At 32.4% G+C, this 72,089-nt stretch overlaps 8 protein-coding genes across 8 annotated transcripts; 4 read left to right on the top strand and 4 right to left on the bottom strand.

The window, feature by feature from the left end:
* Positions 1-7,569: 7,569 nt before the first annotated feature.
* TRIADDRAFT_37214 (expressed hypothetical protein) lies at positions 7,570-13,822 on the bottom strand (the record flags this gene model as incomplete). Its single annotated transcript, XM_002109415.1, has 8 exons — positions 7,570-8,300; positions 8,689-8,789; positions 9,344-9,450; positions 9,829-9,925; positions 10,482-10,615; positions 11,066-11,194; positions 11,928-12,069; positions 13,763-13,822. 8 exons carry the CDS (start codon positions 13,820-13,822, stop codon positions 8,018-8,020), a joined length of 1,053 nt encoding a protein of 350 aa, XP_002109451.1. The 3' UTR covers positions 7,570-8,017.
* A 5,297-nt stretch (positions 13,823-19,119) lies between these two features.
* Positions 19,120-21,674, bottom strand: TRIADDRAFT_21157 (uncharacterized protein; the record flags this gene model as incomplete). Its single annotated transcript, XM_002109414.1, has 9 exons — positions 19,120-19,204; positions 19,335-19,432; positions 19,534-19,623; positions 19,731-19,835; positions 19,924-19,962; positions 20,317-20,442; positions 20,649-20,723; positions 21,110-21,226; positions 21,369-21,674. The coding sequence occupies 9 exons, from the start codon at positions 21,672-21,674 to the stop codon at positions 19,120-19,122; spliced, it is 1,041 nt and encodes a 346-aa protein (XP_002109450.1).
* Positions 21,675-27,404: 5,730 nt separating this feature from the next.
* On the bottom strand, positions 27,405-32,707 carry TRIADDRAFT_53495 (uncharacterized protein; the record flags this gene model as incomplete). The annotated part of the gene is made up of 4 exons (XM_002109413.1): positions 27,405-27,872; positions 28,246-29,415; positions 29,549-31,821; positions 32,035-32,707. The coding sequence occupies 4 exons, from the start codon at positions 32,705-32,707 to the stop codon at positions 27,405-27,407; spliced, it is 4,584 nt and encodes a 1,527-aa protein (XP_002109449.1).
* Positions 32,708-35,919: 3,212 nt separating this feature from the next.
* On the bottom strand, positions 35,920-39,634 carry TRIADDRAFT_53494 (uncharacterized protein; the record flags this gene model as incomplete). The annotated part of the gene is made up of 8 exons (XM_002109412.1): positions 35,920-36,350; positions 36,490-36,601; positions 36,974-37,084; positions 37,524-37,576; positions 37,788-37,893; positions 38,310-38,507; positions 38,726-38,833; positions 39,554-39,634. The coding sequence occupies 8 exons, from the start codon at positions 39,632-39,634 to the stop codon at positions 35,920-35,922; spliced, it is 1,200 nt and encodes a 399-aa protein (XP_002109448.1).
* Positions 39,635-40,276: 642 nt separating this feature from the next.
* On the top strand, positions 40,277-44,466 carry TRIADDRAFT_53493 (uncharacterized protein; the record flags this gene model as incomplete). The annotated part of the gene is made up of 12 exons (XM_002109969.1): positions 40,277-40,310; positions 40,393-40,444; positions 40,978-41,080; positions 41,245-41,343; positions 41,455-41,520; positions 41,668-41,753; positions 42,055-42,105; positions 42,212-42,923; positions 42,992-43,077; positions 43,643-43,723; positions 44,079-44,147; positions 44,334-44,466. 12 exons carry the CDS (start codon positions 40,277-40,279, stop codon positions 44,464-44,466), a joined length of 1,572 nt encoding a protein of 523 aa, XP_002110005.1.
* A 13,309-nt stretch (positions 44,467-57,775) lies between these two features.
* Positions 57,776-58,967, top strand: TRIADDRAFT_63664 (expressed hypothetical protein; the record flags this gene model as incomplete). The annotated part of the gene is made up of 2 exons (XM_002109968.1): positions 57,776-58,261; positions 58,501-58,967. The coding sequence occupies 2 exons, from the start codon at positions 57,776-57,778 to the stop codon at positions 58,930-58,932; spliced, it is 918 nt and encodes a 305-aa protein (XP_002110004.1). The 3' UTR covers positions 58,933-58,967.
* Positions 58,968-61,694: 2,727 nt separating this feature from the next.
* Positions 61,695-62,855, top strand: TRIADDRAFT_53491 (uncharacterized protein; the record flags this gene model as incomplete). The annotated part of the gene is made up of 3 exons (XM_002109967.1): positions 61,695-61,955; positions 62,043-62,264; positions 62,733-62,855. 3 exons carry the CDS (start codon positions 61,695-61,697, stop codon positions 62,853-62,855), a joined length of 606 nt encoding a protein of 201 aa, XP_002110003.1.
* Positions 62,856-64,960: 2,105 nt separating this feature from the next.
* Positions 64,961-68,939, top strand: TRIADDRAFT_53490 (uncharacterized protein; the record flags this gene model as incomplete). Its single annotated transcript, XM_002109966.1, has 3 exons — positions 64,961-65,137; positions 68,421-68,486; positions 68,676-68,939. 3 exons carry the CDS (start codon positions 64,961-64,963, stop codon positions 68,937-68,939), a joined length of 507 nt encoding a protein of 168 aa, XP_002110002.1.
* Between the last annotated feature and the right edge of the window lie 3,150 nt (positions 68,940-72,089).

The following is a 72,089-nucleotide window of genomic DNA, read 5'->3' as shown; positions in this document are numbered from 1 at the left end:
ATACATTAATTTAACACTTTCATAGCATGATGAATTACCGTACTTCTGACAAGTTATGATAGTCTTACAAAGAGTGGCTATGATGAATCTTGAGAACAGTACTTTGGTATATGAATTATAGCAAGCATCTTCCGTAGCAGATATCGTCCATATCACATATACTATCGCATAATTAAGGGAAATATTCAAATTACGTATAATAATATTATCTATTTAGCACATAAAGTTAACTTAAAATTAGGGAAAGTAGAAAGATTTATTATATTTGTAGCTGTGTTGTCCATTTCATTTGTCTACTCTAAATAAATTAATGGAAAAGTTGACGAGCTATTTTAACTTCTCTTTACGTCCCTTTTATTTTATTAGAGCCCTTCACACTCCCTTCAAGTATCGCCTAAAAAACAATACCAAGATCAGGAACTAAGAATCAGCGATTACTCTATTTCGGATGAAGAAGATAACTCGCGTATTATCAACGAATACAACACTAAAATCAACAAGTTAAATAACACTATTAATAGCTTAAGAAGCGAGGTAAAAATATTCATTATTGCTTTGCTATATAGTACTTATTGATATTATATGAATCTACAATTTACCTGATGATAATGCAAAATATATGGAATGCTTATAAATAAATTGGTTGATCATTTCTAGGTTAATTTACAGCGTACTTTGAGAAAGATAGATAAAAAAGATGATCATCTATACGAATCTACGTTAGCTTTAAGACAAGCTGCTAATGAATTAGAGGTAAATTTTTGAAATAATATATTTAAAAGCTGCAGACAGTTATTACCTCATCATTAATCTTTAAAGATACATTGGATGCATAGCCGAAAGTTTATTAAGTTGATTTTGTTGCAGGATTACAAGACAGAATTAGACAGAGCTGAAGAAGAAAAGAATGAATTACGAAAGTCGTTAGATTTGGTTAAAAATGATGCTAATCTATCCAGGTAAGATGACAATTTAAGGCCTAAATAACAAAATACAAGCATGGCAATTTTCATTAACCCTAAAATTTCCTTAATTGCTGCATTTAGAACTGAAAATTTATATTTGGCGAATGAACGCGATCATTTACTATCGAAACTGGCCGAAGCTGAAATTGAGGAACAGCAAACAACAAAAGAAGTTCATAAATTAAAAAATCAGATGCATAAATTGAAATTAGAAGTAATGCAATATGTAATCCAACTACTGATGTAAAATATATGAGGCTAATACAGATTTTATATTCATTAACATGTAGAATAAGTATTCGTCCAAAGCAGACATTGAAGTTTTAGCTAATCAGCGAGAATTACTCTTGGATAAGCTATCAGAATTTGAAAGAATCAACCAGAGACTCCGTAGCCTTTTAAGGGATAAAGAAAAAAGAGAAGGCAGAGCTCATGTATGTTCACCTCATCGATATTACTTGGTGACAGTATTTAATAATAGAGGTATTATTACTTAACAGAGAAGTTTTCAAGAATGGAAACAAGAGAAAGGAATATTACTGGAGAAAATTGATGAATATGAAGGGAAACTACGAGTTAGTACAATGTAGATATCGTGACGTGATCTTCAATTTTAGGGCTCAAAACTACCAAATAAGCCACAGTGCAAATAAGAAAGCGAATTTATTAGCGCAATTTAATCCTGAATATCTATTTGCGCGTTTAATAGAATTTCGTACCGACTAGTTAGAATTGACAAATTAGAGTTACTGTCTTCTTTAATGATGAAGTAATTTACAAACATTCTAGCATTAATACTCAATCTAAACTCAAGTTTATTTATATAAAGTTGTCTTGATAGCGTAAATACTATCTAATTCTTATTTCTTACCATACTATATATCATATTTAACTTGCTACCGATTTTATAATAATTTCTTGGACTTTTAAAATATAGAATCGTCAACAGAGTTGAGCTCATGTCGAACAAATAAATATGTGCATAGTTATTTATTCTTCCTAATCTAGCTAAATTGCAACAAATATGTAGAGAAGCAATATGCATGCCATAAGTCTAGCTTCGATACTACTATATTATTCCAGAATTGACCTCTTTTATTTCTATTCCTTGATAAACATATTTTCTAGTATTTCATTTATCACTGTAAAACTGCAACTGACTGTAATAGTATATATGGTTGCTATTGTTAAGTAAAAAAGGTAGAAACTGAACGACGTATACTCGTATATGGCAACTTTTCGATGTTACTATATTAATACAGTATGTAGCTTTTATATTTTAATTTCTCTAGCAAAAGACATACAATTTTCTCTGTTCGTTATACTATAATGAAATTATAACTAACTTACAGTTACAAATTGCTTAATTATTATACTAAAACGCAAGATCTGCATAGATCTGACAATTCTGATATTCTTTGACAGACATTAGATACAGAACTGTGTGAACGTGAAAAAGACGTTGATCGGCTCAAGTTACGAATGACCCAAGAGAAGGCAGGCCTCATTTATATTTTTAGTATACTATAAATTCTGAAGGTTAATCTCTTCTACTAAATTTCGATAGGACCATGCGCAGACTTTTCAGCAGTTACAGATATCAGCCGAAAAATCAAAGGCGCAATTAGAAGTGGATTTAAATTCCAGAAAAGAAGAAATGCAGATGCAGCATATCAAAATCCAGGTAGATGTTCTTTAATAAGACTTCTTAATCATTACCAATCTTCACCTTTAAACGACACCTATCTTTATATTAGAATTTAGAAAGACATTTAGAACAAGAAAAATACGAAACTGATCAGCTGAGAAGATTACTGAAAGCTGCTAAGGTAAGATAGAGCTCAATACCACCAAGAAAACTAATACGTGAACTATTCAGTGTACTAGTTCACCATTTTCTTCCTGTGAATAGATCTTAAATTTTTATACGTGCATTAAAGATACCAGATATGTAATATATTCATATCTATATGATTCATAATCATAGTTTATCTTTATATTTTGATAGATTGTTTTTATTGATGTTGGTAATCATAAACTTCTAATAAAAACTTTACGGCTTAATTTTACTATAAACTTTTAAAATTTCCGGTCTTAAAATAAATATTTATGTCAACAATACCCAACTTACCTTACAAGTAATATAAAAAATTCATATTTGAGATTAGCCAGTATATTTATTGAAAAATTTCATACAACTATTATCCAGACTGTAACACTGCACTATAAATACTTTATCAATCATAGATACGATAGATTTTATATATTTTTATAGATTGATTTGCATTTGTTATTACAGGATAAAACAAGCAAGGAAAAAGGTGCATTAAAGAAAGCTGCAAAGTAAGTTCGATTATCAATAAATTCCAAGATTCTAAGTTATAAATGGAGAGTTAGGTTATCAATAATCGTCATCAATGTTTTTAGATAACTATACCCGACTAATTCACGAAAAGTAGTTATAGGTATTCAGTATAATTTTTCGATTGTTTTTGATTTGATAGAGTCTATATGGAAAGAGCACATCGTAGTCAGGATACTGCAGAAACTTATCACAACCAATATCGGGAAAAAGAGACTCAATTGGCCGAAGCTCTTGCTAATTTAGAGCAGTCACGAACTAAGCAGACTAAATTAGTGAAAGAAATCTCCCGATTAGAAAAGGAAATGATTACAGCTACTAGGTCATTAATATATCACTTACTTACTAAATATTGTTCTTTGCTGTTTATGTCACAAGCCTGATATTTAAATTAGCTAATTCTCCCTTGATTGCATATAGCCAAAAGGAAGAAATCAAGTTAAAGTGGGAAAATAGTCAAGAAGCATCCAAGGTATATACAACTATATAGTTTGTTAAATTCTCATCTCCTCAGCTCTAATTCATAGCGTAAGCGTGCAGTCGAGTTATTATTATAATAACTAGAGTTAGCGAAATGGCTGATTTTGACTTCTTTAATGCACAACATCTGCATACTATGTTATTATATCTTCATTACAAGTAACTGTCTGCATAAAGGATAATTATTAATAATAAAATTATAATAAAAGCATTTCCTTCTTCCTTATAGCTTACGATCAATAATATTAATCAGCAATTGGAAAATAAAATTACTGAAATTCAATCACTCAAAGCGGAAATTGAGAGACTTAAGGTAAAGCTAAAACAGCTATACAGTATATTAATATTATACGTTTTTCTTGTATAAGCTTTAAATTAATTAAGATGAATATAAACATGGTAATTATTTCTTAGCCTTTTTTTGTCACCCATTATTAACTCTAAATTTCAAATCATCCATTCTATATGATAGCGCATCATCGTTGAATTAGAAAATAAACTGAAGGAGACCGAACAAGCTTCTATGCAGCAGGTGAGAGAATTTCTTAAAGACTATCAGCATGTTAGTAAATGTGACATGTTTCATTGTCCTAATGTAAAATTAACATATTTCCGGGCATATTTGATGGCAACGGATGATCCAAACATTTGACGAATTTCTTCGGGTTAGATATCTAAAAATCAGCAGGAAATAAGCCAACTGCAAGGTAGCATCCAGCAATATGAAAAATTGTTAGGAGACTATAAATCTCAGGTAACTTTAACGACAAGAGAATATTTTGTAAGGGTTTCCTTCTAACATTCTCCCAATTTAAATATACAAATATTTTCCACTTGCTCGTACGTGTTGGTTTGAGAAATAGATTTCCTTATATTGATAACGATGTTATTGACTATGTTTATCTAGATTGAAAAATATCGTCAAGATGTCGATGAGCATTCTATCCGATTACATAAACAGGAGCAGGAGAGTTCCAAGATGCAGCAAGAAGGTGTCTTTGAAATGGAAAAGGTATAGTATTATCTATAGGACATTGTAGCCTTTCTGCTATATAGTCAAATAAATAAATAATCGCTTGTCTTTGCGGCCAAAGCGCCCTATAAGAATCCATTCTTAGCCTTTCATGAGAATATGTAATAAAGACTATTACCTCACTTAATTCATATGGGTATTATATTATTATAATTGCAGATGAGAATGAAATTGCAGCAGCGCTTATCAGAACTGGAACCTTTACCAGATCTGCTCAAAGTATGAAGGAATATTAGTTTCCATTAATAGCGATTAGGGTCAATAAATCACTCTTTGATTATAATTATTATGTAAATTATATATATTGATATAGACAACAGAGATTCGATTTCAGGAAGCACAAGAAAGAATTGTCGGTTACGAAAAACGTCTAACGGATCAAATGAAATTAAATGCAGAATTAACAAATAAATATGACACTCAAATGGCGCAAGCCAGTGAGCTTAAGCTAAAATCGTATACATTAACCGAAGAGAGTAAAGGTCATCAGGAGAAAATAGAAAATTTGAATAGGTAATTCATATTTTAAATCGGTCGATTCCAATCCTTGAGCTAACCCAGCGCTTCAACTTATCATGTATCGTGCAAAATTTTATGAACTAGTACGTACACTGCACCACAGTTGATGTAAATATTTGTGTAATTTAGGAAAGTTAAAGACTTGGAACAACAGAATCGTGATTACGCTAATTTGGTTAACAAGCGGGAAGATACTATTCAACAAATGGAGGTAGATAGTTACGGCATAGGATCATCACTTCATATCTGAATGTCTGTATGAGTATTTTTCAATCAAATATCTGGATATTGGGATATGATAGAATGACTAGATATCAAGGCCTTCATATTGTCCATGCTTGTCATTTTCTAGATAAACTAAATTTGAGTTGATAACAATATTGTATGTATATCTATTCACGATGAGAACGTTATTTATGCATTAAAATACTATAACTTTGAAATTGTCCAAAGATCTATTTTTATATCACTTTTATCCGGTGTAATTTATATTAGGATCGGTTAGATGAGAAAACCAGGGAACATACAACCAATATTCGACAATATGAAACTGCATTGGCCGATGCAAGGAGACAATCGGAGATGCAACGGGAACGTCTTACTGCTAAAGTATGCCAAAAGTTATACGAAACGCTAATTTTTCATGCATAATACAGTTATAATTATCATGTGGCGTATATCAAACCTTTATGCTAATGTTTTTGAAAATATTGATGTCCATGGTTAACAGGATCGTGAAGCACAAAAGCGAATAATTGAATTAGAAGGAGAAATTAATAAGCTTAACAATACCAATGTCCAATACAAACGATTAAAAGAAGAGGTTAGATTTATTGATCTTGCATTTACTGTATTCGACTATTTATAATTTATAGTAATGTAATTGATATTGCTGTGATGACATTTTGCTGAAATATTTTTGCGCAAACTATTATTTTTAGCTAGTTATCGTGTTTATAGTTATTTATAGAAACAAGTTCATTTATGAAATCCATGATAATTTTAACTGATATATAGGCGGAAAGAAAGTGCAACTCTAGACTCAATGATATGAAGGATCGCCTTGAACAAGCGAACAACACTACACGCACTATGCAAAATTATGTCTCCTTCCTAAAATCAACATACTCCAGCGTTTTTGGTAACAGTGATACACTCAATTCTACTCTATCTCCAATACAATCACCTCTTAAAAGTTAAAAAAGACGCGAGAAGTAGATTGCTGAAAATTAAAGACTATTTAATATTAGACTGTTTTACATAGATTTAATGACCAACAAAGTTTAAACAAACTACCTTTGTACGAGCATCTAATTTCTTCCTCTATTTCTAATGCAAGATTTAAATACATGTTATTTATTGTTAAGTAGCTTAGTTAATAGTATCTGAATTCGGAAGTTGCGTACACTAGTTACGCTATACGAGTATCTACAGTAGCCTTGCATCATTATATCTTTTTACTGATTTTAATGAAGATCGACAGCTTTTACTTTAAAAATCATGCTGTGTTTGTATTAAAATTCGAATTCGCATCGTTTAAGTTTTTAATAGCTTAATATAAGAGTGCAATCAAATTTTGCTATTGCAGATTGCTTACATTATCTATAAAATTATGTAGTTTAACAATAATTTAATCGGTATATCACAGTTCAACAAGTAGCACTGCTGCATTTCATTTTATTTCCTCCGATATTGATCCCTGCCATGTAAATAATAACAAATATGTTCCCTACATGCGATGCACTATCGCATTGTAGGCTATTGTAACAATTCACTGCAGTACTATTGTTACTTTTCACCAATAATATTGCACATACTTTCAGGAAATATATAATCAATAAAACACATATCAAAAGTTATTAGATATGCACGCTTATTGTAAAATACTACTGATTACTCTGCATTAGATACTTGATTACAACAATAAATTTACTGAATATCCAATTGTTCATAGTACATTATACATTGAAATAGTGTACGATAGAGGAAAGGTGGCAATTAAATTTTAAATTACCGATTTTATAAAATCTGCGATCAAAACTACTTCCTCAACGGTATCATAATATTGCATTCTACTTTTTGCGACGCATATACAGTACATATATATAAATTTTGCATGCACCTTTTTATATATATGTATATGCGTAAATATACTGATTATACAACACAGTAAATTGTTACAGCACAGTATAACAGTTAATATTATGTATATGCCTTGCAATGAAAATAACTAGAGTTAAATCTAAACTTTTCATCAGTTGACGGTAAAACATTTTGCTATCACATCCTACCGTACTATACTACTGTATGCAAGTATGTCGATCTAAAAATAGAATTATCGTAATACTATATACTCGGCTGAAGCAAAAACTTATCAATATTTTTGTATTATGGATGGTTACTGTTAGTTAGGTGTTAATAAACTATAATATACTTTCTACAACTAAAAAACATCAATTGAATGATAACCGTAGAATCGATGCCTATTAATAACAATACAGTACATGCGATGATATTGTACGAGTACGTGTCGTAGTAGTATTTTTAGTCTTAGCATATCAGATACTGATGACTTAATTTGTTATTTTTCCTAGTTTAAACCATAGATGAACCCTACAAGGGATAATGTTTTTGCTAATAACGCCCATACAGTCAATTTTAAGACAATATCTGGATATATGTTGTTGGAACTTTGCCTCTTTGATTGCCTCTCTCAGCCATGATCCAGTCTTCATCCATACCTGGGACAGCAAGAACTGTAATAATTTCGTCTGCTAATAGACTTAATTCAGAAGCATTGGCAGCATCATAATCGTATAGTACTTTGGCACGACTTGCTACATTAACCGCAGGCTTCAATGGAGACATTTCTTCATTAGCGATATCGTCCCTAGAAGTTGAGTTTGTACCAACAGTGGCGTTAGGTGCAAATGCGTCGGTGCTACAGTATAAAGACGATTGGGGAAGTGATTGATATTTAATTAGATGGATGTAAGCAGCATTGATATTAAGTGTTATAAACCAATTAATAGCCAATACTAATTATACTGCATTGATGAGAAATAAATCTCGTACTACCAGAATACCAAATAAATTACCTAATTATTAATATAAATTATCAAATTATATTTAAATCCTCTATTTATATTTTATACGATATTATCATAATTCCTATAGCACAATTTAAAAAATCAACGATTTTCCGTCTATTATATGATGATCTACACATTAAATGTTATAAAATTATGCTATCAATAATTACAGTTGTAACTTTCACAGTTGACTACGGCTAAAAACAATATATTGCCATAAAGAAAACGTATCTCTACCTGTTTAATTGCTTTTGCAACTCGATCAATTCACGGTAGCTAGTAAGATAATACTTAAGTTGTGCTTCAACAAATTCTCCTAAACTACGGAGTTGATTGGTCTGCAGTATTCCGATAGATAATTATATAAAGGAGAAAATAAAAAATTAAATTAGAGAAGTTAAATTCTTTATGAACATTTTTTAAAAACAGAATGCTCTTATGAATCAATAAGTTGCATTCCAGAACTGACACTGGTAATCAGATCTTACCATGTAATACAATACGGTAGGTTGCAATATATCAGTAATGATCAATAATGACGTCAAATACTGTAAAATTAGCCGCATTTTTCATATATGCAGGTGTAAGTTTATAACGTTATTCGTGCGGCAATTTACTAAATTTTAATATAACTAATTTAGTGTATTTTGTTTCAATAAAATAGAACCAAGTTATGCTACAAAATATGTATAGCTCGCTACAATTGTGATACTATAGCACGTAACTTATACTGCTTTGTGTAGTACTGTTTACAGTATATTGTACACTACAAGTCTACTAGTAGTATTTTAGAATGCAATTCTCGGTTTGTTTATTTTGGACTGTAAAGTGTGATTCTATATACAAAATAAATAACAAGTTTCCCAGCATTTTAGCCACTCAGAACACGTACATGTGTACTTCCAACGCCATCCAACATCAACTTTGTTATTTCATGTTGACGATCAAATTCACTTTGTGCAGCACGTAAATCGTTATCAGCCTGCAGTATTACAAAAACTTGGTATTTTAATTACGTTACAAGAATAGCTAACTGTCGTTTAAGAATTATTGTAAGCCATTGATATCGTTGCATTTGTATCATAATCATTATCTTCTGTATCTTTGTAAGTTACATTTAAATGTACAATAGAAGGAATGAAAATAAAACGCTGTTCTTGGCCGGTAAAACTAAATCAAAAATTGAAACTAAAATCTATACTAGTAAATCTTACGTATGTAGTAGTTTTATCTAATTACAATTTACAATTAATTATTTCATAAGCGTATTACTAATATAAACGAATAAATTATCTTGTATTAGCCACTAACGCCAGCTATACAACCAATACAAGAATCATAAAAAGGAAACTAGTTACGAATAAAAGAAATTTTAACTTACCGCTTGAGCTTTTTCCGTACTGACAGCTTTCTTTAATTTACTCTTACAGGCATCTAGATCTAATCTCTTGACAGCGAGTAGTTTTCTTTCTTTCTACATTTATCAAGTGATATCAAATATTAAAATAATATTATGAATTTAGAACAAATAACAAGCAAATTACATAGATATCATTCTGTAATAAACAATCAACTTAATCTGGAGTAAACTAGAATTCTCCACTGTATAATCTTTAGTCTATGGGTAGTAATGTATTACAGAATTAACACCGAAGTAAATTTACGACTTCAGAGGATATCTTTCAAGTGCTACACTGCTATTATAACATTAGTGACCAAATACAAAATTATAAGTAAAAAATTGGTCAATAACTGCGTATAATAAGGTGGAAGGTAACGTATGTCATACAGTTGGAAAGTAAGGATTTATAAAGGTAGAGTAAAATTGGTACAGGTAAAAAATTGAAATTGTGTCTTGAAATGCTATAAGAATCTATTTAGCGGATTTATTATAATTATTATGCTCGTAGATAGTATTAAAGGCAAGTGTATAATTTGTTTGCAATAAGATTGAATACTACTACAGTTCATTGATAACTATAATGATAGAACAAAATTGAAAGGATGACCAAACATATTTTATTACATACGCTGATAGATTTGCAATCATTTTCTATATAGGTTTTGCATGGCTTTATAAATTTTCTAGCGGAAGTTTCAACAAATTCCCTCTCGGATAAACCAATCTTTGCTTGCACATTTCCGACCTTAATTAAAGCACCACCTATGGTAAAGTTAACAGAGAAATCATTCAGAATTTTAAAATCATGACGCCATTTTAGAATATCAGCGCGCCATTGTACGCATAAATGGTAATATTTACAATATAATTACGATTACTTTGTGACCTAATAGGTGATAATTTTTTCTTCATATTCAAATTTTACTTTCATGATCAAAATAATTAACTTTCAGATGAAAAATAACTTATTGAAGCTATTGAATGATATTAACTGTAGTTATAATACGAAGTACGGTATATTAACACATTATTGTGGTCCTGATTATAATTAATTAGTAAAAGTACCGAAAGTTTTTAAAAAATTCTTTGTAAATTTAGGACTAGAAACACCGTATCATATGTGTTTACTACTTGGTAGGCAATACTGACAGAAAGAGCTTGGCTAAAAATTATTTAACTTGGTCCCTATAATACACTAGTAAGTAAGTTTACCAAGAGCAGTGTTAGGTCCATAATCATTGCCAGCACTTGTCATTAATTGACCAAGAACTTCATGATTCGTCAATCTTGGACGTTTTTTCTTATCCAATTTTTCAAGGAAAAATTCTTCCATTCGAACAGCTAGTAAGCAAATAAAGATAACATGTGTCTTTTATCGTACTTGTATATGAGTAGTATCAAATCATAAGGTACAGTATTCGAGCATGACTATAAGTATACGCATTTGTTGCAATAGTTTTAGTCAACTGTCAGTGTTATTCTATAGAGATAACAAATTTGCAATTCTTTTAGAATGATCGGATAGCGGTATGATATTACAAAAAACTGTACCGATGTTATTAACGACTTCTTATCAACAAAAAAAAAGCAATAAAATAGAGTAGAAAATTTAGAAATAGTGTGCTCATCTAGTTAGGATGAATTGATCAAAAGTCAATCATCCACGATTTATCCTCTATTATTAAAATATAATTTTTACTTTAATTGCTACAGCTAGAAAATATCCAATACAATCAATTACTATTACATGAAAGCTATCAAAACTTGCATAATTAATCGTAACAAGTCTACATGGACAAATTGGATTCATTAATAATTAATTTGGTAATACAAGTTGTATTATTCCAGTTAAAGATCTGTACAAATAAGAGAAAGACGCTAGTATGCTCATCTAGCGTATAACATGGAAAGTTGGTCTCTTTGAATGAAAGTAATAAACAGCGAAATCTTTACTATAGAGAGACTGGATCAGGTCCAGTGTATTCGGCTTGATCGTAAGACTAATCCGAGTAAGTGATTGCTATTGAGACCCAAAATCAAGACAAAGAAAATAGTGATTATTTGATCCACCTACTTGGATTAGGCTGTAGAACATTTTCCATTTGTTTGCAGAGTTTTTCAGTCCATACTTTGGTACGATCAGCTCTACGTTGTAAATTTTCAAATTGAGGATCGTATTGAGTCTTTTCTGAATGGCCAATTTTCTCTTCAGTATACTAGATATATCCAAGAAAATGATACGCTTACTACTCATCCAAATAGTAACAATAATCTTTCAAGTCATCTGATCGATCAATTGCCTGAATAATACTGCGGTTATCATTCTAAACAAGATCGATGATGGCATTGTAGACTAATGATGCACGATTATATTCTAAGTCATTTTTTGTATGTATTGAAGAGATATTGATCTACTGATTTAGCTCTGTCTTTCATCCGATTACAAGGATACTATAGCATAGCAAAGTAAATATATAATTTTAATCGATGTAGTTATTTGAGGGATATGAAAGTAAAAGCAACACAGTGTACGATTGTGGTTCATGATTTTACAAGTACTTTTGATAAGTTGATACAAATGATTGTATTGTAATGGAGATAAAATGATCATTCATAGTAGAATTATTATGGGAATGAGAAAAATAGTCGAATATTTCTCATCTCAATTTTATTATCCATCCAATCATTTTGGATTTTCCAAGTGCATACCACACTCTTCCCCTCTAATCTAATATTAGTAGCTTTACTAGTAGTGTCAACGAACATGGCAGTAAATATTGTCTAGGTGTAATAACATGATGTGCGTGAATGTCATTTTATCCTCGGTATGCTACTCTATGCCACTGTTGTTGTGTGGTAATAAAAGTATACTCCTATTAACCCCCAGAATTAAAAATCAGAGATTGATGAAATTGAAACAATGTTGATCACTATCTACAACGTTGATGGTGTTCTTCTCGTTATTGGACGGATGTAACATATTGCTCACTGTTCATGAGTGATGTATGAAGATTTCATGTTCTACAGTATACAAGCACCCCCAAAACGGGCTCTTATCATTTTAACAACTGTATATGCTGAATAGATTGGGTTGATCGCAATCATTCTACCTAGTGATGACAAGCACGGCTTTAGAAATGATCAAGAAATTCAAATAAGCGATCGATCCAACGTTCGATTGACAATTTAATTGAGTTAAGGCGTTTCTCACCAGTCGATCCTAGCATGTAGCCACGTAGTGTAGCTACAGTATTACCATAGCCTTCCATTACTTACAGCAGTATTGTGATACTAAGCCGACGCAAGACACTGTGCACTGTACAGTATTATTGTGCGTCATCGACAGTAACGTCATCCGTTGAACAACCGAAGTAGCCAAAAAAATGTCTGTGTTTTCAACGCACTGCAGAGAAAAAATTCACTGGTTATACTAGTTGGGGCTATCGATATAACAGTTGATTCTTTCATTTATACTTGGAAATGTACTGTAGGTTATCATGAAATATACTTAGATACATGCAATGGAAAATAGGAAAGGTGAAATTCCAACCCTTGAGCCATTACTGTCGAGAGTGTCTTTGACTAGTTTCATTAATGCTGTTGCAGAGAATTGAACTTACTATACAACACTTTTGCTATGTTGTTCCATATACTGTACTATCGCTGATTGCTGATCGTCTCTAGACGTGAATTTTTATGTCTTTCTAGTCTGGCGTTGTTATTAAATAAGTACAGCCATTGTAGCTAAGTTGACAATCCGAGGGGTAAAAAGGACGTGTGAAAGACAGTAGTGTTGGGAAGAGAGTACTACAGTATAGAGCAGCGACTATCCACTCGAGTGTCCTGTTCAATCGATCAATAAGCATAGACGAAAAATTCCATGATTACGCTGTTAAATGATCATTTTACCTGTCTAGCACGAGAGAAAGCCGTAGCGGCATCGTTAGCAAAGCGTTGAAAAGATTCCATAATTGCTAGCAAGGGCAATGGAGGTTAGTAATAATGTACGTTAATTTAATGAAAAATTTTCCACACTGATTGACTAGCCAAATGTTGTGACGTTGTGAAATAGACTGGCTGCGGTGAGAAGGAGAATTTAATACTGTATGTGCTGTACAGTGTACTGTACAGTATGGTACTGTACATGCACCGCCAATGTCTATCATGCAATTCTTAGGCTGCGGTATCATACTGTACGGTACTGTACAATACCGTACAGTACTCTGCTTGTGTGCTTACCGTACAGTACACTGTAACATAGTGTACAATGTACAGTATTGTACTGCACGCTACAGTATAATAATAGTGCAGTAATTACAAAACGGAAACCAATCGACTAGTGACGTTACGAGGTCATACTGTGCCCCTCAGGAGTGTCTTAAACCAGGGATTTCTATCAAAGTTTTCTTCCTCTCCTTAATGAATTCGCTAATGCTGACTCCTTAAGAAGCAATTTTTTCAAAAATCTAGCGATTTCTTACCTTTAAAACATTGTAAAAGATTGATGGATAGTGCTAGAACTACAGAATAACGTCCATTTTTTAAAAGCCCCCTGCTTAAACACTTGCACTGTAGTCAACTCACTGTCTCGATATGGCACAGTAATGGAGCACAAGTCTGCTAAAACAACTTAATAAACACCATGCGTATACTGGAGCTACTGATCGCTTCATCAGTTCACATTTTGGCATACGTCGACTGTTTAAAGTATCTAGTTTATTTCATTTTTGGGGGAGCTGTTAACCAAGATTCCCTACGGCTGCAGCCCTCCGCAAAAAAACTTTATTCAAGTGGTGACAGTCATTATGGACCTAATTAGTGGCGGGATGATTGCGCTACTACTAGAACAAAAATCTCGAATCCAGCAGTTGCTATAAATAACCCCATGAGTCATTACATAAGCACATCCAAAAGTTGACCAAGTCCTAGGCTACAATACACTAATTCTGTATAGCGTGATTGTATTGTATGGGTACATTGGTAGGACGGCAAGAAAAGGTTCCAAATATCAATTTCATTTCCCTTTCATTACGTCATTTCATAAAGCCAATGGTAGCACTAAATTTAGAGTTTATTATTGACCCCAAATTTAGTAATACTAATTTACTAAAGTATTGCAGTGCTCGCCTGAGTTTATTACTAGCGGCAATATCACTGAAGAATTGAATACAGAGACTGCATTGAGCATAATTATAATGATAGAAAATAGTGTTTGTATTGAGATCAATTCAGGACATGCAATTCTTTCATTTAGAGCGCTAGAATTCATTCATTAATATAATGGAGCAAAATGAAATATTTGTAACTGTAAATATAGGTTGTTTTGGATTCATTTAGGAATGCCTCGTTAAAGCATTAATGAAGTATAACATAGTGTTTGTATTTAGGTCAATTTTAGATATCCGGTTCATTCTTCATTCTAATTTAATAGAACTAGCTTTGTCTGGCATGCTTCGCCGTGGAGACTATTAACACGAAGTATTATACTGTAAAGTAAGGATCAAATTTTAGAGTCATGGCCTACTACTGAGTGGGATAGGCGTACAGTCAATGCAAAGTAATAATGTACACGGCGAAGCAATCCGGGCAAGCTAGTATCATTGAAAAATTGAATACAGATGCTATATATTAACTGCGGTACTGTAGCATATCGTGTTTGTATTTAGGTCAATTTCAGGATAAGCAGTTGTTCTTTCATTCCAATTTAATATACGAGATACAGTCTAGAACTGACCAGAAAGGAATCTTCAATTTATTTTGCCCTTATTTAGTAATACGTCGTCAAGTGAAAGTGCTCTCGTGAGCCTACTACTAACCGCAATATCACTAAAGAATTGAATACAGACGCAAGCATGAAATAGAGGATATTGAGTTCTCTCATAATACTCGTGTACCAAAATGAAACATTTTTAATTGATAATAAATTATTCATTCATTGAATCTCGTTGATCACGTCATAGAAGAGAGTCAGAGATGGAGATGACTAAATTGAAAGTTTATTTTGAACTCATTGAGTAAAATCCTTCGTCCACCAGTAAGTGCTATCCTAAGCTCACGGCAATCGCAATATCGTTGACAAGCTGAATTCAAGCATGATACTCGTATGAAGAGCATAACACAGTAAATATGCATAGAGCATTTGCATTGAGGATATTCAATCTCCCGACAAAGTAGTTATATAGAAATTATTGCTATACCAGCCGAATCCGTACACCCAGCTGCACATTAATTACATAATTTATACACATTACATAGTAAGATCCGAAGCTCGCAACTAGCCGGCATAATAAAATTCATAGACGTATCTGAAACCTACACATCGTGTATAATATCGTATTTGCCGCAAACAGTGAGTGTATCCTATGTCATTGCTATAGAACGACACAGTACGTAATTCTAGGCCATATAGAGGTTTTATATGTGGTTGTATAGTAATTAATTATTGCCATAAACTTAAAAGAGAAACACAAAGTGCTATCGTCAATCACAGTACCATTGAAGAGCCGCATGTGGTAAGCATATGAGAAACACAGAACAGTATACGCAACGATCCGGCTTAACACTGGTTTGCAGCTGCACTGCCAGAGGTATTGCCTTCTGTCCAGTCAGTGCTAAAACTTTGCTTTATTACATATAGTGCCAAGGAAGTTATGGTGATTATTTACAACTGAAACCAGAAGACAAATTGGCAAATTGTTTTTAATATTCAAATATGCAATCATAAGTACAGTTATACAGGAATAGTTTTAAAAAGTTCATGGTAGCAAGTATAATTATAGTGTAGGAATAGTTACTTGCCATCAAAAGTGTTATTCTACTATACTAGGAGGTATGAACCTTTTACTCTAGTTTCACATTTTAGTGGCAGTCTCTTATTACCACAAAGAAAATGGAGGGTTAACGCCGATATTCCTAAGTTGAATTCTTTTATTTTGATCCTCACTAGCTCCTTCATATCAGTGTAAATATAAGTTATAGTGTAGCAAGTTAAATTATTAGTGCGCATAAAACCAAATTGATATTGCACAATTCTTTTTCTGCCTCAGGAATGTTATACCAGATGAAAAATAAAATAAACAAAAAAGCGTATTTACCAGGTTAATAAATTTAAGATAGATTAACTGATAGTGTCATTTAGATCGTGTCTCCTGTATATACTTATACGCTTACGCGCAAACATATAGCAACATGTGCCTTGAGTTGTACCAACACATCTCAAAAACTAATACATCAGTTATTATACTTAATGTCCACATTTCTTCAGCACACGAAAGTTATGCATACATTATCAATTGGTGAGTATATCAATCTCATTCCTTTCTAGTTGAGAGGAAAAGGAGACTGCAATAATACTTTATACAATTCAATATCGAAATTTTAAGTAGTCTACAGCATAAAATTAATCTAAAGCCTAGCAGATGGTATATCGTGGAAAAAATGATATCACGATAATTTCGGTAAACTATAATTTACTATAACTAAACTGTAAATGAATATAAGCGGACATAAAGCAATTCTACTGTATATACTTGTATATACGTATTTATATAGAGAGAGAATCCTAATTAACCTACTACTGTAGTTACATTCTAAGTCTGGATAATACAGTGTCCGTTTACTTACAATAATTCAATACGCATTGTAACAGATCACATAAGAGTGTTCATCAAGATTACAAAAAACAATACAATATTAACAAAAAATTTTTAATAACATATCAAGTGAGGTACAAAGTACAGTACATCATAAGGTTTATATAAATCGAAAATAAAATAACAGTTTTATCGTAAAGGTAATTATACAATAATAGTCTCGTGAACTCAATTATGAAACGCGAAAGAAACAAATAATACGTTCTGTGTAGGTAAAAAATGCAAAGATAGGACTCTTATCCTACATACTGATATCATTGATAATTCTTACTAGCATGATGGAGATATTTGCGTGCAAATCATAATTGCCGTCAGCATTTAAACCAATGGCACATATTATATGAATAATATAGATATGTATTCTCAGCTCACCCAGTATAAAAAGTCATAAGTAATTAAATTATATATTCAAATTGTGATTAAGTTGTCTAGATGTCCAATCACTCGGTATCCGTTTTCTTGGAAGCATTTGCAATAACGTCCTCTCCTGCTGACCCCAAACTGAGTATCTAAGTTGTAGGTTTACCATTTTTTAAAATTTAGAGGAGTCTAGATAGTAACAGTATTCCTCAAAATTTCTAACAATAATACTGCTAGTTAATCGGTAATGTAGACTGCAATACCTTTTCTTGATATTTTGTTATTTTCTCATTAGCACTTTGCATTTCTGCTTTGTACGCCTCTACAGTCTTTTCCAGTGCATCAATTTTCTTATCTTGATCAGCTACTTTATCTTTAAAAGCTACAAGCTCTTCCTTCAACATTACTTCACGAGCATTAGCGCTTCGTAGTTCTAACTTTAATGTACTATTTGGGTCATTTACAATCAAATCATCAACATGCTTTTTCATCTTTCTTAGTAAAATTGCGGTTTCTGCCTGATTTTGCTGAGAAACAGATAATTGCTTCTTTAAACGGGTTATCATATCAATTTCTTCTGGTGATTTACCATTCATATCAATATCATCCAAACGTGTATATTGTTCCAACTAAAAGATGAATTCGTTTGATATTAGTTAAATGAGATCCACTAAGTTACTTCTAATTTAAAATACACCAGCACTATTCTTGTTGACTCACATTCGATTTCAACTCTTCGATTTGGCTATAAGCAGTAACAAGCTCAGACTGAGCTGCCGCTTCCCGTTTTTTTGTTTCGGAGAGCTCCAGATGGAGCAATTCCAATTCTTCTGCTGTTGTAGCATAGTTTACAGTACCCTAATAAGAGATGATAACACGATGAGACTGGTCAACCGATCGTATGTAATAAGCAACGTATTCTTTAAAACAAAGAAGTAATCTGTAATCATTTATACCTGTATAATTTTCTCAGCAAATGCGGCATTTTCCTAATTGAGAGCCCATAAAGTAGTTGAATAGTAAATAAACGGTATAATACTAAGCTAATTCTTGCTAAATATATCATCTTATAGAGAAAATTCTTACATTTTCTAGCGCTTCTACTTTCTGCATAAGCACAGTATTATCTCGCCGGAATTTCTAAAAATTGAAAAGGAAAATATCCAATATAAATGTCTATATATATATGGTCAGCGAATGTAAGACGTCTTTAATCATTTATTTTTCCACAAACTGTGCTTCACATACTGGCGTTTATTTATACTTCATAAGACTTACTTTCATTAGCTCAACGTCACCAGTTTCTTTAGCTTTTCTAGTATGATAATCCTTCTCAAGTCTAACAAAGAATTTATATAACACTTTCTTAGTGATATTACTTTTGACTACTTCCCAAATGCCCCTTCAAGATTTGTCCCAAACGATAGAATTAATTGAAGTTACTTAGCTATTTAAAAAGAAGAGCTCACTTTTTTAGTTTTTTTGGAGTTATTTTTAAAGTAAAAGCCATATCAAATAGCACCTGAACGGTAATGCTATCATACTTTGTTAATTCTTTCTGAAAGTGCTATCATAGATATGTAGGATTAGTACCATATAAATATGCAAATCAATTCCATATTTTTTAGTTAATAATGTTAACAAAAGTTGATGTAAGAATAAACTAACCATAATCATGCCTTCAATATCGAGCTTAAGCAAATCTTTGTTACATACTGATAATATCGCCAATGAGAGGCGAAAGATAAATTCTAGTCCCTATATTAATTTGTGTTTTTACATTCGTCATAAGTTCATAGTTCGCTTTATGTAGTACATAATGAATTGCATCCTAGTAGAAATCGACTTTAATTATAATTACTTACTTCAGCCAATACGAAATCCATTATTCTAGTTGCTAAGTCAGGAGAGACAGTCGACGCAAATAAAGTAAGAAACCATGATGACGCATAAACAGAAGCTCGAAACCCCTAATATTGAAAATTACAAGACCAGATAAATTATCCACTCTGAAAATATTGCTGGTAGAACGATTATGTAAACTGTAGGTAAAGATACCTGTGCTTGAAAATGGACATGAAGATCGGGCAATAATTCCTAGGAATGAAAAATGAAATGGCCTATTTAAGCGTATACACAACTTAGGTATTGGCTTAAAATTTTAACAAAAGGGATTACTAAACAACCCAGTCGTATTTTTCAAGTAATACTACATCATCACGGCTAGGCACTTAAGAAAAACCTTTGAATTAATAACAAAGGTAGAGTTTCAAGATAGTAATTATCTTTGATCAACTGATGCTATCAACTGAAATTTGCAAGAAAGCTTCGTCTTGATTAAAGATATCACAATATGCAAACATCAATTTATATACTTTGGAGCGATCAACGTTTCAGAGTCCAAATTACTGTAAGTTACTACTACTTACGGAAATTTAAACGAATACTTACCTCTATCAAGCATTCTAATTGGTACATACAGACGGCTAATTCTGCCATATTAGGCTTGCACAATTCACGCATGTTATATTTCCTCATTATTTGCACAAATACAGCAAATGCCTCCTCTTCTGGCATCTACATGAATAGAGCATATGATAATAGAGCATATAATAATATTTAAGTCGATACCAACAGCAAAGGTCTCGTATTACAATTGAATAAATAATTCAAGTTTGAAGCTGAAAACTATACACTGTGTGTAAGAATTCCTAGTAATATGCACTACATTGTAATCAAGTATTTACACTCAATACAGGTATACGTATCTCTATTAAAATCACCTCAAGCAATAATAAGCCGGCAATAAATGCATTTCCCTGGCAATAGCCAACTTCCTTATCATATAATGAATATGCCTGCATTCAAAAAAAAGATTAATTATGCGTTACAGAATGTTCATAGGTAACAGTGTATTTGTAAAGTGAGCACATTGTTGAGTAGGATAACAGTAGAAAATGATTGTCTCATTCAAGCACAATAGTATTTTTTACATATAGAAAAAAGGTATAAATCACAGGAGTACACACTGTCTAAAGTCTAGGCACGATTTTGTAAATGAATATTAAGAATGAAAAGAATTTTAGCTTAAGAATTCTACGTCTTGAAAGGAATATTATCCTGAGAAAGAATATTAGAAATATCACACTCATATGGTAATTGATTGCCTAAATATTACTAGCTTTCGATTTAGTTTATTTATCTAATTTCAGTAAAAGTTATTTATAATTTTTTTGTTTGTAACCTTCATAATATTAAGCATAGATTCTTGTAAAGGGCTATTTGGACTACTGAATTTAGGATGATCAGGATAAGTTCTGTCAATGTCTCTTCTAATCGTCTTTTCGTGAGGAGACGTTTCCTAATTGAAAAGATAGCCGATCGAATACAACGCATTATGAATAATGCTCAGTCTACCTATTTAATTAGATTTAACTTTGTCGCAATAATTATTAATAAAGTAAACTATTCTAATTTACCGAAGATTCTTATACTTTACTAACCTTCAGTAAATCAGCATAACCTTCGATAAGGTATCTTTGTTTATCAGCCCCAGACAGTAACTGCCAGAGTAAACATCGTAGTGGTTGTGGAATATTATATCGAACTAATTTTTTGATATATTTAGGCCTTTTCTTCAAGCAATCATCCCAATCTGCAATCACTCGGCCCCATAAATCAATTGGATCGCCCTCAATGTATTCTTCAGACCAGAAAAGACTGTTATCAGTACGAACTTTCCCTAAAGGTCTCTTTGGCAAATGAGAGAAATTATTCGACGAGGTGCTTTTATTTGTTGTCGATGCCATATCCTGCTTTTTTTGGCTGCTCTCTATAATCCTACGCAACGCGATGGACAAAATCGATTTCAATTAATGTTAAGAAAGTAACGAGAGTAGATAAATTCAAAATTCGATACAGATTTTCAATTATTTACTGCTGGTGATTGCTTCGATCAATTATTTTACACTGACATGATTGTACACTGTACAGTACTGACAATTTTAATGAAGTGCAAAAATAGACAAAAATAAAATCAAAATCTCATCTGGATTAATAACGACAAACGTGACGTTATTTATATACGGCGGTATAAACACTATACAAATGTAAGAGATTTTAAATTAGACTATTGAAGTTTATCCATGTTAATATCACAGACAAATCGTCTCTTTTGATGTCTCGTACTATTATATCATGCATGCTTGGTCAATTAATTACAGCTTATCAATAGGACTGGTGTCACAACTACAGTGAAAAGAGTAAAGTCTAAATGATAGTTTAATTTTTGAGTTCAAGTTTTATAGACTGCTTCCTTTTTAAAAACTCTTTATTCAATCAGAATGAATCTTGATAACAAATGGATAAGATTCTAACTTGAATTTTATTGCCTTATTGAATCTCAACTTCGAGTGTTATTGTTGGGTAAGCTGTGGCCAACATCGTATTACAACATGGCTTGCACGAATGAATGGTACTGTTGCTCAAAATAGATTTAATGGCGACGAAGCATAGAGGATATTATAACAATACGCGTGTGTACAAATATATTGAGCTCTTAGCTACGCACGAAAAGCTGGTAAACTCGTATACACCTACTGTGGGCGACATTAGCAACCATTGCATGGAGATTTTGGTTAGCTAGTCTTGAATAACATTATAGGATAGATTTAGTCCTTTTCCAACAAGAGATTGGTTTGTTCAGCCATTACTGATGGCTAGTTTTCAGCAAGGATAGGATAGCCACCATTGCAGACTCATTCATTTGTTTCATTTAGACTAGTTATCCTACTGTCTGTTGTGTAGAATATAGAATATACTGTATCTATGCACACACAATAATATAACATCATTCTTGATGCAATCCCATCAAATCCATAATATTATTAGCGTTAGGGAGACAATGGTTGAGGAAAGGATGTGAGGGACACACAGGCAAGATAGACTTGCATCAGGATCCATCTATCGACTATTGGAAGACTTTTCCAAGATGATTTCTCTATCGCTCATATTTCAAAATGGAATTGGCTATGATCAAAGGTGTCCATACCACTAAACCCTACTTCCATCATGTTTATACCGTCTACCTTGCTAACGATTTGTATCCAGTCTATTCAACGTTGGCTTTCAATCAATATCAAAGCCAATACAACTCGTTCAAGCATACTTTTCATGGATAAATCCGATTCCAAATACTTACTTGATGATTCATTTATTGATAGCCAATCCAAAGAGTCATCATTGCATTACTGTAGTAGTCTTGCTCGCGTTCAACAACAATTAATGGAGCTTTCCAGGCCAGGTGGTAGAATATCCAAATGGCGGCGAAGACGCACTGACTAGTCGAGTACCGAGGAATTTTCTACAGTAGCTTCAGTACTGGTACGCAGTCACTTGGTGGTCATACTCGCTATCTACTGTCGCAAGATCTACTCGTGCAGACACAGTACAGTATGCACTCAGTATGAAGAAATGAATTGTTCTTGCTCGGACCGGATCGGACTCTCATAGTGATCCAGTTGGAGGGGGGCTCGACTCTTTGAAGTGTCATGTCACTAGTGAGATGACGCTCAGTGGACAATTCACCAGCTTACACAAGTCAGCTACGACCCAAGTTTCACCCATCGGCCCCGGAAACGAACCAGATACCTTAGCCAAATGAAGAAATGACTCGTTCTTGCTCGGACCGGATCGGATCGGACTCTGACAGAGTGATCCAGTTGGAGGGGGGGGGGGTCGACTCTTTGAAGTGTCATGTCACTAGTGAGATGACGCTCAGTGGACAATTCACCAGCTTACACAAGTCAGCTAAGACCCAAGTTTCACCCATCGGCCCCGGAAACGAACCAGATACCTTAGCCAAATGAAGAAATGAGTCGTTCTTGTTCGGACCGTATCGGATCGGACTCTGACAGAGTGATCCAAGTTGGAGGGGGGGCGACTCTTCCAAGTGTCATGTCACTAGTGAGATGACGCTCAGTGGACAATTCACCAGTTTACACAAGTCAGCTAAGACCCAAGTTTCACCCATCGGCCCCGGAAACGAACCAGATACCAACGCTAATCACTGTATCATGACTGGAATAGGACTGAAGTGAATTACGAGAGTAGTGGTACTCTTTCAGTAGTTCCCGTCTTTAGTAGTACGCGGAATCACCTCAATCTGTCGTACTAAACTGACTGTGAATACACCTTGAGTACAACGTATTCGTATGAAGATCACAACATCACCAAGTACTGTATGCGACTCGTGCAACCCCATACCCATGTTACCTGCTCTCAGTAGTCTAGACGTCAAGATTGGCTCAGAAATTCCCAAAAAGGCGACTAGAAATCGCCATCTTTGCTATGGACAACGAGAAGAAAAACTGCTGTAGTAGCTTTCTCCTCGTAGTCCATGGCAATGATGCTGTAAAATAGCATCGCCAGGACAGGGTTGTCTACAAATAACCATTGACCCTCTTGATATGGATGTATAAAACTCCTTTTTTGATGATGGAACTTTTCAACACGATATCATCAAAGTGATCCAAATCTTTCAGGACATCCACCCCAATGTGATCCACTAATGGGAGTGAAGGAGTTGTAATCCATCCCTTTAAGTAGGATAATGTCGGAAAATAGCATTAAATTCTTACCTAGCATTGAAGTCTTATCTAAGAATAACTCTTATTGATATTGTCACGACTGCAAGTTAAGCTTAAAAAAAAAACTCCTTTATTTTCACGTTACCAACGAGCAACTTCATGACTTATTCAAATTGAACACAAGCTGAAGTCTGCCTTTTTTTTCTCGATCGTATCTCCTTTTTATACCATTCTAGTTAATACATCAATACTCTATATTTGTAAGGTAAGGTAATAAAACCACGATAACAGTAAATATGTTTTAAAACATAATCTCACCACAGTAATTATCCCTAAAATGCTGAACATAACCAGTAATAATCTCTAATATGGAAATCAATTGAACATAACAGATATCAGTATAGACAGCGGTAAATGCTGCTTCTAATGATAACGACTTTCATCTTCAACACCTACCGTACAACGGTTAAAATCTTCATTTTTAGTCGTAGCAAAATGAATTGAATGGATCAATCACTGCTCGACGGAAAAAATTCTTGTTGTTGCTCCCAAGTTGGTTGACAAGGAGTATTATTGCAGCCTCCAACAATACTCCTTATGAGTCAAAATTACACATGCAGATTAATCTAACATTAATGATATTAGAGTCAATATCTTTAATATTATTTTACCACCGCTACTCTTATACTGTAAAATTAAACGAAGTTCATTCAGTTCTAGAAGAGATTCTCTTCTCTCGATATTTTTGTCCCTTGCTCCTTCCGAACCTAAACCTGTATCTTATTCTTGATACTTTTAAATCGGGCTAGGTGAACCTTAGCTGCTCTTATTAAAGTCATGAATAGAGTTGCATTATCCCAGATAAATACCTTAAAACCGCCTCAGCAACAACGTAATTTCCTATATAAATCTGAGTACATGGAGAGATCAACATGGGAACACTTATCGTGATGAATAAGAATAGTTTAAAGATGAAGAGAAGAACTACAGCAGCCAATTGTTTCCGTCTCTTGCAGTAGCATAATCTTAATTGCTATTTTGCCTTGAAATGCACACATGATTAGTTAGACAGCAATTCTGAACAGTATATTATACTGTCCGCAAGCGTCATAATTCTATACAAAAGTAAAGCTCCGTAGGAGGCATGCAAAAAGGTAAAAAGTACAGCGTAGCCATAATAGACCTCAATTGATATTGTACTCTACACTGTACAGTATTGCCTATCTAGCGAGCATGTTGCAAATATTATACTCTACTTATTTACATCGATTAATCCTTCATTTAAAGTAGAAAAATCAGTTCACCCATCAAAATTCACGGTATCCTTCATCGTTATGGTTAAGGAAGACGAATTGACAATTTGCTAATCTTATTACGTACAGTATTGAATTTTGAGCTATTCTTGCAGTCTACACGATAGGCGTCATATTGCATAAGAACATGTAATATTGACCCACGGCAAAAATAATTAGTTTACGCGTATTTATTCGAGAAATATCATATGGCGGAGTCACTATCTACTACAAAGTCTATTCCTAATAACACTCTATGTAGGCATATGGAAGGAGAACGAAAACGCATCGTTGTTATAGAAAAGTATTTGTAATGCCTTAGTACTCGTAGCCCTAACCCAGAAGAAGGACAGAAATGGCGATAGCGTATTCTAAAAGCTACAACCGTAAAGAAATTGCCCCAACAATATCACATTACTATGTTAATATATATATACGAGTATACCGTCATAAAGGATACTATGTCTTCAAATTCCCAACCAAGCTAATATAATATAAAGAGTAGGCTGAAGAATTTCAAGTATTAGCAGATACTTTTTTCTTTGATCTTGTGCTTAGTGCAAGACAATTTATATTTAAAATCGAAGTCTGACCAATTTATAATTGATAGGGAAATGATTACTTTAAACCCCATTTCACAACCAGCTAGTATCTACCATCTACCTATAGATTCCTTTTATACACTGATTGTTAACCAGAATTCAAGATAGAGCATGGAAAAGTTCATCAATTTATTATCCAAGCTATTAGCAGTTAATGAATAATTAAGAAAGTTAACGCTAAAATAATATCATGAAATATCTTTAAAGAATAATATCCGCTAATACTTGCTGGAAGATAATTTTTATCGCCAGACTATCATTTAATATTGTCTATATCGAGATTATAGATAATTTAATTGAATCTGATTACAATTTAAAAGCTTATTATGAGAAATCTTCATCCTACTCTCTTATATCTTGTATTGCTCTAGTTATTGCTTATCGCAATGCAGTTAAAACAATCAATGTTTGTACTCATTCAGCTTATAATTTTTTCTTGTTATTACCAAGAATTAAAAATGGCAACAGAATATCTATGCGTGTAAATATTCATACACATCTACTATTATAGAGTAAACTTATATGTATCATGTACCAAATAACTATGTAGTAAATATTACGTCATTAAACTATTCTTGAATCACCCTTGCTGGATTACTAATTAATTATAACCGTTAATATAGCACTCAATAAACAAATTAAGGTATACTTGGACATACTATGTTTTAAACTTCATTTAATTTCTTATACACCACTTAAAGTGATTTACTTATAACTCCGGTACTATAAATATAACACTAGAGCTGCAAAACTGAATTGATAGTTTACAATTAATTGAGTGATTAAACAAGTGCGTATTGAACTAGCAATGCTCTTGAGATTTTTAAATATTTAGGAAACAGATAAATTAAATATATCATAATCAAGAAACAACAATAATGATCTAGTGATCATAATCTAGTGATGGAATCTTTACTAACTGTAAATATCATCTTAAAATCACAATTTGATATCTGTGTAAGGTATAGCATTGAATACGTAAATATAAATTTTTGCCATTAACTCTGGAATACAATTATTATGAGTTGACTTGGAAACTTCTTTATGCCTACGAATATCTATACATTTTTATTTTCTGCTGCTTTTGGATCGAGGCAATTGCATTCAGTTGGTACTGGCTCACTGCTGCAATAATCTTCCATCATATACTCTACTATGCCTTCTATTGATGTTGACTTACAGCAATCACCTCCATCATACTGGCATTCCTCACGATTATTTTCCAAATCGCACCATCCATCATTATAGTATTCTGATAGACATCTTACGTTACATTTTAATTGCGATAACGCTGGTTGCCATATCTGTTTTGATGAACAAGTAATTTGCTGATGGTTAGGCGTTTCTTCATTTGTTTTACATGTAATCCTACAACTTTGACCAATAGCATGGCCATTTGAGCAAGTAACATCCATATTTGATGATAAATTGGGTTTTGCACATATTTGTGTTGGTACTGGACAGTGGTCTACAACACCATGCCATTTTCGATCGCTACCACAAGTAATAACGTTATGACCACCGTTCTAGTACATAAGATGAAAAAAAAGGTATCTAGAATTAGTTTAAATAATTGGAATTTGCTAATCTAACCTTGTTAATTTGTTTATAGGTCAACATAATAAAGGTATTATATCATATAATAATTTAATGTGATCGAAGCTGAAAGTATTGAAAGCAGCTAATAACAACATAAAATTAACTCTTTAAGTTGATCTTGCTGGTGTGCAAGTATATTTAAAACAACATAAGATATAAACTTAAATCGCTAATATTAAAAAATTGCAAAAAAAACTATATTACTGAAAAGGTAAACCAATCTCAAAATTATACCTATCTATACGCGCACGCCGAAAAGCAATTAATACTGTTACCATAATTTTGATTAATTAATATTACCTTATGGCTTCCATCCAAGCATGTTCTAGAACATGTTGAATTATAAGTTGTTCCTTTACAGTTATAACTACCATGTTGAAGTAGTGGTGGAGGTGGGCAAGTAATCGGAATACATCGAGCATCTTCCCACTGACCACTCCAACTGCATACAGTTCTTGATAGTACACTCTTCAAGCCATACTGATTAATAGACTCATAACCTTTAGAGCAATGAAACTTGCAATAACTACCAATATTATAACGACCAATTTGAAACAATTTATTTCGACGGTAGTTTGCATTCATACAACGAAAATTAACGGAATTAGCCGGCTGCTGTGGTGGATTACATGTTAAATAGCAGTAAGATTGAGGAAGTGTCCAATATCCTTGTGGTGTGCAAGTTAGTGAATTATTTTTACCGACCATCCTAGCGGGTGATTTACATTTATATGTGCATACCTTTCCAGCTCTTGTACCATCGGGGCAGGCTGTTATAGCATATTCAACATTAGGCGGTTTTCCACAATCAATTGGTCTGCAGGAATAATCTTGATCAACCCATTGGCCTTGAATGCATTGAATCTCATAAGAAGGACCATTTAAGCTAGTATATCCATGATAGCATGTAACATTACAAGTTGCACCTTCAAAGTTTGATGAACAGTTGGCATGAGCTGTTTTAGTCATGTACACCCCACAATGAACTCGATCACAAGGATATTTATAACATCGTTGCGTTTTTGGATTGTAATATTCGTTTTTACCGCACTGATGAGCTGAAAATGATTCTGTAGCTGTAAGAGACCGTAGCCGAACTGCTGAAATAGCAAGTTCGTATGATGTGAAGGAGATATTAACTGCTTTAACATAATAAAAGGCTTTAGTCATGTCGTGCATTACTGATATCGTTAAAGGATTAGAATTGCATGATGCCAAGATACCATTAGGTGTAATTTCGTGAACGTTATCTTCTGTATCGATTAGTTGAACATATATCCTTACTCTTTTAGTATATAATACGATATTGCCATCTGTAGCTAAATAGATCAACACTGATGATGCAACAACTGAACGCTGGAAGCTTACTTGAATCCAAAAATTTGCATCTTCATAATGATGACCGCATGGATACCAAGCTACAGGAAGTTCTTGCCAAAACGATTTCATATCCAGATTAGATGTACATTTCTGATATAAAACAATAAAAATGAAAGAAAGCCATAAGTTAACTTTGTAGTTAAAATACTTAACATTTTATGATATTTTAAGTATAAGATATTATAAAAATAGCATTCAATAATTAGTAAAGTATGCTATTTACTTGATCAGCAGATGGAGGTCCTAATAATAATGTTTCAAAATCGCTACATTTTTCTCCTTGAAATTCGGGATTTGCAACAGCATGAGAAGCCCATTGATCACGAAATCCTTTCGGTGTATAAAATCCACAATCATGAGGACTAACTCTCTCCTCAAATTCTTCACATATATCATCATTCAGGTGATAATAGCAAAGACTCGGTTGATGCTGACAATGAAAAAATTCTTCAACTTGACAACGAAGATTACAACCATCACCATCATGCCGATTACCGTCATCGCAACTTTCATCATTTTCAATTATACCATTGCCACAAAAGCCTTCTTTGAAGAAATAACGCAAAGGTGATGATAGAGGTCCAGTTCGGTTATTACTAATAGCTTGGACAGTATAGATATAATTAACCGATGGCTTCGTCCATAAATCTAGAAAATGAGTTGTAGTTGTTATCATCGACGATTGATTTGAATAAAATGGTGGTTGGCGATGAACACGATAAGTTAGCGGTTGGCAATGATCACAAACGCTATGATGTTGCGATGAAGTTAGTTGGACGGAATCGATACCTACATCAGGATGAGAAATGTAAATCTTTAAATGCGTTAGTATCTTACTTGACCATAAAGGTGTAGTAAATGGCTGATCGCATTGGACCGCTTGACTTCCTAATGATTCTTTGCTCCCATCTTGATAATATAATATAATATCATGTAAAGCGCGAGCACTTTTATAATTACCAGTAACCCATATTTTTAATTGGCGTCCAACAATCAACTGATCAAAACCGACCTCGACATAACATGTACTATTGCAATATTCATGTGCAATCCATGCATACCTATCATATTCACATGCTTTAGCATCGGGCGAACCTTTTAAGGCTTCTTCAGGCGACCAAATATTCATACCAGTTGTACGATAAGTAAATGGTGATGATACTTTAGTTGCAAATTGAACTAGAGCTCCATTGGCATGACAATATTCGCATACTTGATGGCGTTGATCACGCAACGGTGATATCCACGCAATTTGTAATTGTTGATGATCGTTAGATAGTATTTGCGGTGGAATTGGAATAATCGAAGGTGCTGGATCATCATCAACCAACCAAGAAGTATAATGTTGATCAATATAGCAATGCATACGAGCTACTTGTTGTGGTGTAAAAGTTTTATGCAAGCACGATCCGTTAGAATAACTCATAAAATTACGATACGGCGTATTATTATACTTTAAATGATCATAGCATGCATCATCGCGAGATAGAGGGGATAGGCATAAATTATTAAGCGGTGTAGGTGCCGTATCAGAGCATAAATCACCTAATTCCATCGATGGATAACGTTCGTAGCATGGATCACTACATTTCATTTCCGATATACCATGATGAACATGCCATAAACCTAAGTTATGGCCAATTTCATGAATCATAATATCTAAGTGACCAGTATGACCATAATGGGTTGCTTTCAAGATTGTTCCACCTAGCAAGGTTTTGACATGGCGTTCCCATGGAAAAGTAGCAATACCGAGTAAATCTTCCCATGTCCAATGTCCAAAGTAGATATTTAAATAATTTTCATTGGTTAAATTAATAGTATTTTTATATTCTTCAACTGACAGATAATTCCGGTGAGGAGAATCGGGATCAACACAATTGCTTGTAGTAGTGGTAGCTGTTGAGATTGAGTTGAGAAGACAACAATCGCCATCATCCCAATTATAATGCCGATAGTTGCATTGATTATCACAGATTCCATTTCCAATGTTATTGCTATCACATAATTCATCAATTTGATGTTGTGAACCTGATAAACAATCGCCACCATCATAGCCAGTAATGACACTATTGCATTCTTCTTGGCAAATATCATCAGCAATCATGCTCGATTTACAACCGACCAAGACATGGCGCTGTCTCAATGTTGTATTATATATTTTATGTTCATGAAGTTTCCACTGGATCCCATAAGGTGCAAAATGATTCAGTAGGTATTGGTGTTGCCGTTGTATCTGTTGTTGAGTTACTAGTGGATTACTGCCATCATCGTTGTAGATATTAATTAGGCGATATTGTACCAACTTAGGCGTATGTTGCCAATCAGGATAGTGAGCCAAATAAGTCTTGATAATTTCATGATTATCACATAATGTTAAACCACATGGCGGTGGATAAATTTCAATTTGATGATAACTTTCATGGCGTGTAGAATGGATTCTTTTAGGTTTATTTAATTTTGGTGTTGTCCAACGGACGATACCATCAAATGATTCTTGATAAATTAAACCCATTGAATCATGAATATGGTTGCTATTGTTGTGATGACGATGGTGATGACGAGAATGATGACGATGATGACGATGATGGAGATGATGATGATGCTGATGATAGTGATGATAACGGCTTGCATGATTCAATTGATCTATGCCACGCTTAATAGACCTATGTGATCGAGAGTAATTATAGATGCGAAAATGATCGATACTGCCACGGTAATATTGATTAAAGTTGTCATCGGTGCCATTATTTTGTTGTCCATCACCATGACCGCCTCCAATATAAATAGCTCGGCATAGTGCTGAGTGATTAGCCAATAATTGGCCCTTTTGTCGTGTATCAGTGCCCATTCGTGCTCCATTAATATAAAGCTGCATTTTTTTTTGGTTATAGGTTGCAGCGACATGGAGCCATTTTCCAATAGTGACAGTTGTGGGCCCTTCAATAGTACTCATTGAATTGAAACTATCTGTTTGCAATGAGTAATATAGAGTAGACTGTCGATGTTGATTCCTGTTCTTTAATCCAATTATTAAACTTTGATACCTTAAGAAACAACGATCATAAAGCCCAACGATAATAGTATTGGCGTGTTGTCCACCCTCTACTTTAATCCAAAATTCAATACTGAAGCCACGACTTATTTCTATACTTTCAATTGGCAATTGAATAGTATCCTTACCATTGAAATAGAGCGCTCCATCATCTTGTACTGGCTGATGGATCGGTGTATGTCGAGGATATCGAGAATGAATATAATCTTCTTTCCTTTTATCTAATGATATACCACACCGTAGACGGGCCGATGTAGTCTTAGCAGGCTTGATAACGTATAAAGAAATTATAGTGATAACTATATAAAAGAGTAAAATAGATCTCATTTTTTGTCTGATAGAAAATAAAATAAGAGAATTGGACTAAAATGTTATGAATAACAAGTGACTACAATTTTTAAATTTATTTTCTATTTGAACGTCCTGTCGGTATTTAAAAAGGAGCCACGTCAAGGGTAATCAATGGGGAAAAATGAGAACTGAATTTGCAAAAAGCTTTTTCAAAATAGGATACAGTATTACCTCCGCCACCACAACCAGCAAGATGCTTACAACGATGAGTTTCTTATTCAAAATTGGTGGTGTTTTATCGTTGCTAATGTAACAAAAAAAACTACCACGTGGATGACGATGAGAGGTATTTCAAGTCAATTTTCCCAAGAAAAGGGGATAGCAAGTAATTTTAAAAGCAAGCTTAAGGAAAGAGATACCAAGATAGCGAAAGAAAATGGAATACCATTAGAGATATATAGATATAAATATATATATATATATGCGTATATATATATTTGAATATATCCAGATCTATGAAAAATAATAATGTAGATAAATTTAGTAAAATGAATGAACTGCTTGCTATAAAAGTAAGTAAATCTATCAAATTCGAAGTAGACTTCGAAACTAAAAAATGATGCATACAAAAAATTTGCATCAGTTACGGAAAATGAATAAAATAAATTGTTAAATATCTACGGCTAGATGGAATACTGTATCAATTAGCTTTACCTAATGAATAAGTATTCACTTATTAAAAATAACTTGAATAATAGTATGAAATAGATTAGAGGTGCAAGAGCCAACCGGCAAAAAAAAAGAAATGTTACTTGTAGTGTTGCTTCAGAAAGGAAATTAAAAGCAAGGTGAATAGGATAGAAAGAAATGAAAGTTCAATTAGGCATCATCTAGTTTTTAATGCAACATTCTTCATACTAAAAATATAATACTTGTCAATTATTATCATTGATCTACCGAATAAATGTCATTTAGATTTAGAAATGACATCAATGAAAGTATTCAACTAGCTCATTTTCATTGGACAATATCTGAGAATAGAATAAATTTAGCGGTGAAGAGAAGGATACAGTAAGAGAGGGAAAATTATATATATAGCATGTATCCATAGCGTACATGGATAATGAAAAATGATTAAAAAGCGTACACTTGGAAAGTCAACTAGATTAAGAGGAATTTTCAGGTAGTCCTTTTAAATTGACAACTGAGTTATGCAGAGACACGAACAAAAGTTAAGGGTATTGCACGATAAAGTACCAAAATGGATGTGACCTTTATTTAATATCGAAGTAAATAAGTTCTTAAGAAAACGTAAAGTCTATAATACAAATTTAAACCAACGATAGTTTTGTGAGTTAACCAAACATAAAACATCAAACATGAACAAATACAAGGAAAACAACAAACAACAAATAACTATCGTTGACTGACTTTGACGAATTGGTAGGATAAAGTCCAATCTGAGATTTGACATCATCAATATCTCGATTCAAGATTTAAAATGACATATCAAAAGAAGGACAGAATAGAAATCAATGAAATTTTATGAAAAATCGTTGTTAGAATAATTTGTATACTCTAGGCTCAGCTTCCTTATTAAATAGCCTGGTAGTATTTTCACAGAGAAAATTTTTTAATTATAATTCTACTGTATCATCTCTGTTCCAAATCTTAATGACAATTCGAGTAATCAATACAATACATCATTTTTTTTTATGTAGAGCATATAAGAAAAACGGATGAGACTCACACAAGTAATTAAAAAGCATTTTGATATTTCTCATTCTTTATCTATTATATAGTCGATTAAAGTTCGAAAGACACAAATACCTGACATTTCGCTTTTGGAATTTTTTGAATAAAAGGAATACGTAATAGTACAATTAAAAGATGACTGTATCGAATAATTATTAGAATCAAATTACAGACCGTCAGGCTGAAAACCTGTCTAAAGAACGACATAATTTTTTTCTCATATTTTATTTTTTAACAAAGTAATACAGATTACACTACCGATTTTAAATGTGAAAGGATTACTTTCATATTAATCCTATGGAATAAATGGTGTTTTGACGGTATCCTATGGGGGCGCAGGTGAAATAAAATAACGTCTCTACAACGTATATAGAAATCACGATGAGCGGAAAATGGATTGATTGTGAAAACAACGCTATAATACGTAAATGATGTAGTTGGAATTAGCTTTTAATCTTATTCATAAATTCCATATTAGGTTTTATCATGTTAAAAGCTTTTTATATTGGATAAGACATTATATTAATAATTAATATATCAAGTAAATCAATAGGACAGTCTTTATTGACTTTCCCTTTATTCAATTTTGATTTCATAATGTACCTAGAAAAAATGAGTTAGCGATAATCACGAACTAAAGTACAGTATAGCGCACTTGTATCGTTAGAAAGTGTGTAATTGTTGAGTATTAAAAAATTCTCTTATTCCTTCAGCATGATCGAACGTAATTGGAGTAAAAACATCCTTCAGTTTCTATCGAAAATAGTTTATTATCCTTCCAAAATTAGGAATCGATACCAGTATCACTAATTTTAATCTATACTTTCATTGTTTATAGACTATTGTTATTTGTGATTAAAATGAAATTGTGATCGTTTGAAAAATGTTGATAAAATTTATGTTATTGATGTAATAATATAGCTATTGTATAGAATGCTTCAATCTAATGAGTAAATGATAAGACTAAACAAATGTATTGTATCTGAAACACAAATCCTATTTATTTTTATATCAAGTTAAACTTCAAGTTGTATAGGCGAAAAATCGCTTATTATTATTATATCTCTTCCATGATACTATTAATCCATTATAGCGGCAATCCCAGTCTATTTAGCAATATTGAATTTTATTACTGATACAGTTGAAAATTGCTATTATCATTAGTATAATCTTCGTGCAGCCCTTTCGCTAAAGCAAAAGGGCTGATTTTAAATTATTTAACATCGATATTGCCGAGCGTTATTTGCTTTTCATAACAAAATTGGTAAATCAGTGCAAATAGATGTACGTATTTTCTCTATGAGTAAGATCTGTTATTTGATTATACAAAATTGCCGTGTAATACATAAATAAAAATGTAAAATTTGTCATCCGTTAGTAAATGATCCATCTATTACTTTAACATGGACACGCATACTTATACTTATCCATCTCTCTTCATACATTTAACATATATGTATACATATACTGTATATATGACAGACTTTACAATTTTAATTTAGCATCTGGACTTTTAACCTAAGTTTTTGTATAACTTCTTCTGGCATGCAATAGACAGGATTAACTTGTTTTAAGGTCGTATCCCCAAGTAATGATAACCCAGCAATACCGAATAAAGTGTGGAATGGATCAACTAAGTCGCCAGGCTTGTCTGCAATTCCTCCAGTTTCTTTATCTTGGCAAGCTAAGATGAAGTTAATTAATTTCTCCTTTACAATCAAAAAGAAGAACAATAGTTGCAAAATATCATTAATTTTAGTCAACAGGATATGATTCAATAATAAATTTTCAGGGCAATGACGAAAGATATTATCTCTTGATAAAATTGCTTTTACTTTGTTAATCCAATGTAATTTGCCGATAATAGCCAATGATGATAAAACCCACCATGAATAGCATACATCAGGTAACTTCTCAGGCCTGCCTATTTATATAGCAATACATAAACCAATTAAATAATAGATAAATCAAACACCGTATAAACTTCTTATTTTAATTACATGTAATCCCAATTTTACTTTAATACTTGTGATAAATATTAAAACAGCGACTTTTCAATATACCATTCAATCCGCCAGAAGGAAGTTGTCTTTCACTTAACCACCAGCCTAATGCATCAATATTTAGATGATGAAGGCGTCCTGTGATTGCTAGTGATCCTACACAGCAATAGACCTAAATTGATAAAGTTGGTTTAAAGCGATTATCAAATTAGTTACTAGTTTATTGACGAGCAATTTCTGTATTGTTTAGCATAAGCATGTTACCTTACCGATAAAAATGGCTCACACACTTAATACAAGAATTTATTTTCAACGTTAATACAAAAATCTTTATTACGAATTTTAATGTAGTGCTGTAAGCAATCCATTTATAAAAATATTGCATCAACATAATATCTTCCGTTAATTTATATTAATTGCAATTAAATTATTTGCAAAGGAAACCGTAATTACTTAACGTGGTTAACAGAATTTATATGGTAATCTAGCAACAATAGAGAGTTATCCAATAGTGATACAAATTATACTATTAAGTATTACATACTTGAGCAGAATGGGATTCCGAACCAGGCTTACAACCAAACGCTCCATCAAAATTCATACATTTTAAGATAAAATCGATAGCACTATCGACATTGATAGCATCTAAACGTCCCTATATATAAATAAGCCAACCATATAGAAAATAGAATTGTTTCAAACTACGCGATCAAAATATAAATATTGATTACGAAACATTAAAAAACTATTACTAACATTTTTACCCATCATTTACAGAGTTCAAAGATTAATCTTATCTATTATACATAATATTTAACTTATCAATATTATACGACAATTGTATGCCGGCATGCTGCAGTATATTGAACTATATAATTAAAACTATTGTTTATAAATTGTTCAAGAAACGTCAATAAATGAACAGAGCTTGTATTCTATACTTTAATTATGATGATTAAACTCCAATAACTACTAACGGAAGAATTAATGTCCGTTTGTAATGAAGTACTTTGTAAAACGGAATCTAACGTTCGAATATCATCATTAATTATTAAATAAGAATATCTGGATATCTCTTTTGTTTTATTACTTACAAGCAACGATAAGCAAGCTAGAGCACAAAAGGAGAACCGATTGTCAATCTCACCTAATGTGAAAGGTAAAATGTTGAAATTTCATTTAGTTCATCTCTTTTTTTTTCGCTATATTAGTAGAGAATACAACAAAACTCTACCCTAGCCTATCGATGGGTATACTGAATGCAATAATATTGTTATGTAAATTTCTGCTTCGCTTTTATGTCATTCAATAAAGTCTAAATCACCGTTATAATTCTATTATAGGTCGATTAACAGTACCCCATTTATCGCCAGAAAACGAGCCATCATTCTGCTGTTGACAATGAATAAAATTGACGGCACCATCTACATCGATTTCATCGACCGCATCATAAATTGTTAAGATCTAATTTATAATTTATAGTTGTTTTAAAGAATTTAAAAAATTAGCCATCATGTCTTATGAAACTACGAATTGTTCACTAGATTGTGAACTACTAAAAATTTATTGGTAACCGGCTGTGACCAAATCACTCAGTAGCAATAGTAAACTATACTACAGTGCATAAATTGTCCACACCCCTGCAATTTTGATAATCATCCACCAAAGTAATGATAATTATCAATTCATTGCAAGGTAGTATTACCAATGTGAAATATTACTAACATGTAGCCAGATGCTTAGAATGTATTAATGAAGTTATTCCCACTTTGGCTAAGTACAGTACGCTATGCAGTACGCAGCTTTGGTGCTATAAAAGGCCACTATAAATAAGGATAACAGATAAAATTAAACTGTCTACACTTTTTCTCATGGCTGACCTGGATTGCGCTTAAAGTAGATAAGATATGCGGATCATGATTGGGACTAGCGCCAAATCCGCTTGATGGATGCTGGCATGATTTCACAAAGTCTATAACTTCAGTTTTATTCAATTGATCGAGTTGATCTAATAAGCAAAGAGCTGTAATCCCCCAGTAGACACCATTGATTCGAAGATATTCCGACATACAGTATTCCTAGTTTATTATAAATTATCAATCAAATTTAAAATTATCATCCAATATAATCTAGTTTGTCCCGACAAAGGGAGATATTTTTATTAATTATTTTTCTCATGCAAAATATTACGTGATGGCGGTGTAAATTGTTGTCATTTGACAGGGTATGAGCATGTCCATGATAAAAGAAAAGGGAGAATTGTTTTGAAGTTAAGAAATCACCTTACAGAACTTACATAATCGTCTTTACTTTTGCCATAATTGACAATATAGTCTCGATGTTTTAGCTTCCACAATTGCACAGGTGAATTAACCGGTAATTCGATATCACTCTGTGGCGTTCCCTATTATGAGTGTTTACAAATGGTAGAAAAGGACAAATAAGGTTATTAAAATTGATACAATGAGTAGGACAGTTGAATAAAATGAGAAAATTGTACATTATACCGTGGTCAATATTGCTGATATCTGAATCAATGATATGCTTGATATGTAGCTTCGCTACTAAGTTACTTATCCAATAGTGACGTATAAAATAACTATGGAAACGATGAAATGTACGTAATAGTCGATAGGATATGACAGAAAGTAGAGGCTGTTTTCTTTGTGTAGCTTCGATGGCTGCATTTAGTCTTAACTTAATGAATTCTATGTAGTAAACTAAATCCCAATTGGCCTAACTTACCATAACAATGGATTCAGTAGGGTGCTTCTTATAGTAATTTAAAGCCAAATATGCAGGCACGATACCAGGTTTCTTTCTATTCCTTGAGATCCAAAAATTGAAGCACCTATATATTATGACCAGCAATTACAGATAAATGATCAGCTTTATCAACATGACCCTTCAGTAAGGATTATCATAAATACAGTTCAGTATTAGCATTTGACATATTATTGTAGATAAAATGGCTCACTTCATGACATGACTATAAGCAACGATTCTAACAAAATAGGTTAGGGTGGGAAAACATTGGTATAGAGAAAATCATCAACTCTATATAACATGATCAAAAGCACAGGTTATTATTGTCAAATGATAGAGGTAAAATGTCTTTTCTTACCTCTATCTGTACAACAAAATTAGAGGTGCATGCACCGGTAACCCTGATGCCATGAACTACTTCGCTACAGTAGTAGTCCATGCTGATGCCTGTGCGTATCATGACTGAAATGATGGACTTTATGACACGACCATAAGCGATGATTATTGCAAAATAGTATGACGACATTTTCACAAGCTCATCAATGGCAATAATACATCATATTGTCACTTCTACTAGAAGAATACTCTCAAAATAAGTAGACGTTACTCAAATATATACCTAATAAAATGGGTCTTTCCTTTCTTTGAATGACTTTGCACGCAGTCCAAATGAATGATGGATGGACGTCAGCAAAAAGTAATTTTTTGTCTTGTATCTTCAAGAAAACAGCGGTACTATTTGATCTACAGGTTAGTCGATTTGTCGGTCTACCCAATTAGACTGAAGATTGAGTTTATTTTCTATGATAGGACTGTACTTTCCTCCATTAATGTTACTTGGCCATTTGCATTCTGCATCGAAAAGCTTGGTGAAATGGCAACCAGAGTGATGGCGTTAGTTGGGGATCTGCCTAGTTGGTAGAGTATCATTCACCACGGGTACCGTACCGGATCGCACCGTATGCGTATCGTATCGTACTGTACAGTACAGTACGTGAAGGTTACAATGAGAGGATGCAATCGCTACAGTACTGAAGACTGTAGCGATTGCTTTGTCATTGCCTTGGCTAGCTCAACCAACATGGACGACCTTGGGAATCCTCAGCAAATCCATGGTTAGCATGGATTTTCTTTATAGGTAATTCAGAAAGTAACCTTAGAATAGTAGAACTCATATTATTGTTATCTATAATTTAGGTATAGAACTCGATAACTCGCCTAATAAAGATGAATCTCAAGGTAAAACGAGGTATGCAAACTGAGCCAATTTCCCAATTCATTCATTCTCACTGCACAAGATTGCTTCACAACTTGTCGAGTTGGTTGGCTATAAGATTCAATATTTTATTGCATATTTAGTAGATTCAAAATTAAGTACATTCTAACTAAGTAGAAGAATATTCTTGGAGAATGGAATCATACTCTAGTGATGTAATAACTTCTCACACCAATTGATACCCTAGTTCCAGAATGATAGTACTGTGCTGTAGAGGGCTGCTGTTGCACCATTCCTTGCGACAGTTTTGCCATCATAGACAACGTCGAGGTAATCTACTAGTCCATAGTATAGCATTCATTCCATCCAATTTAGCCTAGAATGGAGTTAAATGAGATAGTGTAATCAACTTAGTCTGGTTGTATCTACTAATATGGGTATGCCTATCGAGAGCATCAATCCATTTCAAAAATTCTAACACAAGTAGTACTATACAACAACAAAAAATGACTATTGATAGACTTCATAATTGCTAATTGATCTTTCAAATGATTTCTTAAACCAAGGGAAATTAAGATTGGTCATCCCTCAGGACATCACCAGAGAAAAGCAATGAATATTGTTGAGCAGTTATTAGATACTGTCAGCCAAGAATTCTTACTCAACTGTGTAAGATATTTCAATTTATTGATCTACTTCTAAATTCATAATTAGAACTTGCGACTGACAAGGTTGTAATAACACAATTCTGTGAAATCAAGTACTACTGTCTACCCGTTATCGTTCATCGGAATATAAATAATACTACCTACATCAATGATCATTTACTCTAGGCGAAATTTATTGATCCAAGCTACTATGATGATGCAATCGAAGAACGTTTTATAATCCGAAAATGTGGTTATCCAATTTGTGAAAATCAGTTACAAAATGTAATTACCTTATGATTATAACTTGCCGTGTAGCAAAAAATTTTACAGCTTATCTACGTATAGTTTAAATCGAAAATATTTTGTCATTATTAATTTGATGCTTGTCATAAGGTTACTCGTCAAAAATATCACATTGATACTGCTCGCAATAAGGTATACGACATGGAAAAGAAAAGGGTAAATTATTTTCAGTCTACTAATTTAAGAATTAGAATCAATCACTTAACAAAATTATTATTAATTTAAGTTGAAAACAACTTAATATAACTACGTTGATTAAAGTAGCAGATTTTAAACACATTTTTTCTTTCTGTGTAAATCTAGAGGTTTTGTAGCAATTTCTGCTGCAAAGCTTCCAATTTCTTTGCTAAACAGTTATCGACAGAGCCATTATGGGGGCGCCACGAAATGTAAGTATTACAACAAGGGCTAGCTTTAATGATTATGCCCACCTGCTTGTACGTATTACATGAAAAGTTGCTATCGTGCATCAATATCCACTGTATTAGTTTCATTCTACACAGGCTGACCATTAACTCGAAATTATTTGAAACCGTATAATTAATAATTTCACCGTTTATCTGCTGATGAGACTGAAAATGCAGATTTACTGCCATTTATCATTTATATTAGCAAATCTATAAATGGTACTTTACAGTTATTATTATTACAGTATATGATATTGCTGTATTTTATTATTTGATCTCTTAGTAAGAACAAGATAGTTTTGCTGCAGCATTTATCTTCTGACGAACAATCAAGGTAACCTATTGTAATTGCAACTGTGTAAATTTGATAAATCTAAGATACATTGTCACAATCTATCACAACCATGCGTCATTCAAGGTTGATATGATTTAATTTACAGTGCCAAACTACCAGCAGATGATCATGAAATAACATTGATTACCAACAATGTCGACCTTCTTAAAATAAACGATGAAGCTAAACCCGATTTGGGTAGTCATAATTCATATAAATTATCACGCCAATCCAATAATAAAATAAAGGAATCAACCTCCATAAAGGAAGACTTTGAAAGATCTAAAATAAAGCTAACACAGACCGACAATAAACGCGAATTAGATGCAACTCTGTTAATGCATCATGATTCACCGTCACCTTATTCGTCGTCGAAGAATATCAGTCCGATTGTTAGCATCAAAGAAACTAAATTGAAAGAAGATTTATTCGCAGATGATATTCCCAGTGTTGATGTCGATCATGCATTCAATCATCAATATCAATCTTTTCATTCTAATAGTAAATTAAAAAATACCTTTGACCCATGTCGCACTCTCCCAGTTATGCAACCTACTGTTGTTGTTCCACAAAAAACTGATCCGTATGCAAAAATAATACATGTTTTACAGGAATGGAGCACGACTGAAACAAAAAATTTCTTAATGCCCGCAGATTTAAATAATCCTAATTGTGATCCTAAAACTGAAACCACTGTACATATAGCAAAGGATTCTTGGAAAATAGATGATACGCGAGATTGTAGACCTGAATTATCGAAGAATGGGAGTCATGACAGATCTATCTCCAAAGAGAACCTGGCTGAACCGGAAAGACAGGTATAGCTGATGTATTAATCTTATGAAATAATTTATGAAATTAAAGTTTAATTTTAAAACTTTTACAGGAAACTGACGTCTATCTACCTCTGCATTCAAGTAACTATCAGGCATCTTTACGTCGGAATATTATATTAGATCGTATAAAAAAAGGGTATGTAATAGATTCAATAAATCTATTTAGATGCTTCATATCGTCATTAGAATTGGATTCTCATGACATTAGACAGGCGATCTTAGATAGCTTACAAAAGAGACTTAAAATTGTGTATAGTTCCTGCGCTTGTTATTATATTATATCAGTACAGTACTATTTAAACTTTGACTAGTGTTATTCTTTTCCTATAGTTTTGTAAAATCTCCCTATATTTCATGTGACCTTAGTATATAATTATTAGCAGCATTAGCATTGACAATTTGTAATACAGGATAACGATAATATATTTAGAGCACTGCAGAGCTATTTATTGTAGTTAGGTGTATCGCAAAACGTCGTTTCTATTTTAGTTATTAAGTACTTTAAAAAGCTATTTTTCCACAATTTATTTGACAATTGCATTTATTTGCAAGGTAATGCCGTTAGAGTAAATGAGTAGAGAAAGCATGTGTATATAGTAATTCATGCTCATTCAGTTTCAATTAAATACGACTATGACACATGCATCATCGATATTGACGGCTGTTCGTTGACTATAACGCATCATTAATTTTCGTGATAGGTTACGGGAACCGCTATCTTCCCTTAATCTCATCTATTGTGATATTCGACAAGATATGACTGATCTGATTCGTACTTTCAGGTACGTGGTATGCTTTAAAATAAAGTCTGCTATCGCGTTTTATATTGTTAGTGTTTAGGGGACGCTGCATCTCGTCATTTAATAAACAAACGTATATTTTCTACAATAGGCCTTAATTGTAATAGAATTATTGCCGTGAAATATTTATTCATTGTAAATCTCGAGATTAGCATATTTCAAGTTAGAATAACCCTAAACTCGCTTACAACATAAAGTTAAAACTTCTCATAATCATGACAACGCCGATGAAACATATTTTCAATGCAATATTTTAAATAGCAATCGTATTACTGAAGATTATTGATCTCGTACTGTAAAATCTTAAAAGCTACGTTTTATTGAATCATTTTTTTAGGCTATCAAGGGATAACATTTCATTAAATCATAAACAATGGAAGTTACTAGCCGTTATTCTTATAACAATGTGAGTATAAGAAATCTAATAGACAACTAAATGACATAGTAATTCAATTACCTACAGGTAACGGTGTTACATATATGGATGTAAGATCTGAACCCATTTATTACGAAAGAGGAATTCTTAAGTAATAGGAAAAGTTAAATAATAAAAAATGACTTTCTGAGTTTTGTTCGCAATTTCTACTTATAGATTGTCTTTTAAGAATTCTATCATTGGTGCTCACTTGAAATCACGACAAGAAAATTATAACCAATTATTGCGAAACTTAGACACTAATGAAAAACAAATTCTTCAATTTTCTTCAATATTGCACCAAAGATAATCCAATTTTATGTTAATTAAGACCGATTTTCGTTGTTAACAAGTTCTGTAAATTATAAGAAATTGTCAAATCAAAGTAACTTTGTGTATAATAATAAAATATATATACTAGTGTACGGTAGAGGTCTAATATAGAGAACCTCTACTTACACTGTACAGTATAGAATGTCTCATAAAAATTTAAGGTAGTGTCCTTCCAATGTGATGACTTTATTGTGTAGTGCTTTTAACGTCGGCTTTATGAGCTATACTGCTGCCGCTGCTACTTTCAGTAACAGTATATATTCAAAATACTGGCTCCAGTTGGTTGAAGTTTTTGATCGTTTACCTATTATTTAGGTATACGCTTTACTCTATACTGTAGTTAAAATATTCAGCTTCTTCCATTGACAATATCCATTCCGTTAAAGTTGGCTTTAGCGCTCGTACATAATGTATTTAATCTCATTCGTTTAGATAATCCGTCGTTGATATTTTGCAATAAGTCGACTATCTATATAAAGCTGTATTCATATACTCGTATAGTCTATAACAGATAAATCTTAAACGTTGATTTTTGTGATCGATTGAAATCTAACTTATCTTCATAATAACTACATCAACACGGGTCATTTGGTTATTCACATTTGTTTGAAATCATAATAATTTTTAATGTACTTTTTAAATGCGAATAAATTTGCTCGTGAAGATACCTTCTAGTGATTTATTCATGCTTTAACTTGAAGTTTATCATAGCAACTTTTAGGTATTCTGTCGGGATGATTATGTCATGATTTATATAATAGTGAAGTTTTTTTAACTACCATCCCTATATAACTCTGGTATGAATTCAAATATTAATACTTTCCAGCTGTAGTTTTAAAAGTACTCAACCACGGGGTCTAGACAACTTTGATCCCTTTATTATTGTGACAATAATCAAAGTCTTAGGTCTATTAAGAGAGAAAAGCTGACTTATATCGATACTTATACGTTCAATATAATAATACATAGTATATAATGCAAAGAAGTTGATACAAGGCAGCGTGTAAAATAATATTACAATGTACATTCCCACTTTTAACTCAATTATCTCTGTTTAATTTTGCGAGTGAGGGAGTAATGATGAATCAAATTATTAACTCAACTGCTAGTTGCGTATTTACACAGTTTTAATTAAATAATATCATTTTATTTATTAAATTACGAGTAAAGGTTACATCAGTTATGATCTAATTGATTATTTCCAACGCAATAAAGCATTAAAATTAAGGGTAAATACTGTAGCCCGTTCGCTCTTTGCTTACCCTACATTTACTATTTTATTATAATTTAGACAATAATGAATAAAAGCCTAAAAAGTAGCCTTCAACTTAATGTTGATTATTAAGATTAAAGGAAGGATTTAATTATCAATAAACCCGATCTTTAATACCAAATCTTGTTTAATCTCTAAGCATTCTTTTAACGGTAATCCTTCTATATCAGTCCAGTTGATTAATAATGAATTCAATTAAATAATGGGTTATGAGAGAGAGATTAGTTTAAAATAATTGTACTGAATTAGTTTAATTAACTATGTTTAGATAGATTTCTCAATGTAAGTTCACTCGAAGTAAAGTAGTAATCTAATATAATACAGCTAAAGACTAAAATTAATTTAACCGCTGCTTATGCGTAGATTAAATAAAGTACTGCAGCTGTTAAAGTATGAATAGTTGCTGCATTAATGACGATCATGATGTATAAAAGTAAATAATAAAACAATCAGATTGAATACTATAAATTTTAATTAAGTTGTTCTCCCTACGGTATCTATTGTCAATCAATCTACAATAGCGCCAGTAGAAAATTGATTTGACTTGCTAGCGCTGATGTTACCCTTTTAATTATACTTTAGCTTCCGATAATATTAAAATATTTATTAAGGATTGAAGATTTAGGGCCCAGAAACCAGGAAATAAATAATAACGACATTCAAGGATATCCAGCTTTTAGTTTTACCTTACGACTATAATAATTGACACCAAGATCATGTCAATGAAGGATTCTTGTATCATCGTTTTAACAGAAAATATGTCAACAGACGATATATTAAACCAGCATGATAGGAATATATTCTAGGAATATTTTATATCGTTTTACTAATGACAGTTATTATCATTGATACTTATTGTTTAATACTGTAGTATGAGAAGTTATGGATGCGTTTATTATATACTCTTTAGATAATATTTCATAGATATTAGGAGACAGAATAGATAATATAGTAAAAAAATTCAATGATAGAAGTTTAATAATTTTCTTTTGAATGCTACGAAATTATTATAGTTTTATCGGAAATAAAAGACTTCGGTAATGATTCGCATGATTGCATCCAAGATCATTATTATTACCTTTATGTACCTGATCAATTATTTAAATGTCGGTGCTATTCTGACGATGATGTAGCCATCTGTTATGATTATCGACGTAAGTTGGGAGGGATAAATGATATAGAAAATGACCGTATCAGCGTAGTATCAAATCGCATCAGCGGGACTAAAAATACGTTGAAATTTTACACGCACTGCTTTCAACTTTTAATTTTTATGCCTTGAAAATAATAAACCAAAATATATAATGCAACAACTCCGACCAAATTGTCAAAATACAGTTTCATACAGTGCTGCTAATAAATCTTATCATAAATCGGTTAAAGTAATTAAGAGTGATCAAGTCAAAATTAATAATGAATAATTCTGATGAAATATTAAAGTTTGTAAGTATTATCTACTAAGATGAGGTTACTAGAATAATAGCGTACTAAAGATTTTGCTAATAATATCGATACATGTTGTATAATCAATACAAGTATAATTTTCTGACAGTAAACTACACTAGACTATTAAAATTAAGGTACTGTAGCACGAAATCATTAGCTAAACAGTTTTGCAGGTTATAACAATAGTTATATCAAACAGACGAAATAGTGATACTTCAACTTGTTATCTTTAATCCTACCACTATCTTAACATTTTTGTAGTTTGTTCCCTTAGATCGATAATAAGTGTCTTTAAATAGAATGTAGGTGATTTCATGCTACACATAAAAAGCACTATAATTCTTTTAATATATTAAAAGATTACAAAGAAAATGTAGCGTTTTTTATTTCTGTATCAACGATGAATAAAAGTCTACTCTCAGAGCAAATACAGCCTATAACTTGAAAAACATTACTATTATCGATTGTTATGACTAAGACCGCTTTTATCCTTTACTAGTTCATATTTCCTTTTAATTAGATCCAATATGACTGCAAGCGAAATACAGGAGTAAAGCAATCCAAGTCATAGACTAAAGCCGCTATTTGTAGTTTAAAAATATATAATGTAGTATCATATAATTATTATTGATAATTTTGTTCATCAAAGATTTCATAATAATCATTGTACTGGGACATCTAGTTAACATCGATATCGAAATTTTAACTGTTTGGTAATGATTGTTTGATTTTTCTGATGATTACATTGTGATAAATTTAAAGATATACGTACTATAGCCAGTTATATTTACGACTCTGGTCTATTTCCATAGGTACCGAATGATCTATCTAGATTAAAAATAGGTATTGAAAAGGAGTAATTGAACAGAAAATGATTTATCATATATATGGATGTACTACTGTACTCCATCTCTATTATCGTCCTGTATAGATGTTTCTTAAAGTTTTAAGATAAACTACCACGAACCCTACCTTAACATCATGTTTATGTCCATTTAGATTATATTATTATCAACAAAACTCTTAGTAAATATAAAATTGAATAATTAAAATTAAAAATAGTATTTATTATAAATTAAAAAAGGATAAACAACGATCTTAAGTTGCTGTATTTTATATGATTAGATTTTATTTAATAATCCTAATCGATACTTTGGCTTCCGGCATAATCAGATTACTAACGGCGATTATTTTAGCTATAGATAAATACAGCAGTTTGTTGCTATAATTGTTGACAGAAAAAAGTTAATGTAACGGATAATCTTGCAAAAAGATCAATAAATAATGAGTGATATCGATAGAAATGCGCATAAATTATGCATTATGCCAGTTAAATAAAGAAAAGTGGATTACTTAATAGCAAGAATGAAAGAGAATTATAGTAGAATAAACTTGATTAGTATAATTAATATTTAAAAAGTGAATGATCACGTTATTTAATGTTTAATATTTAATAAATGATGAAGAATTGGATGTTAGAACAGCTCCGACAGATGCATAACGATTTCATTGTTTAATGATGATATAGGCAGGGAATGATAACGATAGACGATATAAACATTAAATTTAATAGCTTATATATCATTAGATTATTAGCTGAATAGATCTATTGGGATCATAAATATAGCAAACAATTAAAATGGCAAAGATCAACGATAAAAGAAAGCCAATATCTTTAGTAAACCCATTTTCATTATCATGTACTGTTATTGACGTAATTCGTAAAAATTTGTGTAAGCATCGATGAAGAAATGATCACTTTTCAAGTTAATAATGATAAATAATAGTAGCAATTATAATACTCATAACAACAGTAATTAACGTAAATGATGAGTATCAGATGCAAATAAGCAAATAGTACGAATGAATTAATATCATCAAGTTGGATAAAGTGAAATTAAGCATGAGCAAGGATAATTGAGCTTCACTATCCTAACTTGATTTCTATTTTTTTATATTTAAAATGAGCGATCTTGATTGCTAAATCCTAACCATAATCAGATTATGCGCCTAACGGGAAACTGCTTTTTTTTTATTTCCTGACAAATAAGAATACAAGGAAATTGATGAATTCAAGCAGGTGCAACAATGTATTCAATCATAGTTGGCTGCTTTATTACTAATCGACCATGATAAGCATTAATCCTTGATTAAAGTTACTGGTAGTCATGTAGTGCAGTTATTTGTTGCACAGAATGAAAAGGATCAATAGATGTCAGCCTTTAGATACTCTTAATGATTTAATAGTTTACTTTTAACCAGTATCAGTATAAAGATTTCAACGTCATATCAACATTTATAGGAAAAAAATGTAAAAATAACAAACGTACTAAATACAGTAACTTTTGTTAATTGGATCGATATAATTAGATAGTGTATAACCTAAATTATTATTGAAAGTTATCAATGGTATTGATTACAAATTAGATTGTTCGTGGTGTAGTGTATCTTATTTTCGATTAGATAAAATGATGACATGGTAGTCAATTTTATATTTGATTTGTTGCCCACCCATCCATAATGCTTGTGTAGTCAGATGGATCAAATGTATTCATAACTTTATAATTATTGAACACTGAATCTAAATCTGTATTGAACTAGGTGTTAAATTAATAAAATCATTTATTTAAATGTATAAGTTTTAATTACAAAATGACCTTTCCAAATACAAAGGACTGTCGCTTCAAATTGAGTCAGGTAGTAAACTATTTCTTCCGTACGTTGAAGTACAGTATATTATCCAGTAGTTCAATTTATAGTTATCGCTTTGATTTTTTTCTTTATATATCATGGCTTCTACATGTCTTGATAGGACACCTGCCTGATCATATAATGTCGATTGAAGATCATCGTGTTTATGTCTACAGCAGATTCGAAAACTTATTAAATAAGTTTTGTATCTTGGTAATATACGAGCGTATACAAGATTTCTATTCTACGAGTATATATAGTACTGTGGACGACTAAGTGCATCTAGTAGTTCATGATAGATTGTACGTACCTACAGGGTATACCCTAGCTAGACAGCTATGAAAATAGGCTATCTTTAAAGCAACTTCATATATGATCCAGTCCAATATAATAAACTAAAATATCATCTAACTTTATAATCTTTCTACTTCAACCGATAGAACAGATTATACGTGCATTTCATTTCAATGCCTTGCAATATCTTTGATCTAGAGGGTCAAAAACTGCTAATAAGTTAGCTATTTGCCCCTCTATCAACCCCATCTTCCGTATAGAGGACACCAGACGGCAAAATAGCTAATTTCAACTGGTATTTGTTCCATGGATCCACCTGTACAGCTGGTTGAAAGCAGCTGAGAGTGTCAAACTGAAAGCATAGCTTCTCTTTCTAAATAGTCCTTACCTACAGCGACACAGTATGTATTACATTAAAGGTGGCCATTTTTACAACTGTAAAAGAAAAAAAAAAATAGAAGAGCAACCAGCCTACGATCATAAGTAAGGTATATTGTACAGGTAGGATATCATTCTTATCTCTAGTAATATGATAGAGATCAGAAAGATTTTCTTTCTTCTCAACTTTCACTTCCATTCTAGCCTACAAGGCCTAGGAGGAACTTCTAGGCAGCTCCAATTATTCCAGATATACAGATGTACAGACTTCTCGACCAGATACAGATAGACAGACTTGTTATTGTTGGTTTTTTTCTCTTAACTCTATGGGACAGATACATGTTACGGACCGCGGACTGCGGACGATAGATTCACGATGGAAGCCATGGCATGACTAGAAATGCCATAAGACCATCAAATCTCACTGAATCAGACCAGAAAAACTCTCTTACCATGATAGGATATCCAAAGCAGAAATTGGATAGGCAACAATGCTAAAATCAGGACAATTTAGAGCAAATAACCTTCTGAATGACTGATTAGCAACTGTAATCAATTTGCTACTTGTGTCGCTATGTCTGTCCGTACTATCCGGGCGAACCCACGTCATAACAGACAGAGTATTAAGTGAGTTAGTCTGTGCTTTAACGGTCCATTCAAAAAAGAGAATAGAAGCTATTGTCTTGGCTTAACTAGAATACAAAAGCTTTATATTCATTTATTTAGATTGCTAGCCAATAAAAGAGATTAATTACTTTACTAACGTGAGAACATGGCAAATGGTTGATAAATCAGAAAAATTAAAAATTAAAAAATCTGAAAAATTTACTTGTAATAAGTGAATCAACGATGGAATGTCGAGCACTGATCGTATGGAATTTCCATCCGTTGTTACATCTATTGCTAAGTTGGAGTACTTGAAAATGATCATATTGGATTGAGTTGAAACTCTATTTGATCATCATAGTTGCAAGATGGTAGAGAGTATAACCAATGTTGATGTATCGTCATCATAATAAAACTGCAATCATGATAGACGATCTTTTTTAAACTTTACATTCCTATTAAACGCTGACATTGGCAAAAGAAGACAATAGAGATAGATTATAACCCGCCTGTTTGCAAATAAAGTATACTTTCTTTCTTAGATTGAAAGTTAAAAAATAAATGGATTATTGTAGCATTCAGTTAAGAAAAATTCACATTAACACCATCTGAAATAGATGGAATGAAAAGAGAGAGAGTCCTTCATTCGTTATCGTTCAATGGACTGACAATTCTATCATCATTGGAGTTAAGTGAACGAATTAGGTTAGAATGGACATGAAAGGGAGAAAAGTACAAAATAGACAGATAGATAAATTGATAGATACTATTATAATATCAGATGGGATCGAGTAGATCAGTAGATGAATGAATTGAAGAAATATTTGAAACATGATAATAGTGCCCCAAGGGTTCTCTATTATTTTCTATGAATGATGATAATCCTCTGATGATTGCGTATTATCAAAATTCGCTTACAATTATAATGGAATGATACGTATGCAACATTTTCTCAGGCGTGAGCCAAACAAATATCGTTATTACTCATGCTTATAATGACAGATTGACTGCATGAAGCAATGGCAATAGGTTGTATTCTAACACTATAGGATTCCAAAATTGATTCCCAATTGTTAACTAGTTAGTACGTACCGCACTCTGGTAGGGTAAAATGTTAATGGTCATTATTAAGTGAAAGAGAGAGGTGACAGTAGCCAAATTATTCCACACTGGTCTAAAGTATTCATATTGTGTAACACGAGTAAATCTTGTTTAAGCCATCATATAAGGTACTCTATTTCAATCTTTTCATTTAAAGTCGTGACTGCAATAATCTCACTACCTATTACATTATTACAGGAAATCACTCGTATACCATCTGTCTTCAATGTCACCTTTAAACTAATTTAATCACTGCATCATCTATACCTCAATTTAGTGTAACTAGACATGTTCACGATATAAATGTATAATTTCGTAAACTCATGCCATGCTTAAAGATTTGTTATTATTAAATCATAGCCATAATGATTACTATTTAATAAAATTACTAAAATGAGTTATATCAGTTTAAAGATTTAACTGCATTTTTTATGTACACGGATAACATACTGCTGATATACGTAAGGCATTATTATTTTATTATCAAAGGTATAAATGGTTACAGTGCGATACTTTGTTAAATCCCATTTCCTTCAATTGTCAATATTATTTTCAGTAAATTATGATAGCAATTATTGAAATAGTTTTTATAGCTATCTTTACAATATAGAGATATGTATATATTGTACAATAGCTTATTATTCCAGCGATGATCGTCTGGAAAAAATCACGGCATGACAAGCTGTATTGAGAAAATAACTATCTAAAGCAGCATTGGTATTTTTATGCGTTATTGTCTACGTTTAATCCAATGACCCATTTGATTGCACAAGTGTAACTAATAACATAAAAGTAAAAATCACATTAAACTTTAATTGCGATATTGTCAGTTGGTTAGCAACAAAGAAAAGAAATAATTTCATTTCTTAATCTAACTTAATAGATAACAAAGGCTATGAATAATGGTCATAAATGAAAAGTATTTAGATTGATAATCACAAGGAATTAACAAACCTTAATTTAGTGCTACAGTGCCTTAATCACATAAAATATAAATATATATTACTGATAAAGCAATTGACTGCTTCAATCGATTACATTTTTTATCCATAAATTTTGATCATAGTAGCCATCAATGATGCACCGATATTTATCTGTAGTAATTTCCCTATTTTGATTTACCTTTTTCAACTCTCATGATTTGGCTTCAGAATTTTAACTAGTAAAATATGTATTGTAGGCCAATCGATTTTAAATATCCTATTTATGAATGTTGATACTTACATAATGGAACTGACATTGGCTAAAGCTATAAACTGATCATCATAATATCTAATAAAATTTTTTATTTTATCAAATTAAATGCATATCGGTTAATATATTATTATGAGTTGATAATGATGATCGATTGATTTTGTCCATTTTTATATTACATTGATAAGTTGATTTACTTAAGTTTACAGTATTTAAATTGAGTTAGGGATAAAGTGATCATCATCATTTAATCTCTTAGATTGAGTAGTTAAATATTAGCATCATGTTTAGAATTCTTGCAGGTGGACAGCATAGATTGACAGCTGTAACAATTTTCAATAAACAAGCCGACAACAATAAATATTTCATTGTTCGTGAGTTACTTTTCACCTGCCCCTACTCCAGCTGATAATACAGTTTATTAAATATGTACATGATGTTACAATTTCTTTTCCTTTTCTTTTACAATGATATTACATTCAGTGGTAATATTATAAACCAAAATTATTGATTATAATTCTCCGATTGTATCTATAATGAATATCAGTCTCAAAGTATTTGTCCACTATTCTCACACTGTATACACAGAAGTTTGTTGCATCCGATTGTTACTCGTTGTCTACAACTTTTTCTTCATATCTTGATTTTAGGTGCATAAAAGGAGGCAATAGGGTTATAAATGCTCCATCAAATCTGATCTAGCCAACACACTTCCAACACCCACCTGAAAAGATTAACCTGCCGTGGTGACTACTAATAGAAAGAAAAAAAAAATCATTTTCCGTCTTGCAAGAATAACAAGCGATGCCAAAATCTTTCCTGGTTAAAATCAAGAATAAAATGAACCTGGCCAACTCTTCTTACCCATCTGACTTTATTCATACTACATCTAATTTAAAAGGTAAGGCATTTTCTGTTTGTAGTTTGTCGATGTTAGCCAAAATTGAGAGAAAAATTTATAGTCATACGCATAAATCTTTCCATCGCATAATGATTACGATCAAGTTGATAATAACTACGAAGTCCCATATTTTTGTTTTTGCAGTTAAGAATCAAGTCAATTTTCTCTTGACAACTTCTAAAATGTCACGCATTAAACTAACGTAATTAGATCATAAATGGAAGTTTCCAATATAACACGTATTTTAAATAGTAGTTACATTAATTTTATTTGATTTTGTTGAAAGGTTATTTGTTCGCGGTATAGTTTCTAACTTAACTTTAATGTATTTAGTCTAATCAAACGAAAAATTTCAATTCATTGAAGGTATATTATTTTTTTCCCCTGAATGATTTATTTTATGAAAAGGGATAATAAAGTCTAACATTTTCCGCCAAATTTAGTTCTGTTATTTTAATCCGTGTTGCATGTAAATGAAATGAGTGCCTACCACATTGATAAATTTAAAGTTATTTACAACATAAACGCAACCGTTGTCAATATTTCTGCACCCAGACGCTATTCAATATCGGATGCAATTTTCCGTGTTTACTATATTGCCTTTTTTTTGTATAAACACACGATATCAATCCAATCTAGGGCCACATTATACTACTCTCCAGATCGAGTAATAAATCTCTTCTCATCAACATTCCGTCTTTCCTAGCTACAAGAGAAGTAATTTAACTTGATTGAGATTATGTCATCATTGGTGTAAGAGATTGAAGTATAGTTAATTTATCCACCATCACAAGGAAGAGATAATCTATTAATAACATTATCTAATTTTAATTCTATTGTCGGTACTCTGTATTGCAATTTATTTATATTTGTTTATTATCATCTTAATACTGTCTTTAATTAATCAGTCATGAAAAGATGTAGATTCTCATCCTATTTTCATCAACTATAAATCTATTGCTTTTACTTTAACAGAATTGAGAATATTATCTAATAAATTGATATAATATCTAAAATTTCCTTGAATTTTAATTAATAATGGTATACATCTTGATGTATGGCAAGTATCAGTTAATTCAAAAGAGAAAGGATTTCTAATATTTTCGAAAATAGAGAAAAATATTGTTTTCGATTACATACGGCACAAAGGCATCAAGATGAAGCGAATATTTAATATTACGTGTTCTAACTTAACAACAGTATAGTTAAGGATAATACTACTAATTAAAAATGTCTGCTGTATAGCTGAGACATTATGATCAGAGAGATGACGATGATTTTATTTTTTTAACCTTTCTCTAACTAGCGTTAAATCAAGATTGCCACAAGTTATTTGATATTCTGGTACATTTTCAGCCAGTCATGTTGAGATTTATAGACAGTTTAAGTTGATTATTCTCAATTTCCATCGCTATCACTTACATCTGCTTCCTTGATTGTAAAATTACCGCTTATAAACAGAAAATAGAAATAGCTAAGCACTCCCTACACTTTAGCTTATAATGATTTTTATAATTGTCGAATGAGATTATTCCCAAGAGTTTTCGATTTGACTTTCTGTTAATACTTTCAAATTAGACAAATTATACGAAATTCTCTCTATCATGACTAATACTTATTTATTAACTGAGTTATAACCTATAATATAGTCCTTAGCCATATTTTGTTTCAGCATCATAGTATTTTCTTCCATTAATATGCGCAGTTTTGAGCAATACACGATATGACTTAAATGATTACTACTAAGGATTAAAATAGCTTATAGCCTTGACTTTGTCTAGCTAACGTTTAAGGAAGTAATTTAAATAGCGTTTCCAAAATAATTCCTAACGGAAATGGCACAAAAACTGTTAATTATGTTTCTTTGCCTATTGATTCTGATCGTAATGACTATGCTGAGTGATTAAAATCGACTAAAAAAGAAAATTACATAGCATAATTTGTATCCGTTCGATCATTAACTCTTTTATTTTTCTATATAAATGATTTTCTATAATACTGATGATGAGATTTGAACAGTACATTTTATAATAATGCATTTATTACTTTTTATACTTTTACTTTCTATAATTTTCAATTGGAGAAAATGATGATACACAAGACAACGGCCAATATTTTAATTATATTAATAAGAAGTCATCAATATTGACGCTTGATTTATTCATTAAGACATAAAATCTCATTAATAATTATAATCCCTCTTGAGAAAGGTTATTATCGTTATTTTATTCTATCCTTTATCATATCCCATTGATTGCACGTCCATGTGCAAATTTTTCTCACAACTGATTGTCAATAATAATTTTAAATTTATAATTCTATTGATAATATCGTGATACACTATAATAGGTTAGTAATACTTTCGACGTAGAATTTTTTTATGATAATGATTGCTTTACAATACAATCAATATTTCATTTCCCAATCAACTTCTTGCAGAATGCGGAAATACATACGTTGACTTTTTGTAAGGACGCTTGATAAATAGGAATTTTTCCTATATAAATATCTGCTTTACATAGTACGCGTTTAGACTACATTCCAGTTCACTATCCTTGACTGTTATGGCTGTACCTGATAATATAAATTTCACGACATAGTTGAATAAATCATTTAACAGTTCCGTTAAGGTATATTGATTATAATAATTATTATTTAAAATAAATTTACTTACGGCTGTTTTAAGAGAAGATTTCGCTATTGCTGTTACATTAGTCTGATTCAAAGTTTTTAAATATTATTTTATTTCTATCGGTTTTTTACCCTTTTTTTTACCGTAAAAGAGCTCAGATTTTAACTTAACTTAGTCTATCATACCTTATAGCTCCTTAGCAGTGATTTTGAGACATTGATTCATGGCTACATGTAATGACGATTCCAGGGTTATCATATTATTTATTATGGCATGAGTTTCGCTTTACTTGACTTATTTTAATTATGATGGAGATCTGCTTTATTTTTATTTTTGCAATAGTCTATTCTTAATAAAATAGGATGGAATATAACTTTCGATTATAGAAATGTCGTATTATGCGTATTATCAAACTGAAATATTCGTGAGTCGCTTAATTTCACCGTAATAATACGTTTCATCTTTATATTATTTGAATAAGTGATCTAAGATAGAGAACTATAATTCAAGAGATCTACTCCAAGCTTAACAGTTTTTTAATGATGAGATTTTCCTATACGATGCAAATTATTTCTTGAATGAGCTAAAACTGTTTTATTGTATTATAGTATAAAAGTGTTTCGCATTTATTGAGCTCAGTTTTCTAAATAGACGCAAGCGAATAATACTCACAAAGTGTGTTTAATTGTTCCTTTTGAATTTTAGGATCAAACAATCGTTTGGATATCGCTGTACCTAAAGCTACTTATCCTGAAGTCTATTATCCTAATATGACACATCAAGTTTCTCAAATATCACCACTGTCCTACGTCAATTTTCGCCATCCATATTTATTTGGTGGGCAAGCACCTCCCTTTCCGTCGTGCTATTGGCCTTATCAAGCACCACATATGTGCTGGCGTAAAGATGCTATCAGCAATTATACAACGGCGGCTGCTGTGACTGCAGCCAATAATTTATACAACAAATCGCTCAATTCATTGAATTTAAATCAATTTCCTAAAGGAATTTATCGTAATACAGATAGAAACCGAGAAATTACATCAACAAAAGGTATCGAGGATAATCAAGATAAATTAGGCAAGACACGACTCATTGACCACGAATCGAAAAATAGCGAAGATTTAGATGTGGAAGATAATTGTGATTCCATAAGTAATGGAAAGGTTTCGTGTGAAACGTTCGAGTGTTTTACTTGCAAGAAAGGTTTCAATACGGCACATGGATTGGAAATTCATGTTCGGCGCTCTCATGCTGTAAGTAGTATTATACGGATGTAAAAGAATGTTAAGCTAGGATGATTCAGTTTAGCCTAGTGTTGGTATCATACTATTTCATGCTATGTATTCTACTTTATATATAGTGTTGTATCATTTTCGATTATCTATGTTAAGAGTTACGTTGAAAAATTGCTAAGAAATGAAATTTTTAAGCTCTAATATGCGTATACGATCATTAACTGTCATTTCGTTTCATATAATCCAATTCATTCTAGGGTGTTAGACCGTTCGAATGTGACGCCTGTGGAAAAACCTTTGGACATCGAGTTAGTTTAGAGCAACATAAGGCAGTGCATACGAATATTAAGTCTTATGAGTGTAAGACTTGTTTNAAGATTTTTAAACGATCATCGACACTATCTACTCATATGTTAATCCATACCAATACAAGACCCTTTGCTTGTCAATATTGTGGCAAAAGATTTCATCAAAAATCCGATATGAAAAAGCATACCTATATTCATACTGGTGAAAAACCTCACAAATGTACATTGTGTGGTAAAGCATTTAGTCAATCGTCGAATTTAATTACTCATAGCCGCAAGCATACAGGGTTTAAGCCATTCTCATGTGAAATTTGTAGCCGTGCTTTTCCACGTAAAGTCGATCTTCGAAGACACATGCATACTCATCAAAGTCAGCGTTAAGAACTTATTCAAGGACTTTCTGGTAGATCATCGAGTAATATATATTTTCTAGTTGGACCACGCGTAATATTATATTATTTCATTTTATCAAAGCCTAGACCGACAGCTAGTAATGTCAATATAGAGTATATTGAATACTCGTATATACGAATATATATATGTATATATACTGTCTATACAGTATATAAAAATGGACGTAATACTTTCCTTCATAGCAATTCCAAATACTGGCTCTAGATGGTTGTATGCCTGTGTATGCATATGTAGAATTGTCCTACGATCGTATATAATTGGACATTAATCATTCTTAGTATTTGCTGTCATTTAATCCAATAAGCATTTATGGCATACTGTATAGAATTATGGATATAGACTAATCACTAGGAATTGGGCTTAAAAACAAGGGGTGGTTCATTTTTTCCAGCAGGATACTTACTGTACTACTTCAAAACTGAATCAAGTAAAACATAGATTGCTGCATTTGATGCATAATAATTACTGGCCTATACATGTGTATGTGGATGTGGTTGTGTAGACGTTTGCTACAAATTCTATAGCCACCCTTATTCAAATTATTACGATAGCCTAGAGTATATTGTACGCGTGGTGCTGGCAACTTTAAAAATAGAATTGTACATTTAGCTGCCAATCGATTATCACAGGCTTGCTTTATATTACCAGTTTAGTCAATATTACAGATGATTGCCAGTATTAGCGTACTGTATCTAGGCGTATCATTGGATAGCCCTTAAACTGATCATATTGCTATTTGTAACGAACGCCTGTATTGGCATTCTCGAATGTTAAAGCCTATTTGTTTGTTTTTATCACCCATCATCAGATTGCTACTCAAAAATCCCAGTCATTGATAGATGATTTTCGATTTTCGTCTAATTTGAAGAGATAAATTCTATCTCGTCTTTCACTTTCTCCTTTCATAAATTAAGTGTTAGTTCAATTGTTTCTGTCAATGCTGCAGTATGGCATGTACACTACACTTGTACAGCATACTCTAGAAATTCTGGAATCTCGTCATCACTGTATCATCGCCTACAACTATATTTACGTGATTCTCAACTTTCTTAATGATCTGTCATTAATTTATTAATCATTATGATTATGCTAATAATATTAATATTGTGGTAGACTATTTATGATATTCGGATTACGTCGTTGTGACTGAAAATTTGCCTTCTCTACTAGAATAGTTACTCAGTCGCCGGTGACATCTTATAACTCTCAGACAGTCGCAGCTGTGTATCCTATCGATTGACTGCATTTGTTTGCAATATAATTTCATCAATTTGACGAAATGTGAAAACTGTTGTATGAAATTGTTACAGCAACAACTCAAAATTTAGTGGTCATTTTAATGTACATAGAATTCATGTAATGAATGTACGCAGGTTAAAAAGTTGGAGGAAAACAAAAATAAATTATTAATTTTGTTATTGCAATCGCCATTTCTATGAGCCAGTGACAACTTTGTATGCGTAAAACTACCTTGGATCACTATTGGTGCGTATCAGACTGGGATACTATTTAGTTCTCTATGATTTGAACGACTGTATTGGAACTAAAGTTTTGTATGATACCTTTCGAATGTGGTTGATCCGCCATGGACTTTTCAAAATACCTTGCAAGGTATTTTGAAGTCCATGGCTAATACTAATAGTGATCTGAGATGATCTGCGCTTGCACGAGGTTTCACCTCGCGAGGTGAAAAATAGTTACCGAATAGTGATCTAGTACACTTCTAGACGGAGCCTAATGAATCTGAGCAGCGGCTAACATCGATAGGAAGTGAATCGTCACGAGCTGATAGGCAGACTACTGTCGTGTTTTTAGTGACCACTTTGTATGCTTAAAAGTACCTTGGATCAATATTGGTGCGTATCAGACTGGGATACTTTTGAGAGCTCCATGGCTTGAACTGTATTGAAACTAAAGTTTTTGTATCATATCAACCTTTCCAATGTGGTTGATCCGCCATGGACTTTTCAAAATACCTTGCAAGGTATTTTAAAGTCCATGGCTAATAGTGATCTAGTATACTTCTAGTACGCTTTCCAGACGGAGCCTAATGAATCTGAGCAGCAGCTAACATCGATAGGAAGTGAATCGTCACGAGCTGATAGGCAGACTACTGTCGTGTTTTTAGTGACAACTTTGTATGCTTAAAAGTACCTTGGATCACTATTGGTGCGTAGCAGACTGGGATACTTTTTAGTGCTCCATGGCTTGAACGACTGTATTGAAACTAAAGTTTTGTATCATATCAACCTTTCCAATGTGGTTGATCCGCCATGGACTTTTCAAAATACCTTCCAAAGTACTTTAAAGTCCATGACTAATAACAATCTAATACACTTTCCAGTCGGAACCTAATGAATTGGAAGAGCGGCTAGAATGACTGTAGTGTTGTAGTCAAGAGGCATCGGCAATCATCACAATAGTGAGGAATTTGAATACTGTGCCGTGATTGGTGTACAATTTGCCCGCCACCGCGAAAACGCGAACAAGACCAGTCTTGCATGCTGCGTGAGTCATACTATCGTCACGATGGACTGTCCATCTGTTACATGAAAATGCAATTTTAATGTGCATATTATAGTATTGTGTATGAAAACACTATCGGCAGTCAAGGAGTCTTAACATATAGAACATACATATAGTGTGCTTATACAGCACAGTATTTGAAAACAAATAAATAGCTTGATCTCGGAGTAAGAGCTGCAGTTGCTGACAGCAAGTAAAGAGACATGGTTGAATGTGGATGCTTAGCTTACTTGGCTGTAACACTTTTGGTTGCAGGTTTCCTTTACCTCACCTATAACGGTTTACTTTACCCGATCGTCCTGAGGACTGCTAAACCGCCCTATATCTGCAACCAACTGAGTGTTTTTTACAAAGTTCATGTTGGAGCATATCGTAATGTTGGCACGATCTTTGATGAAGCTAGGAAATTGCTTCCCAGCTCGGATGGATCTACACTAGGCATCTATTATGACGATCCGAATACGGTTTGAACCTTATTATACATTATTGTCTAGTTAATTGAAGAGACGGCTCTGCGCCTTACCGGATACTGTATTCTGCGTATGTTTTAGGTAAAAGAGGAAAATTGCCGATCGGTCGTTGCAGCTGTTGTAGGTGAAAATGGTTCTCCCATCGACGCTAGTGTCAAGCAGAGATATTTGCAAGCAGGGTTTAAACAATATGAGCTTCCGGCAGTTACACAAGCGGTGTTTTGTTATTTTCCATTTAAAGGAATTGTGTCTATATTAATATCAGTAATCAGAGTATACCCGAAATTGGGCAAATACATTCAGGTAAGGTACCTTACAAATCCTGTTAAATGGATGTCTTGTGTAACTTTGCATACGTTCAACTAGTGTATTGCACATGCTAAATCACTTTGCTAGCCAAAAGCTTCCATTGATGCAATGTGCGATTAATAGTGAGCAAACTGATACTAACATATTCACATAGATCAATTAACTACCTAGTTTTACGATAGGTATATGTATTTATTGCATAGTTGACCTATCTTCAGAAAGGTTAATAGATTACTGTACTGTAGATTAGATTACATCTGATCGCACAAATGAACTTACTGTAGGAGTATGTATTGAAAAGTATTCCGCTACGTATGTAGTATCATGTTATCGCACTGATACGAACTCCTTTGATCATAGGTGATCATAGTCAGTTTTTATAGCTCATATTGTTCATACTGTTTATGGGATACCTCTTGAAATAAATTTTCCATTACTGGTTTATAACTATGTATCTTGTAGGAGAATAAATTGACGGCATTCCCGATGATGGAGGTTTATGATAAGCAAACGGTAGCCTTTATCGCACCATTGGAACACCAGAAGTTCTTCTATCCTCCAGGCATTGAAGTTCCAAAAGAGTGAACTAATATATAGAGACACTAATTTAAGTAATGCAGAAATACAAATATCTATCTCTATTTTACACCTCTTTAGGTCCGTTTACTTGCATGTTTTATGAAGTCTCACGTAAGAATGTATTGTGCTTCTCTGATCTCTTTTATCCGAAGCTATTTAAAAAAGGCTCTGCTCTCTGGTTATAGCCTCCCTAGGATATTGAATCAGTCATTTACGTACTGTGCGTTATGACTCAGTTTAATCGTTATACAGTATGCTGAAATGCTACGTATATGATTTCCTTGTAATGATTGGAAAGTTGTGATAAAAATTTGAGATTCAATTTCTTACCCACTACTCGTGCATGATTTGCTATGCATACTGATTGTGTTTACATACCTTGTACTTTATCATTATCATAATAAATATGCTGATCCAATTTTCTTATTGCTATTGCAGACAAGTCTGAATTCAGCTTTGAATCATTCTTACCTTTCCATAGTGTAAAGAAGCATTAGAAATTTGATGTGATTGAAAGCATCATATTGTGCAGCAAATTGGAAATGACTATATTACTGTATTGGGCCTTGATTGAGCAGAGTAAAAGGTCTTAGTCAAGTTATACGCATCTATATGATGCACGTGTTTGCATATGTACGATATAAATCGCAGTCATTGATGATTCTACGCTGTACAGTATACGAGTATTACCAGTTGTAAAATACTCGTGCATAGTATGCACGAGACCGTCGAGACGAAATCGTAGTCATCCATGATCCTTTCTACTTCATAAATCAAATACAATGAATGACTTGCATCAGTTGAACGCTGAAAGGATTGGAAGAATTATGGTCTATCCTGCAATGTTGGTTGTACAGTATACAGTACAGTATACATATATTATTATATATTGTATATATACTGTACAGTATATTGTCATATGACATATATGTATATGTGTATACAGTATGTACATATAACATATATGTCTATGTCTCTCTCTCTCTCTCTATATATATGTTACGTATGTATATGTATATACAAATAGTACTGTATACACTATACAGCTCGTGTAGTCACGTAGTTATTTTGAGTAGCCTAGGGAAGTAAATAAAGTTTGTAGTTCTGTTTACCGTAAATCTTCAAAGCTGTAGTAGCTACTTTGATTTAGCCTCCATTATATATGTCTCTCTCTCTCTCTCTATATATGTTACGTATGCATATGTATATACAAATAGTACTGTATACACTATACAGCTCGTGTAGTCACGTAGTTATTTTGAGTAGCCTAGGGAAGTAAATAAAGTTTGTAGTTCTGTTTACCGCAAATCTTCAAGCCTGTTTGTAATAGCTACTTTGATTTAGCCTCCATTGTTCAGTTCTCTCGTTTTTTTAGTACTGCACTGTATGTACTGTACAGTACAGTGTACAGTACGTAGTCTTTCTTACAATGTACTGTAGAAAAAGGCCACAATTTATAGAAGTATTCTTGGCTTTAAGTGCTAATATTAGTAGCTTGAAGACACTTTATGTCAATTTCAATTACATAGTCGCATAAAGCATCTTATTTCCAATCAAATGATGCCAACTTTATCTAATAAGGACTTCAAATTAGAACTTGATAGAATTTCAATCGCCGAGACTAAGACACCCTCAGTACAGTGTACAGTATAACTATAGCGAGCCCTGAGTTATTATGTTTAGCGTCTCGCGAGTAACTTACTCTACCGTTATTAGGGTTAATTAAATTAACCGGTACATTGACACAACAAAGCTCAAGACAGGTAAAATGCGCTGATTCCCAACCAAACTGACTAATTGATTGTATTAAATTTTTCTAACGACTTCTAAATATTGCATTAAGCCTGGGTGGAATTAATTACCTGAAATGGATAAAGTTATCGATCATCTGGTTTAGACTGTATTAGCTGCAAATTCACTAGCAACCATTGTTATACTGTATTGTGGCGTCATAAATCAATATTCTATTTATGACGGTAGAATAGAGAATCTATAACTACTGCATATCATCCAGCTTATACTAATTTCGTCATTTATTGAAGCATTGCCTGTTGTTGGATTCCTATGAACTAACGGGTAGAAAAAAAGAAGCAACTTAACTGTTAGGAAAAATGGCTAGTTACGCTTTAAGTCTGTATCATATCGTGGCAGCTGCTTTCGCTGGTGTCGCTGGCTGTTTGGGTATCATGCTCCGTAGTCAATTTGTTAATTCATCATGTACCAGTAAGCCCTTCATCGACATCTTTCAAATAGGTGTAATAGCCGCTCCAATGGCACTGGCTGGTTCGGTATGTAATATCGCATAGATGATTGATTCATGAGATAGAAAGTTTGCAGCTTCTTGGTATTTTGACAGTTTGGGTAGTCGAGAGTCGAGAGTAGATAAAATAGATTGATGCCTTGAGTCAATTTACTGAGAATTGAAGAAATAAAAAAGAAAGCATGGCGAAATGGCATTTTAGCCATCGGCATATGTTAATTTGTTATAAAACTACCCTTCCGTTAATTAAACATTCAGCCATTAATCCGTTTATTCAACCTTTGGTATTATATCAATCTTAAAAGTATCGACTCATTACTTAAATTAAAAAACACATACTCATCCATGTTGATTTATCCTAAACGTAGTGAACTATTTTGACGGCTAGTTGCTTTACATTAATGTTTAAAAGGATAAATTCATTATCAAATTACTGTACTGATGTCGTACTTTTTGTCAACTGCATTCTAATAGTGAAATAAACGGATACGACTCATTGAATACTGCTATACATGCAACCGTGCCGAATTAGATATGGGAAAAGATAAATCTATCCTTTAATTTACCATTTTATTTCTGTTCTTTCTGTTATTAGATTATAGTATCGCATAGATATCCACGTTGATTGATGTGTTCTTTTGCGATTGCAATTTGAGAGGTGTTATTATTTCGATTGTCAACTACGACAATGCTTACTTGGCGTAATACACCATCTACAGTATTTCCATGTCCATATTCAAAATCGTACAGCCCTTTCTCGATAAACAGCAATGATTTACGAATGTTAGTTTATGGTCATAATTAATTATAATTTCACTTATGCATGTCCTTTGGCTACTTGTCCATACCTATATGTTCACTTATCTACCGCGTTCCTTGGAACGATAGATTCTTAAAAAGCCGTTGTGATAACTGATCATAGTTGCAACATTTTTCATTGCACTGAAGATTGGGTAATAACTTGATGTTTTCACTGATGATATAAGCATGAAACACTGATCAACCCTAACGGAAATAATATTAATCTCACATTTTAAACTTTACTATTGGAGATGTAACAAGGCGATAGTGTATTGTTCATTTTACAAGCTTCTTGACTGGCTTTTTTTACTTTTCTTCTTGCGGTTAAACACCGACTCTGTAAAGCGGTGTTATATGATAGAAACTTTCAATTTTTTTTAATTACCACTACTAGCTGTATTTTCATGAGACCTGATTTCAGTAAAAACGGTCAATGTTATTGTAAACATCATGTAAGGTAGCTCGAGATTTTACGCTCTTCTTTAAGAAAGAAATTGTCTCTCGATATACCATTCGACTCTATGGGCGCATATACGTATTATAGAATTAATAGCCGTCGCTAGACGTCATGTGTCATCACTTTCTCAGCATTCTATCGTTCATAGAGTATATTTAGCGATATTATGTTATATTTATGCTCAACTTTAAATCAGTATTTAATATATACAATGATTTTCGGTAAAGATATCATCTCTATTCATCGTACGATTGCATGATCTTATCAAAGCCTGAAAATTGAAAGGCGATTGAATCATGAGACAGTAATATGCATAAGAATCTAATGGACTAATGAAACTATACGTACCTACTTTCAATGAATGCATAGTGCATGACATCAAAATTTTGAAATTGGTAAAATACTCGTAACAACTACTCAGGGTCATGTCTATTTATTCGAGCAGGAAAAATTTTCTAGCAATAATAATGGATAATACGAAAGAATTACTTAATAAATTATAAGAAATGCATTAAAAGTAGCAGATCATTTTCTGCCGATCTCTTCAAAAGCATATTTGCAAAAGTGATTAGAATTCGTAGTATTAGTTATTTATTAATAGGTACGTGTAAAGCGCCTGATTTGATGTTGAACTTTCTTCATTTAACTTTTTTTTATAAATACGCAATTCTACTTTATAAAACTGTTCCATGATTGAAATAGAATAATGATACTGCCTTTGATTATAATTACTGAAAATGTTAAATTCTGAAACTAATATTTTTTATCTTATGTGTCGTCACCCTTTTTACATAGTAATACGAGCTTTGGATATTTATTTACCTCGAATTTACATCATTCCATTTGTTATTTTAAATTACTTTAAAATTTTTTCTATCATGCATTACAAGCATATGTCTCGATAATAAGTGTAAATTACAATTAATGGTAGAGCCAAGCAACATCATAGTTTATTACGTGCACAGACGATGCAGTGCTTGACGTATGACTACATACAATAGTTGTATAGTATTCTTTTATATTGTTGTGTACACTAGTTTTTAAGGCTGGGCTAATAACATAATATGAAGGTTTCAATAGGACTTTGTGAGTATTAATAAATATGAATTTAATAAGGTACTAGATTAAACATTTGCCGTCCGGATCACTAGTTTGTTAGTACTATTCAATAATAACTAGTTATACAGTACTGTAGTAAATTACGTCATATACTGTCACTCATGGAAATTGTATATAACATATATAAACACATAGAGAGAGAACTGCCAATAAAAATGCGATAAATATTTCTCAAGAACATTCACAAAAACCTCTTACTAATATCAGCAGTACTTTATTGTAGCGACTATATCAAACGACCAAAAATGAGAGCACGTACTAAATTCTCCGTAATCAACTTCTTCAGAACAGTCACTTCAATCCAAAAGCGTATATATAGGGTGCATCATTATCATGAAAATATGTTAAATATTAGGATCACATTGCGCTAGACATAAAAAATATACACCTAAACATATCAAAACAATAATTAGTATAGAAATCAATCCAAACGCATAATAAAGAGAAATTATTATAGTGAAAGCTCAATAGAATTATACTAACAAAATCACCTCGAAACCCTGTTTCGTGGTATATACGTATAACTGTATTTATTTGCAATAGTGCGTGTATGTGCGCGCAAAAGGTTACATACAATATATAAAGGAGAGAAGACGTAACACGAACTGCTTAATGTTATCGGTATTGCAATTAGCAATTAAATTTATGGTAGATTAATAATGAAGGTCTACAGTATATTGCACCACTGAATGGTCAAATTAAAGATTGCAATGCAAACTAGAATAGCAATCTACTACGCAAATGGATCTTAGATAGTTTTTAATTTGATGTACCTTATAAAATTACAATTTTTAGAATCGAAACTATAAATATTGAGATTTCACGATCATATTGCATTAGAAGGCGCATTCTTTCGATATCATTGATAAAAGATATAGCTGTGATTGATCGATATTCATGCTAATCTGTGAAATTTTTCAATATTTTTATCTAGGCATTGTTAGCAGGCATTTTCCACATAACCCATTTGCTGCTTCGTGAGTCAGCCAACAAATACTTGGTAATTTTCCTAACAATACTTGATAGCTTATGATTTCTATTTTGTTCATTCGGTATCAAATTTATCGTCAATATTCTAAAAATATATAAGAGGACTAGAATATCAAATACTGTTAGATAATGATATGCATGCATTTTTGTTTAAACAAGATATTTACTTTATATTAATGAATAATTTCATTCTTACCAGACAATCATACACTGGATTTGTATTTCGGTAACAATCGTCATTTCAGCCGCAGCGGTGTCATTAGGTTCCTACTACTTGTATGTTGACTTAATTGCTTTTATTGGTAATTCAAGCGATTGCGTTATGAAACACGATCTGCTATTGATTAACGCTGCTACTATTGCAGTTGGCTTATTTGAGCTCCTTATCTGCTTGGCTTCATTTGAGTTATGTTGTGAGAAAGGATCTACTAGCTTTGCTATTGGTTCTGGCCGATATCACTAGATATTAATGAATAGCAAAAATTTTTTTAATATTAAATCCCTAAATAGATGTCAAATGTGTTCCTAAATCCACGATATAGCTATTTAAGTCTTTATGTCTTATAGATTTTAGATGAGAAATTCTATAATTTGCATAGAAATGTATCGCAATTGTTGCAATTTTTATTGTTGCCAGTAATCTGGTACGTCTTAATGATACTGCAAGTTAGGCAGATCTTTTTAGAAACAATACAGCGATATGCGTGGCTAGATAAAACCAACGCTATGTGATTTATAGTTTAAGATAAGAGGTTGGAATTGAAATTATTTACTAATTATTGATTTTATTGTTGATACTGATTTTTATTGATGTCGTAAATACTGTATTTCACTGGAAGACGTCTAAAGCATGCGGTGTGACTAGGTAAACATTTCAGTAAAGATGAAACTCTAATTGCAGAACATAATGAAATTAAGTAATAAATCATAGGAAATATTTTCTTATTTCAATTTCTTCTGGAGTTTTGCACTTGTCTATATATCAATTCATTGATTTCTCAGGATATTATGTGAATGACACTATTGATGTAAGACTGATGCGAAGTTATAATTGTACAACAGGAATAATATCCTTGACATGAATATAACATGGTATGTATACTCGTAACAAATGATGTGAAGGATTGTAAATGGGGCGCCCCATAAGTATAATTGAACAGCGAAACTTAGGCGGTATAATTTGATATTAGACGTTTATAAACTTTGCAGCGTTATCGTATAGTGGCTTTACACCATTTGTTGCATGATAAATAGAAGACGACAAAATGATTCAATATTTAATTTACACAATTTATTTCATTATGAATTTTAGTTGACAATCGTCAAAGTATCATAAATTGCAGTGTAAGAAAATTTAAATTCTACCTAGAATAATATATATTTTATTATCAAAACCAATTTATCGAATAGTAATGGGACATTTTAAGTTATTTTCATTATTGTACATGAAACACTTGCCATATTCAGTATATACGCGTATATACTATAAAGGTATACTCAGCTTTGTTGCATACTCGTACAATATTATTTGCAGTTATAGAGCAAAATAATGCAATTTTTTGACATCAATCACCATCGATATCGTACTCGATAAACTCAATTAGGAAATATAAAAGGCTAGTTGCATTAATAGAAGAAAGCAAAAATTAAAATACTGATCTCATCATAATAGCTACAATAGTATTTTACTACTATACTTCATAGATACATGAATTTATTCCTGAAAACATTTAATGTGGTATAGATGTATATCGAATATTTAACGCCATTGCAAGTCAATGCAATATACGCGTATATTCGATATGGTAATACTTACATCCCGTTTAGCTATTACAAATTTTAACTGGAATATAAATTGCATATTTTATAATAACAATGTACAGTACAATGAGGCAAAAAATTAAAGAGAAAATTGGATCTTCTAGTCGTCTTTTTTCTGTCCAGTCTGATGATATTCAGGGACGTAAAATTTATCTTGATTATCCAGCGGTGTGGCAATGTATAGATTATTTTTATCATAGAATTCTATAAACGGATATGCATTTAACTTGAATTGCTGCAATGTATAGAAATAAAAGATAGTATTAGTATTTTAGCATCTCTTTCTTGGTAGTGATAGCAGTAGCTAGCATTACTTCCTAGGTGTACGCATAAAGCAATCATGTATTACATAAACATCTTATAAAATGCGTTTATGTACCCGAATGTAAGCGTTCATTAAAGGATAGATTTTTCTGATACCCAATATGACCGATACATAGTTATTTATTGGAAATTGGACGTAAACAGCAGATTGGATAGAAGGAAAGGAGCCTTTCAAATATCCACCATCTATGAGTTTATCCATAATTTCATTATCAATTTCATTATCATCCGTTAGAATCCCTATAATTGATCTGCAATCTTCACTAGCAACCTATTATTGGTATACAAATTAAGAACTGTATGAATAACAATGATTATCATGAAGGCCATAAGCTATGTTCTACTGAAAGTGACTCTTGGTGCAGCTCGAATCATATACTAAGTGCGCTCCTTTTCGGCATACAATCGATTTAAGGTATAATTTAATTATTACCGTCCTACATTACTCCATACAAAGATACAACAACACTAATTCAATTCAAGGCTTGATAGGAAGGACATTGTGCGTGCGCATGCAAATAAACAGAAATCACTAGTCGTAATTGCAATTTGGAGATGCACTGCCATCCAGTATGAACATTATTCAGAGTTTCAATTCTAATTATCGGTATTGATGTCAGGTATACACGTATTAAGAAATAGTCTGTATTTGATTCTAAACTCTGATGCAAATAAAAACAAATTTATACTAAGCAAGCCTTGATCATTTGCAGTAGTACAATACCGATCAGGCAAAGGCGCACTATTTTCTTTTGACTTGAGTATTTATTTATTTTATTACTTCAATAGAAGCGTCGCCACTGGATGAGACAAGTACAGTAATTGCCATTAAAACTGACATCGTAAACGCCTATGTGGTGAAATTCTCGTCTAATCTACAGTACATTGTGGTAGCACAATAGTGATAGAAGTAATTCAGTTTGTTCAATTCTAATCTCATTTTATCGCTATACGAGTGCTTTACGTTGTACGTTTTCTATTAAGCTTCTCTATAAATACTGTTCTACGGTTCAAATGCAAGAAAAGATAGAAAAAAATTGGTTTGTACCTCTTGAGGGTTGTCATAAAATATTCCAAAACTCTTACAATTAGCTTGCATTTTAGTAAGCTGATTGAAAGCTTTATGCCATTCTTTATGCGGTCCACGGATAAATTTATATACCATATTGGTTGGATTAGCTAACAGGGATAGTTTATTTCTTTCAATGATAACAGTTCGATAGAGTCCACAAAAGATGAGATAAATGTAAAAGCATATTGCTATCGACAAGATGACGATGAGCAGAAACTGAGTAATCGTCATGGAGGTAATGCAGGTGTCGGGCACAACTAACACCAAAAATTGATCCAAGTAATAATTGGATGGAATTTACAAGAAGGAGAGTAAAAGATGCTTCAATTGATCAATGGCGGACCCCCTAATTACCAAGCAGCTACTACATACGATTGAATTTGGGAAAAATTTTGA

Source organism: Trichoplax adhaerens, genomic scaffold (genome assembly GCF_000150275.1).
Source record: "Trichoplax adhaerens TRIADscaffold_2 genomic scaffold, whole genome shotgun sequence".
In the NCBI taxonomy this organism is placed as follows: Eukaryota; Metazoa; Placozoa; class Uniplacotomia; order Trichoplacea; family Trichoplacidae; genus Trichoplax; species Trichoplax adhaerens.
This window is presented reverse-complemented; position numbering and strand designations above follow the sequence as displayed.